We start from the raw sequence: 72,089 nt of genomic DNA on the forward strand, positions 1-72,089 counted from the left end.
GCTTAAGCTTCCTTCACATTTCTTGAGGTGAATTTCCTACTCAATCCCTATGTAAAAATGGTTTTTCCTCCTCATAGTTTAGCTTTCTATTCCTTTTTCAGGATCTTCCTTTTCTTTCATCAGAAGAGACCGGAGGGGTCCCTGCCCTTTCTCCTCCACCCTTTGCTGAGAGGCTGAGAGAATAGTTTGGGAAGGGCAGCTGCATGTATTGAATTAGAGAAATAAAAAATAAATAAATTAAAATCATTTTCCTGATTGTGGCCTTCCTGCCTGTGTCCCATCTGCCTCCCCTTCAGGCGGGAGTTCCCAACAACCGCAAGACACAAGCTGTCTTTCCCACAGAGGCTCCTGGTCCTCCTCTTCTGACCGCCCGGCTGTTTCTAACAGGATTTGGACCCTTTGCAGGCCTCCCACAATCTCTGCGGAGCCTTCAGGGCGGCTGTTCTTGAGGGAAACGACTTTAAATCCTCCAGAGAGATTTTTCTCCAGCTCCACAGAGGATTCCTGGACAGGATAGAAGAGGAAGATAGAGAAAGTACCGCCTCTGGAGACGTTGAAGCCTTCCTCTATCAGGGAGCAATGGAGAGGGGCCTTTCCTCCTACTCCCAAACCCATCATCCCTGCCCTCTCCTTTCACCTCAGACGCGCTCCTCTTTCCCGCCCTTTCTACAATCCTGGCACTTTGCCCCTAATCCACCAGGGGGAGCCCTCTGCTAAAAGAAGGTACCGTCATGCGCTTCCCCATTGGTCCAGCGGAGGGCGAACGTCACAGCTGCCTTTCCTGAGGAGGCTGGGAAGGAAATGACATCACAAACACTTGCTGCTCTAGGACTTCGCACTCGCTCTCCTTAACCCCTGGGGCTCCACAGGAGGCGGAGAGGCTGCGGGAGAGTCTGGCGGGGGAAGATCCAGACGTTCCCCGGGTGAGTTGGGGGCTCTTCCCGGGCAAAGGGAGGCGGAGGAGGGAGAGACCCGCGCCCAGCCTTCCTCCAGCTTCCACCCCGGGTCCCATGCTCCCCAGCCGCCCTCTCCATGCAGGGGGATCCTTCCCGCCCCCTGTCTGAGGAAGAGCCGAGTGGGGGGAGGGGAGGGTCGGCCTTGCGGAGGCCCCGCAGGAGGGGAGAGAAGCCGGGCGAGGAGGAGGCAGGATTCGCACCAGGCTCCCTGTGTCCGGAGGGGAGAGAAGCGGGGCGGCCTCTCCAGCTGCCTCCTTCCCGGCCCTGCTCGGGGGCACCTCAGTCCTGCGCTGGGATGAGCCTCTTGGGGCTCCGGGGAGGTTGGGGGAAGGTCGCTCAGTGGCTGAATTCCACTTTCTAATTCTTAATATTTGTTTTTCTTCCCATCTCAGATACAGAAACTGGAAGCCATTTGTGGTCTTTGCAAGGCAAACTTTCCTCTTGGGGGAAGAAGAAAAAGAGCGGAATCCCTTGCAGGGATCAGTCCTGCAGCCCCAGAAATGGTCCCGTGAAGGAAAAGGCACCTGGAGACCCACCAGAGTCCTTGGAGCCATTTGCAGTTGCTCTGCAGGACAGAGAAAGGATGGAGACACAACCTTTTGGAAAGGAGGGAAGCGGAAAAGGCCCTTCAGCTGCTCAGCCTGGGAAGGGGGGGAAGCTCTGGACCAGAACCAGCCAGAAGATCCTGGAGGAGGAAACCATCCTCCCTTCAGAAGTTCATCCCTGGACCTCCATCCAATACTGGGAGGCTGAGGGTCCCCGAAGACTTTGCAGCCGCCTCCATGGCTTTTGCAGGCGATGGCTGCGACCAGAAAAGCACACCAAAGCCCAGATACTGGACCTGGTGGTTCTGGAGCAGTTCCTGGCTCTTCTGCCCCCAGAGATGGAGAGCTGGGTGCGGGAGTATGGAGCAGAGACCAGCTCCCAGGCGGTGGCTCTGGTGGAAGGCTTCCTCCTGAGCCAGGTGGAGGAGCAGAAGGAGCAAATCGAGTTGCAGGTAAGAGTTCAATAGAGAATAGAGAATCTGTTTGAATACTTCACCCCTCCTTCGCAAACCTCTCTGACAGTGAGACATTGTTCCATTATTTTCTCACATTTCTCACATAACCACATTGATGGATATTGGGTCTTTGAGGTTGTGTTCCGAATATAGGAATCCACCTTACGTCGTCGTATGATGTACATTAATTCTGTTTCTTCCTTCCTCCTATTGGAAGTGCTGCACTGTGGAAATCAGAGATCCTGAGGGAAAGAAGAACCCATCAAATCCTCCCCAGGAGTTATTTTTCAGGAGGATTCTTTGGAAGGATCAAAGTCAGGACACCTTAGGAGGTAACTGAAGATCCTCCGATTACCCATCTGTCTTACCTTCGCTCTCTTTTCTTTTCTATACAATACCTTCTCCTATTTATACTTCTCCACACTAATTGCATCTACAGATAATTGCCCAGTGACCCTCTTCAGGTGAACCTCCTCCTGGGGAAGGAGGAGATTGAGGTCCACCTGAAGGGGCATGCTGACGTATTTTTGATTTTTCTGGAAGTCAAAATCGCTCGACTTTGTTTCCAGTTGGATGCCGGCATGGTTGCTAGTCTGGTGGAAGCTTCTGAGGCAGGTTCTTGCTCTGATATCTGGGAACGGTTTGACCCTGTTGCTCCTGAGGAAGTGGACAGGATCCTAGGGAGTATGGGTGGGTGCAAGCACCTGTGTTTTAGACCCATGCCCCGCCTGGCTTGGGAAAGCTTCCCGGGAGATGACAGGCGGTCATTAATGCTTCCCTATAGGAGGGGGCAGTGCCCCAGCATTTGAAGGAGTCTGTGGTCCACCCTCTTCTTAAGAAGCCATCCCTGGATTCCACCCTGTTGAATAATTTCCAACCTGTCTCCAATCTTCCCTTTTTGGGAAGTTGGGTGAAAAGGTGGTTATGCCGCAGCTCCAGAGGTTATTTGAGAGTATCTTGGTGACGTTTCGACGAGGTCCCACTCGTCATCTTCAGGCTGGTGCACCAAAACTTTTGTGTGTGTGTGTGTGTATGTGTATATATATAATTTCCAACCTGTCTCCAATATTCCCTTTTTGGGGAGCTGGTGCGTTTATGCACTTGCCTTAGAGACCTCTTAGGAATGGGGTCAGATCGACAGTAGACGGTCTAAAGTTAATGTTTGGGGGTTAGGGAAAGAAACCACAAAGTCCGGTAGTGCATTCCAGGCATTAGTGGCTCTGTTACTGAAGTCATATTTTCTGCAATCAAGTTTAGCGCAGTTTACCATAACTTTGTATATATTGTGTGCTTGTGTATTGTTGTGGTTGAAGCTGAAGGAGTCATTGACAGGTAGGACCCCTGCCAGTCAAGATTCAGGCCTGGATTTGGGACAGAATCGTCATTGGCCGCGCTTTTGTATGATCTCTGGCGAGAGCGGGATGTGAGTGGGGCATCCATCCTTGTTCTACTTGACCTCTCGGTGGCTTTCGATACCATCAACCATGGTATTCTCCTGGGACGGCTTCGCATGATGGGAGTGGGAGGCCTTGTGCTATCTGCCTCACTTCCTTCCTCTGCAGCCATTGAGATCATCTGTCAGTATGGCCTGAGATATCACCAATATGATGATGATACTGAGCTGTATGTCTTGGCCTGTGGTGGGTTAAGCAATGCCGTGTCCTCCCTATCGCAGTGCCTGGAGGCTGTTAGGAGCTGATGTTGTGACTCCGACCCCCGAGGCCGACTTATAGGAGGGAGAAGGCTCCGAACATGAAGTAGAGGCCAGGCCTCCCTCTCCAGGACCCTCCTCTCTGTCAATGCCTCAGGTGTCTCCCGAAGGAGAAGAGATTGGCCAGGAGCCAGGTATCTCCTCGCAGTCGGACAGTGACGGAGATAAGTCTTGGCTGGCTCCACACCAGCGTCGGAGAGACAAGTGCACGCAGCAGAAAAGGAGGCGTGCCAGAGATTAAGCTGGGTCACTGGACCTCACCCCACTGGGGATAAAAGGGGGTGAGGTGGCCATTCAGACTCTGTGACGGACAAAACTAAACTACTAGCGAATCACATTGTATCTTTGAAACAATGTTATCTGCCTTGGATTTAATACGGACTGGACTTGACAATTCTTTGACTGTGTGTATATTGTTTTGGTTTATCTGGCGGAGGAACAACCCCTCCCTCTATGAGTAAAATTCTTGGCAAGCAGCTACTGGGTTGCTGCCAATCCTCTTATCGAAGGAATTTGTTGTCTGCAACTTTTATTTAACCCCTGGCTGACTGTTTGTGTGCATGTGTGAGACGGGGACAGAACAGCTGATGGGGAGCAATGGGTTGAAACTAAAGCCTGGCAAGATGGAGTGGCTCTGGGTTTGGGGTTCGTTGGCCAGGGGAGAATTGCCACTTCTGGTCTTGGATGAGGTGACACTACCCCAAACATACCCTGTGCGTAATCTGTGGGTCCTCCTGGACTCAAAACCCCTGCTCGAAAAGCAGGTGGCGGTTGTGTGCAAGAGGGTCTTTGCATAACTATGGGTTGTGCGACAGAAACAGCCCTTCCTGGATCGACAACAGTCACTCATGCCCTAATCACTTCCCGTCTTGACTATTGCAACACGCTCTACAAGGGGCTGTCCTTGACGAGCATGTGGAAGCTTCAGTTGGTGCAAAATGCAGCGGGCCGCATTGTTTTCTGCAGACCCTGGTGTGCACAAGTAACACCTCACCTGCAGGAGCTTCATTGGCTGCCAATTTCCTTTCTGGTGCAATTCAAGGTGCTGGTTGTCACCTATAAAGCCCTCCATGGCTGGGGACCAGGTTATCTGAGGGACCGTCTCTTACTAGTTACATCTGCCCGACACACCAGAGTGCGGAGGCAGGGAATGTTGCGGCTGCCATCCCCTATGAAGACACACCTGGTGAGACCCAGAAGAAGGGTTTTCTCCGTGGCGGCTCCCTTTGTCTGGACAATCATCCCCCCAGAAATTAGAATGCCCCCCACAGTAGCACTCTTCCAGAAGGCATTGAAGACCTGGTTCTGCCAGGGGGCCTGGGAAACCCAGAGCGGGATGGAGCCCATTAAACGGCTCCTGTGAGATGTTTTTGCCGGGGCAGGGGATGGGGGTGATTTTATTATTTTAATGTATTATATAATTCTCCTTTTATTAGTTTTCTTATTTTAATATTGGTTTAATATTTTGTAAGCCACCTTGAGTCGTCATGTGCGAATAGGCGGCATATAAATTGTCTAAAAAAATCAATAAAATAAATATTTTGTTAATTATTTTGAAATTATTTATTCCTTACAGAGAAACAAAGAATGAAATTTTCTGGTTTTTATGACGGCGATCAAACAGTGGCTGAACCTCTAAATCAAGTAAGAAAAGGAAAAGTTATTAGACTTGTATTCTCGCCTTCAGGAAGTGAAGTGGGTGTACAGAGTTCTCTCTCCTTCTGTTCCTCCCCTTGTTTGGACTGGGTTATTTTTGTGTCCTTCCACAACATGGAGAGCAGAATAGCAGGTTGAAGTTGCTGTCAGCCAGCATAGCTTCCTCTGGTTGTCTTGTTCTGCTAGCTGCTCCTCCAAATTTGCCTTTACAAGAAGCACTTCTGTTAAAGTCCTTCGAGAATTAGAAATAAACGTATCACAGTGGCAGGAATTGCTAGACCACCTTTCTTTTTGTAATTTATCAACCTCCTAAGGTACAGATTAACAGAATTGGAAGGGACCTTGTAGGTCATCTAGTCCAACCTCACTACACCATTTCTGACATTTTATTTATTTATTTAATTTAATTTAATTTAATTTAATTTAATTTAATTTAATTTAATTTAATTTAATAATTTAATTTAATTTAATTTAATTTAATTTAATTTAATTTAATTATTTAATTTAATTTAATTTAATTAATTTAATTTTAATTTAATTTAATTTAATTTAATTTAATTTAATTTAATTATTTAATTTAATTTAATTTAATTTAATTAAATTATTTAATTTAATTATTTAATTTAATTTAATTATTTAATTTAATTTAATTTAATTTAATAATTTAATTTAATTTAATTTAATTTAATTTAATTTAATTTAATTTAATTTAATTTAATTTAATTTAATTATTTAATTTATATACCGCCCTTCTCCAATAGGACTCAGGGCGGTGAACAGCCATGATAAAACGTAACATACAAAATTTAAAAACAGTTTAAAAAATAATTATTTTTTAAATAATTTTGGCTATCAAATTTAAAACAACCCAGTTAAAACCAATTACAAATTACAAATTAAAACCGAAGGGATGGGATCAAGCCAGGCTGGCTAGATGAAATAGATGTGTTTTCAGGGCCCAACGAAAAGTCCGGAGGTCTGGTATCGTGCGTATCTCTGGGGGTAGGTCGTTCCAGAGGGCAGGTGCCGCCACAGAGAAGGCTCTCCCCCTGGGGGTCGCCAGCCGACAGAGGCCCTCTTTGTGCGCGCGAACTGGCCGGTGGGAGGCTATTGGCGGCAGAAGGCGGTCTCGTAGATACCCCGGATTTTGGCAGTCTAGTCTTTTCTTGAAAGCTCCCAGTGATGAAGCTCCCATGAAACTTCTGTTCCATTGGTTCATTGCTTTCACTGTAAGAAAACGTCTCCTTATTTTCAGGTTGAATTTCTCCTTGGTGAGTTTCCATCCATTATTCCTTGACTGGCCTTCAGATGCTTTGGAAAATAGCTTGACCCCCTCCTCTCTGCCCCTCATATATTGGAGCACTGCTACCCTGTCTCCCCTGGTCCTTCTCTTCACTAGATTAGCCATGCCCAGTTCCTGCACCCGTTCATCGTATGTTTTAGCCTCCAGTCCCCTCATCGTCTCAGTTGGTCTTCCTTGCACTCTTTCTAGAGTCCCAAGATCTTTGTTACATCATGACAACTAATACTGGATGCAAAGTTCCTAAGTGTGATCTTGATTCTATCCCTCTCTTAATGCAACCTATGATTCTGTTGGGTGTTTTTGGGCAACTGTAGCACACTGCTGGCTCATGTTTAAGTGATTGTCCACTAGGACTCCAAGATCCCTGTTCCACTTACTACTTTTGAGCCAGGCATCACCTATCCTATGGCAGTGCATTTGGTTTTTCTTTCCTAAATGTAGCACATTACATTTCTCACCATTGAAGTTCATTTTGTTAGAAATGCCAATCTGTCAATCCTTCTATATCTTGAGCCTATTTTGTGCAGTGTTGATATTCCTGCCAATTTGGTCTTGTCTGCAAATTTGATGAGTTCCCCTTCTATCCCCTTGTCTAAATCATTGATGAAGATGAACAGCTCTTGCTAATCCTCCTGTTCTGTTCTTTTTCCCGTGTTCAGGAGAGACTTGTGTCCTTCGAGGAGGTGGCTGTGTCTTTCTCTGAGGAGGAATGGTCTCAGCTGGATCCTGACCAGAAAACGCTGCATTCGGAAGTCATGCTTGAAAACCATAGGAACGTGGTCTCTCTCGGTAAGAGTTTTCTTGTCCCAAATCGGAGAGTTCAAGAAGACAGATTATTGTTACTTTTTATTAAAAAATCACTAATCAGATATCGTCTCCTGGCAGGGAGAAGGAAAGTATCTGGCCTTCTCGTACCCCAAGGAAGGAAAGAGTCAGTGTCTCTGAGGTCCTTTTGGAGCATTCCTTATCTGTATTTTCCATTTCTATTTGAACTTATCTGTGGAAGATAAGACGAACGGGGTGTGCTTTTATGTGTCCTCTGGAGATCATGTGAGAAGAATGTGTTTGTCATTTTTTCTCTGAAACCCCCCCAAATTGTGTGGGAACAGAACTTTCATGCTTGGGCCATAGAAGAGCATTCTCCCAATCCAATTCAGGAACAAAGGCCTCATGAAATGTGACTCAGAGCATCCTAGGATACAGGTGATCTCCGAGTTACCACAGTTCACTAAGCAACCATACAAAGTTACGATCTAGCCCTCTTCCAGTCCTGAAATAACAAATGTTACAGCACCACAGCCGTCATTCACACTTACAAATGGCAGCAGAGGCGTTGCAACAACTATCATCCTACCTGCACCTCCACCCCACCCTGCTCGGACTTACGTTACGAGGACATAGTGAGCCGTCGGTTCCTTTGCCTGTTTGGGTGCATTTGCAGAAAAAAGAGGCCTAAAGTAGTGAGAGATACACAGATCAATAGTGGGAAATCTGGCACTACTGATCTCACAGAATCTCGCACTACACTGCTTTAGGCCTCTGTTCTCTGCTCACCAAGGGCTGCACAAGATCCAGGGCAAAATGTTTTGGAAACAAAGGGGAGGCCTCTTTGTTTTCAAAGACTTTTGCCCTGGATCTCGTGCAGTCCTCAGTTTGTAGGGAACACAGGACTAAAGTACTGCAGCCTGAGATCCCGCAAGATCATTAGTGTGAGATCTTGTCCTTCTCATCTTGTGTGATCTCGCAGTAAAGTAGTTTAGGCCTCTGTTCTCTGCAATCGGAAGCCTGTACCAGATCTGGCCAAAAAACCCTTGGAAGCCGATGAGACCTTGGGGGCAGCAAAATAGCCATTCTTGAAGCCTCCCAACCTTTCCAGTCTCAGCGCGATGAGCGTTTACATGCCAATGGGAGGCTTCAATCAAGGGACTTCGCTCCAAAGTCTCATCGTTGGGATCAAGGAACGGACCGAGCGGGAGTCCTGCCTGCCAGACAGACGCGGTGGAGTACCTGCTCCAAGGTACACCGGGGAAGAAGGAGCTTTTTTTAAAATGGTTTCAGTTCTCACAGGTGTCTGCTGAAATTAACCCACCTCAATAAATCTTACGTTTTCTCCTTATTCCTCCTTGGGTGTTTCCCCTGATTATTCCATGACTCAAAACAGACTTTGATTGAGATTTGCACATATATAGATAATTGTAAAGAAAGAGATGTTTTCTAGATATTTTCAAAGCTTTCAGAACTCATGAATATAGAAATCATCCTGTCTATATCACACCACTGTAAGCATGCAAACATAAAACATAAAGGAATTTTGGAAACATTCAGAAGGAAATTCACTTGACTTTTTACGGTTTGATCCTTTTCTCTAACCTTGTTACCGTTTTCATTTCTCTTTTGCTTTGAAGGTAATAATGGGCAGGAGAATCACGATTCCTGTGAACTGTTCCAAGTGATCAATGCTAAAGATGGAATGGAGAAGTTTGGAATTCGAATGGAATTGGAAACCCATGAGAGAAAAGAGTCAAATGATTGGAATCAGGAAAGCTCATCTTCCACCGATGCTCCGATGCAAGACTTTCTTGCCCAACAGGAGAAAATAAGGAAAAAACATATTGGGGAAAGTGTGAAGCCAATCAAAGATAAATTACAAGTAAAAGAACACTATTTAAGCCAAAACAAAGCAGAAAATGCTTTAAGGAGACACAACAGACAACGTTACAATGGGACATTCATTCCTTCTCTTGGAAATAAGTTCCTTACATCTCAAAAAGTGATAGACACAAAACAGAAGCCTTACAAATGTTTGGAATGTGGAACATGTTTTAGAACAAGCAGGCAACTTACTTCCCATGAAGGGATTCACACTGGGGAGAAGGTATACAAATACAGAGAGTCTGGTAACCGGTTCAGAAGACGTAGTAATCTTATTTCCCATAAAAGGATCCACTCAGGAGATAAACCGTATAAATGCATGGAGTGTGGAAAGACCTTTGCTCAGAGCAGTGTCCTAAGAGTACACGAAAGGCTCCACACAGGGGAGAAGCCGTATAAATGCATGGAATGTGGAAAGACCTTTGCTCAAAGAGTTCATCTTATTCACCATAGGAGGATCCACACAGGGGAAAAGCCATTTAAATGCATGGAGTGTGGAAAGACTTTTGCTCAGAGCTATGTCCTAAGAGTACATGAAAGGCTCCACACAGGGGAGAAACCATATAAATGCATGGAGTGTGGAAAGACCTTTGCTCAAAGAGTTCATCTTATTCACCATAAGATGATCCACACAGGGGAAAAGCCATTTAAATGCATGGAGTGTGGAAAGACCTTTGCTCAGAGCTCTGTCCTAAGAGCACACGAAAGGCTCCACACAGGGGAGAAACTGTATAAATGCATGGAATGTGGAAAGAGCTTTGCTCGAAGAGGTAATCTAGTTTCCCATGAGAGGATCCACACAGGGGAGAAGCCGTATAAATGCATGGAATGTGGAAAAACCTTTACTCATAGAAATGGACTTACTCTCCACAAAATGATCCACACAGGGGAAAAGCCATTTAAATGCATGGAGTGTGGAAAGACCTTTGCTCAGAGCTCTGTCCTAAGAGCACACGAAAGGCTCCACACAGGGGAGAAACCATATAAATGCATGGAATGTGGAAAGAGCTTTGCTCGAAGAGGTAATCTAGTTTCCCATAAGAGGATCCACACAGGGGAAAAGCCATTTAAATGCATGGAGTGTGGAAAAACCTTTGCTCGAAGAGGTCATCTTGTTTCCCATAAGAGTATCCACACAGGGGAAAAGCCATTTAAATGCATGGAGTGCGGAAAAACCTTTGCTCAGAGCAGTGTCCAACGAGCACACGAAATGCTGCACACAGGAGAGAAGCCGTATAAATGCATGGAATGTGGAAAGACCTTTGCTTATAGAAATGGACTTAGTCTCCACAAAATGTTCCACACAGGGGAAATGCCATTTAAATGCATGGAATGTGGAAAGACCTTTGGTCAAAGAGCTCATCTTATTTCCCATAAGAGGATCCACACAGGGGAGAAACCGTATAAATGCATGGAATGTGGAAAGATCTTTGCTCAAAGAGGTCATCTTATTCGCCATAAGACGATCCACACAGGGGAGAAACCATTTAAATGCATGGAGTGTGGAAAAACCTTTGGTCAAAGAGGTCATCTTATTCGCCATAAAACAATCCACACAGGGGAGAAACCATTTAAATGCATGGAATGTGGAAAGGCCTTTGCTCGAAGAGGTCATGTTATTCGCCATAAGACAATCCACACAAGGGAGAAACCATATAAATGAATGGAGTGTGGAAAGGCCTTTGCTCAGAAAGGTAGTCTTACTTCTTATAAAAGGATCCACGCTCCTTCGCTCCAAAGTCTCATCAATGGGATCAAGGAACGGGCCGAGCGGGAGTCTTGCCTGTCAGACAGACGCGGTGGAGTACCTGCTCCAAGCAGTTGCTCCCTGTTCGCACCGGTTCCCGCGATCTGGTAGCGGTGACAATATGACATCACCGAACCGGTTCTCCCCCCCCCGCCCCTCCACACCCCCCGCGTTATTCTTACCCTTTATTTGGCCACACTCCCAATCTATTGCTGTCTCCTGAATCCCAGCTGATGGCTAGAGGGAAAAAAACTTTAAACTCTTGCCGCCAGCTTCAAAGGGCCACCCTACAGCTGATCAGTGTTAAAAGAAAACAAATGAGGAGCTATGCTAGGGAAAAAACGAAACTGAAAGTAAAGCAGGCTCTGCTGCAACGTGACAAAATGGGGCAGGGAGAGATTTCTTTTTCTTTTTGCTCACCAAAAAAGGTAGGTGCAAACAATGGGAAATTTAGGGCAAAAGAGGAGAGTTCAAGATTTTAAAACACAAAAGAAAAAAAGCTCTATTTAACTAGGGAATTGTAATAATTGAGATACTATTAATTGTATATTGTGTTGAAAGCAGAAATGGTTAAGTTGTGGTTTGGAGGAATATATGGGGGAAATTATTTGGTTTATTATTGGTAAATATAATTAATTGATTTGTAAGAAATTGGATTGCATGGAAATAATTGGAATATTCATGTTCATATTGATTAATATACAAAAAAGATAGTTATATAACTGATTTATATTAAAATGTTGAATTTCTATTAAACAACTGTAATATTACATAATTACATAATTAACCAATGTGAGGATGGATATAAAAATAGATGACAATGGGAAGGGGTATAATATAGAATAAAAGGGAAAAATTGAATTTGATTAAGATTAGAGATGAGGTAATATTGTTTTTTTAAAAAAATAGATGAATAAATATGGCAAAAAGGAAATATAGGAATTGTAAATTTAATTGAAATGACTAAACACTGTTTAAATTTGTGAACCGGCAAATACTCTGTTCAAAGAAAATACATTGTATGTTTGTATGTGTGTTTCTAATTATTGCTATTTATTGCTATTTGTTCTCTTTTATTCTTTAAAGTTTTAACAATTCATTCTTTATCTTAATATCTTTATATTTGTTTGGGGTTGGCTTTCTTCCCTTTCATCTTTTTTATTGTACAGCAATCTTTCTCCTCAAACCTACCACCTCTCTCTTTTCTTTCCTTCTTATTTTCTCTTTCCCCCCCTCTTCTTCTCCTCCCTACTTCTTCCTTTCTCCTTCTCCTCTCTTCCTCCCTCTCTTACCCTCACTCCTACTCTAATTTCCCTTCCCTTCCTTCCTCCCTTCTCTTCCTTCCCTCTCTTCTCCTTCCTTCATCCCTCTCTATTCCTGTATCCTTTTGTGCATATGGATCACTCAGAGGGCTGAAAAAGTTATTTTTGACTGGTCCTTGCACTTTTGACCAGTCCTTGAACTTACGACTGTCCTCACATTTTACGTTTTTCGCCCTATCTTGTCATCATGGTGAAGAGAAGCAGTTGTGAAATGAGTGACATGGTTGTTAAGAATGCTGCACGGGCATAAATGTGAGGATGGTCATAAGTGTGAGGACCAGTCAAAACTGCGAGGACCTGTCAGAAATGACTTTTTTCAGCCCTCTGAGTAGTCCCTATACACATAGCCATGGCCACCCGGTCACATGACCAGCTAGCCACACCCACCCAGTCACATGACCTCCAAGCCACGCCCACAAAATAAGCCACGCCCACAGAACCGGTAATAAAAAAATTTAGAACCCACCCCTGGCTCCTAGGTACACCGGGAAAGAAGGAGCTTTTTTCAAAAGGGTTTCAGTTCTCACAGGTGTCTGCTGAAATTAACCGACCTCAATAAATCTTAAGTTTTGTCCTTATTCCTCCTTGGGTGTTTCCCCTAATTATTCCATGGCTCAAAACAGACTTTGATTGAGATTTGCACATATATAGATAATTGTAAAGAAAGAGATGTTTTCTAGATATTTTCAAAGCTTTTAGGACTCATGAATATAGAAATCCTGTCTATATCACACCACTGTAAGCATGCAAACATAAAGGAATTTTGGAAAAATTCAGAAGGAAATTCACTTGACTTTGTACGGTTTGATCTTTTTCTCTAACCTTGTTACCATTTTCATTTCTCCTTTGCTTTGAAGGTAATAATCGGCAGGAGAATCAAAATTCCTGTGAACTGTTCCAAGTGATCAATGCTATTTTTTTTATTCTTTTTTTTTAAATTAAAAAGTTTTATCAAAGATACAAACATTTTCTTCCCGCCTCCCTCCCACCCCCCCCTCCCCCTCACCCATCTTCCCGGACTTCCCAGAGCAAATACAGGGTATAGCATTTAACAATCATAAACTAAAATATGCTAACATTTTATAGACTCCAAGTTCTCTCTTGGTCTTTAACTCCACATAGTTAAAAAAAAACCTATAAACATATACTAGAGATTAGATTAAATATTTCATTCATAGGCTATTTGAAGCTTTTTAGTCTGATACTTGTTTTGAATATAGTCGATCCATCTTCTCCACTCCAGTACATATCTTTCATTTGAATGATCTTTCAAGTACGCTGAAATTTTTGCCATCTCTGCCAGGTTCACTACTTTTAACGTCCATTCCTCAATAGTAGTTAAATCTTCCTTCTTCCAGTACTGCGCCACCAGAAGTCTAGCTGCTGTTATTAAATTTAAAATCAGCTTAGTCTCTATAACCGTACAGTCTGTAAATATACCCAACAAAAAGAACTGTGGGGTAAATTTTATCTTTTTCTTTTATCCCCCATATTTTTATCCAAAAAGCCTTAATTTTTCTACATGTCCACCATATATGATAATACGTAGCATCTTCACATTCACATCTCCAACACTTAGGTTGTAAACTTGGATACATACAGGCTAGCTTTTTAGGATCTAAATGCCATCTATAAAACATTTTATAAAAATTCTCTCTTAAATTTTGGGCTTGCGTAAATCTTATATTTCTAACCCATATTTTTTCCCACCTTTCCATCATTATTGGTTCTCCAATATTTTGTGCCCATTTTATCATAGAGTCCTTAACTAGCACTGTTTCTGAATCTATTTCAACCAATGCATTATACAACCTTTTTATATGCGTTTGGCCTTTATCTCTAATTTGTTTTACCAAGTTCTCATCCTCTTGCAAAATACCAATTTTTTGATCTTCTCTCCATCTAGCTTGCAGCTGACCATACTGAAACCATGTTTTAATTATTCTTTCTTCTCTTACTTGATTCATAGATTTTAATTGTAGTATACCTCTTTCTTTATAAAGAAGCTCCTTATATATAATCTCATCTTGTTTTTGCTCTAGATTTATATTCTCTATCGCGTGTCTGGGTGCTGTCCACATTGGTAACTTATCATTTAATTTATATTTGTTAGGGAATGGGGTTGAGGGGTGTCCCCGAACCGTGAACCAGCTCATGAGCAAACACACTAGGACTGAAATAAAACTGACAGAGGAGTCTTGTATAAAAATATAATTTACTTCAAAATGTTTAAAAAGCACTATATCTTTAAAAAGGCACATTAATAACAAAGTCTTATCTCGGTTATGTGAAGCCAGGCTATCTCCCTAGATTCCTCTCCACAATACCGAAACAGTCCATAAGAGAAAAAAGCTAACATGACATTAAGCAGCTTCGGTGTCGATACATCATCGAGGTAGTAGAAGGGCAGCAGCATAAACTTCACAGCTAAAAGTCACCTGAAGAAAAAACAATTCAATCAGCAAACGTAGCTTGAAGCTCCTGGGAGGGAGAATGTCCAGCAGCAACAGTTCAGAACTTGGCTTGCGTGCTTCAAATCAGCAAAAGGCAAGCCTCCATATGAGTATCTCTGCTATAGCGTCTGGACTCCTTATCTGTGTTCTCCTCCCTTCTGCAGCGTTGCACTGAGCTCTGCAGCCAGCTTCCAGCAGGAGCTCTGCATCTAGGCCTAAACAACATCTAGGCCCAAGTAGCAAGCGGAAAGGTCCTTGCTTATATGGGGAGTTAACCTGCAATTAACTAGGGCGGGGAAGGCTTGCAGATAATTGCAAACAGGAGATGGCTTGATTGAATCCATACTGTTTGTGACTGATCAAGTAGCCACAGCAATCCTGAAAACACTCGTGACAATATTGGTACTTTTTCCAGACATGCAATAAAGCATTCCTTAATATGTGACTTTTAAAAGTCTTATCCACTCTCTTGCCATATAATAGATAAGCATGCCAACCGTAAACCAAATCATATCCTTCAATGTTTAGTATTCTTTCCTCTGTTAACTTCATCCAATTTTTTCTCTAACCTTGTTATTATTTTCATTTCTCTTTTGCTTTGAAGGTAATAATGGGCAGGAGAATCAAAATTCCTGTGAACTGTTCCAAGTGATCAATGCTAAAGATGGAACGGAGAAGTTTGGAATTCGAATGGAACCAGAAACCCATGCTAGAAACCAGTCAAATGATTGGAATCAGGAAAGCTCATATTCCACCGATGCTGCGATGCAAGACTTTCTTGCCCAACAGGAGAAAATAAGGAAAAAATATATTGGGGAAAGTGTGAAGCCAATCAAAGCTAAATTACAAGTAAAAGAACACTATTTAAGCCAAAACAAAGGAGAAGATGCTATAAGAAGACACAATGGACAAAGTTACAATGGGACATTCATTCCTTCTCTTGGAAATGAGTTCCTTACATCTCAAAAAGTGATTGATACAAAAGAGAAGCCTTACAAATGTTTGGAATGTGGAACATGTTTTGGAACAAGCAGGCAACTTACTTCCCATGAAGGGATTCACACTGGGGAGAAGGTATACAAATGCAGAGAATCTGGTAAAAGGTTCAGAAGACATAGTAATCTTATTTCCCCAAAAAGGATCCAGGCAGGGGAAAAGCCCTTTAAATGCATGGAGTGTGGAAAAACCTTTGCTGAAAGACGTAATCTTATTTACCATAGGAGGATCCACACAGGGGAGAAGCCGTATAAATGCATGGAGTGTGGAAAGACGTTTGGTCAAAGAGGTCATCTTATTTCCCATAAGAGGATGCACACAGGGGAGAAGCCGTATAAATGCTTAGAGTGTGGAAAGGACTTTACTCGGAAAGGTAGTCTTAATTCTCATAAAAGGATCCACGCTCAGAAGAAACTGTATAGCAATAGTAATTCCACTTAGACTTATATTCCACTCCACAATGCTTTACAGCTCTCTTTGAGCAGTTTACAAAGTCAGCATATGGTCTCCAGCAATCTGGGTCCTCATTTTACCCACCTTAGAAGGATCAAAGCTGAATCAACCATGACCCTGTCAGAGTCAAACTTCTGGCTGTGGGCAATTAGCCTATAGTACTGCATTCTAATCACTGATCCACCACGTTTCTATAGATTTTGATATTTATGCATATTGTGCCTTTCAGATCCAAACGAGACAAGGTAGAATCCAACAAAATGAAATTTAATGTGGAGAAAATAAGCTTTTACATCTGGGCAGGAAAAACAGATTACCTGAAACCTGGCTGGATAATAGTAACTGTGAAGGGTCCTTGGAGTCGGAATGGATGATCAATTAAGCATGAATCACCTGTGTGCGGCAGCAGCCAAAAAAAGCAAATACAATCCTTGGTTTTATAAACAGAGGCATAGAATCAAAATCACCTGAAGTATTATTACCGCTCTATAAAGCCTTAGTAAGACCACACCCGGAATACCGCATCCCCTTTGTATCATCATATTACAAAAAAGATGTTGAAACTTTGGAAAAAGAGCAAAGAAGAGCAGCTAAGCTGATTAAAGGCCGGAAGACTAAAACAAGAACTGTTATAGGAACTGGGCATGGCTAGTCTAGTGAAGAAAAGGACCAGGGGGGACAGGATAGCAGTGTTCCAATATTTGAGGGGCTGCCACAGAGAGGGTGGGGTCCAAGGCACCTGAAGGCCAGACAAGGAATAATGGATGGAAACTTATCAAGGAGCGATTCTGACAGAACAGTCAACCAATGGAAGAGCTTGCCTTCGAAAGTTGTGGACGCTTCATCGCTGGTGGCTTTGAAGAAGAGATTGGACTGCCATTTGTCAGAAATGGTGTAGGGTCTCCTGCTTGGGCGGGGAGTTGGACTAGGAGAACAACAAGATTCTGATTTTGATTGAATCCTCAATCCATCCTGGTGCTTTTTTGCTAAGTATGAGGTTTTAAAAGAAAGATGAGTATCAATGAAGTCTTGAGCGCGCGACGGAAGGTGCGCAGATCTGGGATCCTCCGTATCTCTGGGGGGAGCTCATTCCAGATCGTAGGTGCCCCCACAGAGAAGGCTCTCCCCCTAGGGGCCGACAGTCGACATTGTTTGGCCGACGGCACCCGGAGGAGCCCCTCTCTATGGGAGCGTACTGGTCAGTGGGAGTATATCCACTAGAGCAGAGTTGCAGGCAGAAATGCAATTAGTCCTGAATCCCTTACTATTGTTTCAGCTTTTCTTCCTTTGCTTACTATTATCACAGTCTGCCTTTCCACCGTTTTACTTTATGCAAGTAATAACAGAGAAAGAAAACCATAAGGAAAAGGGGGTTATAGTGATGCTGAATTAGAAAATGCAACTCATAGGCTCTTCCTCTTACGTAGGAAATACGTAAGATCTCCGACCTCCGGGTGTTTCGCTGCGCACTGAAGACCCTGTTGTTCCACCAGGCAGGGCTATCAACATAATAATTTTAAATTGGGATATTTTAAATTTTTGGGGTTTTAAATCGGCCAAATCTATTTAATTATTTTAATTTTTAATCATTGTTGTGTCCTGTGTTTTTAAATTGGCTGTACACCGCCCTGAGTCCTTCGGGAGAAGGGCGGTATAGAAATAAAATTATTATTATTATTATTATTATTATTATTATTATTATTATTATTATTATTATTATTATTATTATTGAAGGGCGGTATAGAAATAAAATTATTATTATTATTATTATTATTATTATTATTATTATTATTATTATTATTATTATTATTATTTTTTTGTGGTGAATTTCCTTGCCTTCCCTCGTGTTGCCCATCTCTGGACTCACACAATTTTATCACTACCTTTTTTAAAGTGAAGTCTCCAGAACTGGACACAGTATTCCAAATGGAGTCTCAGTAAAGCCCTATGTAGAGGGATAGGAGCTCCTTTTTGCTGATGGTGATACATCTGGTGATGCATCTCAGAATTTTGTTTGCCTTCCCAGCTGCCTGGCCACACTGCTTACTTATGTTGCAGTTATCATTGTTTCAGTGCCATGGCAACTACTTTCACATAGTTGTGTAAAAGAAGGGAAGAGAAAGCATTGGTAGGGATATGTGGATGCATATTAAGTTCCCATAACATAAGTTCCCATAATTACATTAAGTAATTTAAAATTAATTACCAGTCATGTAGTTACTTGCTAAAGATGCATAGAATTCTCAATGGAGCCTTCAGCTTTCCTTGTTTTTCATTTTCATTTTCTCTTTTCATTTATGGTCTAATGATATATCCCTGCATTCAATTCTCCAAGGGGCTTAAGCTTCCTAGTCACATTTCTTGAGGTGAATTTCCTACTCAATCCCTATGTAAAAATGGTTTTCCTCCTCATAGTTTAGCTTTCTATTCCTTTTTCAGGATCTTCCTTTTCTTTCATCAGAAGAGACCGGAGGGGTCCCTGCCCTTTCTCCTCCCCCCTTTGCTATGAGGCTGAGGGAAAAGTTTGGGAAGGGCAGCTGCATGTATTGAATTAAAGAAATAAAAATAAATAAATTAAAATCAATTTCCTGATTGTGGCCTTCCTGCCTGTGTCCCATCTGCCTCCCCTTCAGGAGGGAGTTCTCAATAACCGCAAGACACCAGCTGTCTTTCCCACAGAGGCTCCTGGTCCTCCTCTTCTGACCGCCCGGCTGTTTCTGACAGGATTTGGACCAGGGGTGAAATGCTCCTGGGTTGGACCGGATCGCCCAATCCAGTAGTTAGGGCAGTGGGTGGTTTGGGAAACTGGTAGCAAAAATCCTGCCTCCCTCCATGCTCAGCTGAGCCACCTGATCACCAGAGGCTTTTTTTTTAAAGCATTTTTTCTACAACCTGTTCTGTCAAAGAAATGCTTTTAAAAGTTTTTTTTAAAAAAAACCCTCTGATGATCATGTGGCTCAGCTGGCATCATCAGAGGCTTTTAAAAGCATTTTTTTTTACAGCCTCTTTAGCGGAAGAGGTTGTAGAAAAAATGCTTTTAAAAGTTTTGGAAAAAAAAGTTGGCCGCGCCCATTCAGTCACATTACCCCCTCCCCCCACCAAGCCACGCCCACAGAACTGGCAGTAACAAATTTTACATTTCACCCCTGATTTGGACCCTTTGGAGGCCTCCCACAATCTCCGCGGAGCCTTCAGGGCGGCTGTTCTTGAGGGAAGCGATTTTAAATCCTCCAGAGAGATTTTTCTCCATCTCCACAGATGATTCCTGGACAGGAAAGGAGAGGAAGATGGAGAAAATGCTGCCTCTGAAAAGCACAAAGCTTTTCTTGGGCTGGCAGGCATTGAGAGGGGCCTTTCCTCCTACTCTCAAGCCCATCATCCTTGCCGTCTCCCTTCCCCTCAGACGCGCTCCTCTTTCCCGCCCTTTCTGCAATCCTGGCACTTTGCGCCAAATCCCCCAGGGGGCGCCCTCCACCAATAGAAGGGGATTCCCGGTGCTTCCCCATTGGTCCACTGGAGGGCGAGTGTCACAGCCGTCTTTGTAGAGGAGGCCGGGAAGGAAGTGACATCATGAAAGCTTGCCGCTCTAGGATGGTGCTCTCGCTCTCGTTAACATCCGCAGGAGGCGGAGAGGCTGCGGGAGAGGCTGGTGGGGGGAGATCCAGATGTGCCCCGGGTGAGTTGGGGGCGCTTCATGGGCAAAGGGAGGCGGAGGAGGGAGAGACCCTCGCCTGGCCCTTCTCTGGCTCCAACCCCAGATCCCATGCTCCCCAGCCGCCTTCTCCATGCGAAGAGTCCGAGTGGGGGGAGGGGATGGTCAGCCTTGCGGAGGCTCAGAAGGTTGTTCAGTGCCTCAATTCCGCTTTCTAATTCTTGATATATTTTTTTCTTCCATCTCAGATACAGAAACTCGAAACCATTTGAAATCTTTGCAAGCCAAAATTTTCTCTTGGGGGAAGAAGAAAAAAAGCGGAATCCCTTGCAGGGATCAGTCCTGCAGCCCCAGAAATGGTCCCGTGAAGGAAAAGGCATCTGGAGACCCACCAGAGTCCTTGGAGCCATTTGCAGTTGCTCTGCAGGACAGAGAAAGGATGGAGGCACAACCTTTTGGAAAGGAGGGAAGCGGAAAAGGCCCTTCAGCTGCTCAGCCTGGGAAGGGGGGGAAGCTCTGGACAAGAACCAGGCAGGAGATCCTGGAGGAGGAAACCATCCTCCCTTCACAAGTTCCGCCCTGGCAGTTTATCCAATGGCAGGAGCTTGAGGGTCCCCGAGGATTTTGCAGCCAACTCCATGACTTTTGTAGGCGATGGCTGAGATCAGAAAAGCACACCAAAGCAAAGATGCTGGACCTGGTTGTTCTGGAGCAGTTCCTGGCTCTTCTGCCCCCAGAGATGGAGAGCTGGGTGCGGGAATATGGAGCCGAGACCAGTTCCCAGGCGGTGGCTCTGGTGGAAGGCTTCCTCCTGAGCCAGGTGGAGGAGCAGAAGGAGCAGGTTGAGTTACAGGTAAGAATTCAAAAGAGAATAGAGAATCTGTTTAAATACTTCACCCCTCCTTCCCAAATTTCTGACATTCATAATATGTGGCGATATCCCACCTATTCTTGTAGGACATTGTTCCATTGTTTTCTCACTCAACCACACGGATGGGTATTGGGAGCTTTGAGGTGGCGTTCCGAATATAGGAATGCACTTTATGTCATGTGATGTACATTAATTCTGCTTCTTTCCTTCCTCCTACTGGAAGTGCTGCACTGTGGAGATCAGAGATCCTGAGGGAAAGAAGAACCCATCAAATCCCCCTCATGAGCTACTTTTCAGGAGGATCCCTTGGGAGGATCAAAGTCAGGACACTTCAGGAGGTAATTGAAGATCCCCTGATTACCCATCTGTCTTACCTTCGCTCTGTCTTTTATACGATTCCTCCTCCTCTTTATACTTCTCCACACTAATTGCATCTGCAGATAATTGCCCAACGACCCTCTTTAGGTGAGCCTCCTCCTCTTGGGGAAGGTCGTGAGGTTGTGTTTGTGGAGAATTTTGCTGATTTTATCTGTGGTGCCTTTGATGTAAGGGAGGAGGGCGATGCCGTTGTCCTCTTCCGTGTCTCGGTTCTTGGGGGGTGTCTCTCTTTGGATTAGGTTGATAATTGTGTTTCTTTGGAATCCATTAGAGATTAATACGTTTGTGAGAGTGTGTAATTCAATTTTCAGGTGGTCTTTGTCGACTAGGTGTTTGGTTCTGGAGATGAGAGTCTTGGCTACGGAGTTGATCAGTGCCGGGTGGTAATGTGATTGAGCGTTTAAGTAGTGCTTTGTGTGTGTTTTTTTCTGGTATATGGTGTGTCCTAGGGAGCCATTGGGTTTTCTGTAGACTAGGACGTCCAGAAAGGGGAATTGGTTCTTAGCTTCTATTTCCATAGTAAATTGTATTTTGGGGTGTAGGTTGTTGAGATGTGTGAGGAAGTTGTCCAGTTTTTTCTTTCCGTGTGGCCAAATTATGGAAGTGTCATCTACATATCTGAGCCAGAGTTTGGGTTTGAACTCTGAAAAGGTCAGTTTACATTCCAATTCCAAATAAGGGCAATGACAAAGAATGTTCAAACTACCGCACCATTGCACTCATTCACATGCTAGCAAAGTTATGCTCAAAATCCTACAAGCTAGGCTCCAGCAGTATGTGGACCAAGAACTACCAGAAGTACAGGCAGGATTTCGAAGAGGCAGAGGAACTAGAGATCAAAGTGTTCCATGTATAGGTTTGCAATAGCGGGTGAGAGGAGTGATCCCATAGGTGCTCCTTCTATCTGTTTGTATCTTTGTCCATTGTAGATGAAGTATGTGTTGGTTAGGCAGTGGTTGGTCAGATCTAGGATGTGTTTAGGGGGTTTATATTTGTTTTGGATAGCTGTCAAGGCTTCTTTAATAGGCACTTGGGTGAAGAGGGATATGACATCAAAACTCATGAGTAGGTCACTGGGTTGTAGGTTTTGTTTCTTTATTGTTTCTATGAAGTGGAATGATTTTTGTACATGAGAGGTGATGGATTCTGCGTAGGGCTGAAGTTGTTTGGCAAGAAATTTGGCAAGATTCTGTAGAGGTGAGCCTACGGAGCTGACTATGGGTCTGAGTGGGGTTCTTTCTTTGTGTATCTTGGAGAGGCCATAGAGCTTGGGGCATCTGGATGATTTCTCTCTGGGGATGATTCTTTGCTGGATCTCTTCACTGATGGGAGAGGCTTTTATTTTGGATTTGGTGGTTTACAACAAATGAGCCCCAGCCACAAACATTGACACCGGACCCAGGATAACACATGACGCCACCACCAATCATCCCCACCAGTCTCCCGATGGGCAGCAGGGTGCTTGCTTGCTGCCTGAAGAAACAAAAAGCCTAGAAACTAGTGGATTGTGATTTCACTGAAATAGGGCTGCATAAAAATCTTGGTTTACGTAGGAAGAACCTGGCTAAAGAGACATACATACATACATACATACATACATACATACATACATACATACATATTCAAGCATGTAATAGTTAGCAGATATAAGTATAAACATAATTATGAATACATGAAATGGATAGATATAAAAGGGAACATTGGGACAGGGATGGTAGGCACGCTGGTGCGCTTATGCACTCGCCTTTGAGACCTCTTAGGAATGGGGTGAGGTCGACAGTAGACAGTCTAAGGTTAAAGTTTTGGGGTTTAGGGGAAGAAACCACAGAGTACGGTAGTGCATTCCAGGCATTAGTGACTCTGTTACTAAAGTCATATTTTCTGCAATCAAGTGTAGCGCAGTTTACCATAACTTTGTATCTATTGTGTGCTCGTGTATTGTTGTGGTTGAAGCTGAAGGAGTCATAACCTGTGGTGGGTTAAGCGATGCCGTGTCCTCCCTATCGCGATGCCTGGAGGCTGTTAGGGGCTGGATGGGGAGCAACGGGTTGAAACTAAACCCTTTTATGTCATTAGCAGAGAAAAAGAAAAGGGGAGTGGTTGTATATGTGAGAAAAGGAATTGAGGCAGAATTAAAATACAAAGACACCAAGGGGAGAATTCTAATAGTAGAAATTAAGAGAGGTAACTCAAAAATGATGTTGGTGGGGGTATACGCCCCGAACAAAAAACAGGGACAATTTTACAAAAAATTACACGAACAATTAGGAAATTGGGCTCATGTTGAACTTTGTATGTTAGGTGACTTTAATGGCGTTGTCAATCCAGAGAAAGATTATAAGAGTGGGGAAAGGTAAAAAAAAAAAAAGGTTACCTCTGCCAAAAAGCTTTTTTGATCTGGTGGATGAAATGAATTTAATTGATGTGTGGCGTACTTTACACCCGTATGATTCCCAATACACTTTCTACTCAGCTTCACAGAACTCCTGGTCCAGAATTGACATGGTATGGACTACTAGAAAATTAGGTCTAGAAATTAAGAAAGTGGATATATGTACAAATACTTGGGCAGATCACAAACTTCATGAAATAAACTGGCACTATACAAATAAGAGAAAGCAACAGAGATGGAGTCTAAGGACTAACCTTTTGAACGAAAAAGAGTTTGTAATAAAATTGAATGAAGAAGTCAAGCGCTTCTTTATCAAAAATGGCAAACAAGGCACGGCGAAGGAAATTTTATGGGATACCATGAAAGCGTATGTGAGAGGGGTAGCGATTTCGTATTTGGCGTTCAAAAATAAGGAAAAAAGGAATGCTAGGGAGATTTATAATAGGAAACTAGAAGAGGCCGATAATAAATTACAACAAGACCCGGGAGATGAGATGGCTAAACAAAAATGGATGATGGCAAGGCATAATCTCAATATTTTGGATCAGGAGGAGTTGGCGCAAAAGATCAAGAGAATAAAACAGTATCATTTTGAGAACGCAAATAAGTCTGGAAGGTGGCTGACCTATAGATTAAAAAAAACAACAGGAAAAAAATCAAATTCTTATATTAGAAGATTCCAGAGGCGATATTTTGACAAAAGAAGAGGACAAACTAGAAAGAGCGAGAGAATTTTATGAAGCCTTATATAAAAATGAAAGGATCGACCCAGAAAAAAACGAACAATACTTGATAGAAGCTTACCTCCCACAGATATCAGAAGAAGAGAAGGAAATGCTAAACAAAAAAATTACAATAGAAGAACTTAAATCGGCTCTCACTAAAATTAAAAAAAATAAAACACCTGGCCCAGATGGTCTCCCGGGGGAAATATATACAAAATTTGAGGAAGAAATACAATTAGAATTGTTAGAAATATTCAATGAGGTCTTAGTGGGCACAAGAATCCCAGACTCTTGGAAGGAAACTTATATTACACTCATATTGAAAGAAGGTGCTGACCCGAAACAAATTGCAAATTATAGGCCTATTTCGTTACTAAATTCCGACTACAAATTATTTACAAGTATAATTGCGGAAAGACTAAAAAAAAATCTAAATGGCTGGATTCATAACGATCAGAAGGGATTTCTCCCAGGGAGGCAAATGAGAGACAATTTGAGGACCGTAATAAATGTCATAGAATACTATGAGCAGCACCCAGAAAAACAGCTGGCGTTAGTGTTTTTGGACGCCCAAAAGGCGTTTGATAACCTCAACTGGAAATTTATGATTAATCAAATAGACTTAATGGGATTTGGAACAAATTTTAGGAAGATGATCGAAAACATATATCGTAAACAGAAGGCGAGCATTCTAATAAACGGGGACAAGACGAGGACATTTTGGATACAAAAGGGAGTTAGGCAGGGATGCCCCTTGTCCCCCCTACTCTTTATAATGGCACTGGAAATTTTACTTAGAAAGATTAGAGATAACAAAGAAATTAAAGGACTTCGAATTAAGAAAGAAACATTTAAAACACAAGCTTTTGCGAATGACGTGGCCCTAATAATAGAAGATCCCTTGAAATCGGGTCCCAAATTACTCCAGGAAGCACAACAGTACGGAGAAGTTGCCGGCTTTAAACTCAACAAAACAAAAACTAAAATGTTAGTAAGAAACATGACAGAGACAAATAAGAAAGAGTTAGAAAAATCCTTAGATCTCCAGATTGTAAAGAAAATAAAGTATTTGGGAATATGGATCACTACAAGATATTCCTCTTTGAAAGAGGATAATTACAGCCCATTACTACAAAAAATAAAGCAGGACATAGACAGATGGAAGAAGTTAAAATTATCCCTCACAGGTAAGATTGCAGCAATTAAAATGAATATTCTCCCTAAAATTATATTTTTATTTCAAACTATACCAGTGAATCTTGACAAAAAATACTTTCTGGATTTGGAAAAAAAGATACGAGACTTCCTATGGGAAGGGAAAAAGGCGAGGATTGCATATAAGACACTACAAGGGAGAAGAAACATGGGTGGATTTGGATTACCTGATTGGGAAGTATACCAAAAGGCGGCCAAACTAGTATGGGTGAAAGAGTGGGTCACATTACAAAACAAGAGATTATTGACGTTAGAAGGCCATGACCTACACGCAGGCTGGCACGCTTATTTATGGGACTCAAAGAACAAAAAAGAATCGTATTTTTATAAACACAAATTAAGGGAAACTCTCATTCAAACATGGGAGGAAATTAGGAAACGATTTTATGGGAAAGTACCATATTGGCTCTCAATCATGGAGGCCCTGACCGCCTCAAATAAAAGGGATATTCTAAAATTTGGCACGTATAAAGACATATTAGACGACAATGGAATTCTTAAGTCTCGGGAAATATTAGGAAACTTAGGCTTTAGTTTAGATTGGTGGAGCTATCTACAGATAAGCTCAAGATATCAAAAAGATAGGGATCAATTTGGTATAGAGAGGAAATATAACAATTTGGACAAAATTATACTGGGGGCTGAAAAAAAAATGTTAGCGAAATTTTACAATCTGTTACTAGGCGAGGACAGGGCAGAAGGAATAGCCAGAAATCAATTAAATATTTGGGAAAAGAACATTGGTTATAAATTAAACTTCAATGATTGGGAGGAGGCCTGGAATAGAAACTACAATTTGACTAAATCAGCAACCTATAGGGAGAATCACTATAAAATTTTCCATAAATGGTATCTAGAGCCAGCTAGATTAACAAAAATATTTCCCAATGCCTCAGCAACATGTTGGAAGTGTGGAAAGGAGGTTGGCACCTTCTTTCATAAGTCCAGAGTGTGTCCTCCCGTGTGAGTAGGGCCATGAATTAGTTGTGTCAGGTCCAAGGCCGTCATGGAAGCCATGAACTCCCGGGCCACCTCAGACGCCTCACCGGCTGACGGCAGGTTGAAATCCCCCATGACCACCAGTCTGGGGGTATCAACCGCCACTCCGGCAATAACGTTGAGAAGCTCGGGCAGGGCTGCTGTCACGTGGCAGGGAGCCAGGTACGTGATCAGCAGGCCCATCTGCATCCCATGGCCCCACTTCACCAGGAGAGACTCACATCCGGCTATCTGTGGTACACTGGTCTCCCTCGGATCAAGACTTTCCTTAATGACAACCGCCACCCCCCCCACCCCTGCCTTGGGCCCTCGGCTGATGAAATTATATGTATCTTATATGTAACTTAATATGTATATAATATATTATATAATATAATATATATAATATATAACATATGTATATTATATGTATCTTAATTCCGGCTGTCCACCGCCCTGAGTCCTTTGGGAGAAGGGCGGTATATAAATTTAATTAATAATAATAATAATAATAATAATAATAATAATAATAATAATAATAATAATATTGCCCCCAACAATCTGGGTCCTCATTTTACCCACCTCGGAAGGATGGAAAGCTGAGTCAACCTTGAGCCGGTGAGATTCGATCTGCTGATATGCTAAACTAGCAGTCAGCTAAAGTAGGTATAGTACTGCACTCTAACTACTGTGCCACCTCAGCTCAATATGGATTTTAATATGGGTTTAATACTTTGTAAACCGCCTTGAGTCGCCATGTGCGAATAGGCGGCATATAAATTGTCTAAAATAAATGAATTAAATATTTTGTTATTTATTTTGAAATTATTTATTCCTTACAGAGAAACAAAGAATGAAATTTTCTGGTTTTTATGGCGGCGATCAAACAATGGCTGAACCTCTAAATCAAGTAAGAAAAGGAAAAGTTATTAGACTTGTATTCTCGCCTTCAGGAAGTGAAGTGGGTGTACAGAGTTCTCTCTCCTACTATCCCCCCCCCCTTTGTTTGGACTGGGTTATTTTTGTGTCCTTCCGCAACATAGAGAGCAGAATAGCAGGTTGAAGTTGCTGTCAGCCAGCATAGCTTCCTCTGGTTGTCTTGTTCTGCTAGGTGCTCCTCCAACTTTGCCTTTATAAGAAGCACTTCTGTTAAAGTCCTTCGAGAATTAGAAATAAACGTATCACAGTGGCAGGAATTGCTAGACCACCTTTCTTTTTGTAATTTATCAACCTCCTAAGGTACAGATTAACAGAGTTGGAAGGCACCTTGTAGGTCATCTAGTCCAACCTCCCTACACCATTTCTTACGTTTTGGCAGTCTAGTCTCTTCTTGAAAGCTCCCAGTGATGAAGCTCCCATGAAACTTCTGTTCCATTGATTGATTGCTTTTTTTTTTTAAAGTTTTTTATTTTTATTTCTTATACACACAATGTAAATGTACATTCTCTTATACATAATTGGTCATACATATACATATTTTTCTTAAAGAAAGCATAAAAATAAGGCATTTTAATTACATTCGGGGTTGCTCTTCTACTTTGTTTTCCCTAATTTCACAACATACCTTCTCCTCCTTTCTTTCCCTTCCCTCCCTCCTTTCCTCTTCTACTTTCTCCCTCCTCCTCTTCTTCCTCTTTCCTCTTTTCCCTTGTTTTCCCCCACTCCTCCCCTCTTTTCCCCCTTTCTCACCTTCTCTCCTACTCCTGTCCCCGGTCCAATCTGTCATTTTTATCCTCATAATTGTACATTTATACTATAATCTTCTTTCTTTTCCCCCCTCCCATCCCCCTTTTCCATTTACTCTGGTGTCATCTGGGTTTCTATTTCTTTTTGTCCTCTCCCTCATTTAACTTTCTATTTAAATCACTTATCTATCATCTTTCAGTCATATTTCTTTTCTAACCATACATAAAACCCTCCCCACGTCTTTAAATAGACCGATTCCCCTTTGTCTTTTATTCTTAGAATTAATCTATTCATTTCCGTACCGTCTAAAAACTTTTTTATTACTTCATCTTCGGATGGGATTTTTTCTGTTTTCCAATTTTGCACAAATACAATTCTTGCTACTTTTATTATGTGTATAATTAAATACACATCTTCTTTGCTGTATCTCTCTGGCAGAATACCCAATTAGCCTTGGTAGCACAGTGGTTTAAGGCACCCTGTTATTAAGCTGGTTATTAAGACCAGCTGCCTGCAATTACTGCAGGGTTCGAATCTCGCCAAGGCTCAAGGTTGACTCAGCCTTCCATCCTTTCTAAGGTAGGTAAATTGAGGACCCAGTTGTGGGGGCAATAAGCTGACTTTGTATAAATATACAAAAGGATGAAGGCTATTGCTGAGCACATTGTAAGCCGCCCTGAGTCTCCGGAGAAGGGCAGCATATAAATCAAATAAAAAAAAAAAAATTAAAAAAAACCCTCTGGTTTTAATTCTATAGATTTATGTAACATTTCCTCCAACCCTCTGGACCAATAATTTTTTGCTTCTGTATATAACCACCACATATGATAATAATATGATCCCGGCAAATGCCAACATTTCCAACACTTGGCTGATTTATCCTTAAACATTTTTGCTCATCTTTCTGGTGGCATATGCCATCTATCAAAAATTTTATATAAATGTTCTTTATATGCAGTTGCCATTGTCAATTTATAATTCCTTTCCCATATTTGTTACTATTTCTCTAATTCTATTGCATAACCAAAGTTTTTCGCCCGTGTTATCATTGTCTTTTTTATTTCTTCATCTTCTAGCCTAATTTGCAACAAGTAATTATACAATCTTTTAATCATTTTTCATCCTTTCCAGTCATTATCTGATCCAACTCTGATTCCCCCAAATTGAAACCCTTGTCAGCCGGAAGCTTCAATGCTGCCACCTCCTCATGTGTGGGAAAGTAGGAGGGTGGACTTAGGAGAGGGAAATCAGTAGACATAACAGCGTTCTTCCCATTGGTCAAGGTCAGGGCAGTCCAGCATCTGGAGGAGGAGTGGTCAGGGCTGGGCCGAGGTGAAACTGACGGTGATTGGAGCATGTGACCTATTGGGGAGAAGGGGTTGGTTTTGGGAGCTTTGTATTATCGAAGGAAAGCCCGGGCTTTTCAGTTTCGGGATTTCCCAGATGTGCCAGTTTACCTATTGCTAGTAAAGAGAAGTTTGGAAAATGCCTGCTTCTACGACTTTACTGGGAGTTGGGGGTTTTCTGGAATGCTGACATTATCCTGAAACGCCCTAAAACTTAACAGCACCCCATAAGGGGGTTGTCAGGGGTACTGAGCCCTAACATCGACCTAAAACCCCGGGTGATGCAAAGACTCAGTGAAGATGGAGGAGAAAGGAGAAGGAGGGAGGCCTGCCAGGGCCCCAGATGCTCGAGGAATTGCCGGTCCCTTGCATGCTCTTTCTGAAGAAATGGGACAAGCCATGGAGGCTGCAGAGGAAGCCCTTCGACTTGGGACTTGGCCCGTGGCATCAGATTCCTCGGAGAGTCTTCAGCGGATGGAAGAGGGGAGCTTCGCTCCCCCTTCCCAACCCCTGGAGGTGAGCTGCAGGCTAGCGAAATCAACATTCGCCCTCCCTGATCTGGGACATGGAGGGGGGATTCATAGGACGCAGTCTCCCCCCCTTTCCATCCGGAGGCCAAACAACAGGATTAGCGCAACATTCCAATCCTGCAGCAGTGGGGCATCAGACTCAGCCGGCATACGAAAGGCAAAACCCTCCCTTTTGGGCCTCTCGCCAGCCTGCGTTAGCATTACCTCCTGCAGAGAGCATACCACCCGGGTGGGTTTTCTTTCCCGGCCAGGAATGGATCCAATGCCAGGGATATCCCGCCCCGCCTGTTCTAAGCTTCCAGGGATCCCCCTGGCCCCCCTCCTATGGCCAAACGATCCTGCCACCGCAGGGGGGGACTAATCCGACAACCGGCTAGACTGCTCTCCCCCTCCAGCCCAGCAAACTTTACACCAGCCTGTTGGAATGCAACAACCAGGAGCAGCCCCGCAGCAAGTTCTCCCCCAACCAGCCGCAGCCACTGCCCCTCCCCCATCTGCGAGGCCAGGACCACCCCGCTTCAGAGCAACCTTTGACAGGACACCAGCCAAGCTAGCTTATTTCCTCAGCAAGGTCTGGGCTCACATGGATCAATATCGTGAGCAATACAAATCAGAACAAGACTTCTCTCAGATGGAATGAATGAGGGGGAGGCTTCTGAATGGACAGCCCAGCTGCATAATGAGGGTGCTGCTGAACTAAATGATGCCGATGGGTTTATCACACTGCTCTTGTCCCGATTTGAGGACCCTGACCGCGTAAATGAAAACGAAGCCACGCTAAAGCTCATGAAGCAAGGTAATCGGCCTATAAAAGACTTTGTATGGGACTTTAGATGAGTCGCAAGGAATCTAGGCCATTGGCCTGACCGCATACTCCTGCATTACTTTAAAGAAGCTATTGACCCAGAAGTCAGAAAAGCCTGTGGGATCCGGGGAGTTCCTGAACGTCTCCATGACTGGTATATCATGTCCATTGCTCTAGACAGAGAAGTCCACCCCCGCAGCCAAACCCCAGCACAGCAGCCGCCTCGAAACACGTTATCTACAAACCCCACTTCAAAAGCTACAAATCTCACCCACCCCCCTCAAATGGGGGGGCAATTAATTTTAATTTAATTTAATATTTAAATTTATATACCACCCTTCTCCCGAAGGACTCCGGGCGGTGAACAGCCAGAAGTAAAAAACATCAAATACAAAATTTAAAAACAATTTAAAAATAAATTAAACAATTTGGCCCGACAGTTAAAATCCTCCATTAAAAATTGAAATTAAAATACACAATTGGAGAGATTAGGCCAGCCTGACTTGATGAAATAAAAAGATTTTGAGGGCCTGACGGAAAGTATGTGAGTCCAGAATTGTCCGTATCTCTGGGGGGAGCTCGTTCCAGAGGGCAGGTGCTCCCACAGAGAAAGCTCTCCCCTTGGGGGCCGCCAGTCAGCATTGTTTGGCCGACGGCACCTGGAGGAGCCCCTCTCTGTGGCAGCGTACTGGCCGGTGGGAGGCTCTCGGTGGCAGAAGGCGGTCCCATAAATATCCAGGCCCTAAGCCATGGAGCACTCTAAAGGTGGTCACCACCACCTTGAATCGCACCCGGAAGACCACCAGGAGCCAGTGCAGCTCACGCAGGAGAGGTGTTACATGGGAGCGCCATGACGCTCCCATAATCAACCGCGCGGCCGCATTGGAGCCTCCGGGTGCTCTTCAAGGGGAGCCCCATGTAGAGAGCATTGCAGTAGTCCAGGCGGGAAGTGACGAGGGCATGAGTGACCGTGCGTAAGGAGTCCCAATCCAGAAAGGGACGCAACTGGCGAATCAGGCGAACCTGTTAAAAAGCCCCCCTGGCCACGGCCATCACATGCTCTTTTAAAGACAGCCGTGCATCCAGGAGGACACCCAAGTTGCGAGCCCTCTCTGTGGTGGCCAACGATTCGCTCCCAATAATCAGAGATGGCACCAACTGATTATATCAGGATGCTGAAAGCCACAGCCACTCAGTCTTGGATGGGTTGAGCTTGAGCCTGTTTCTCCCCATCCATACGACCTCCAGACACTGGGACATCACGTCAAGGGCATCATTGGGGTGGTCCGGGGTGGAGATGTACAGCTGGGTGTCATCAGCGTACTGATGGTACTTCACCCCGAAACCATGGATGATCTCACCCAGTGGCTTCACATAAATGTTGAACAGAAGGGGCGAGAGGACCGACCCCTGCAACACCCCACATACAAGGTGCCTCGTGCTCGACCTCTGCCCCCCCCCGTCAACACAAACTGCGACTGGTCAGAGAGGAAGGAGGAGAACCACCGCAACACGGAGCCCCCCACCCCTAACCCCTCCAACCGGCGCAGAATGATAACATGGTCGATGGTATCAAAAGCTGCTGAGAGATCTAACAGGACTAGGACAGAGGAACAACCCCTGTCCCGAGCCCTCCAGAGATCATCAACCAATGCGACCAATGCCGTGTCCGTGCTGTGCCTAGGCCTGAAGCCCGACTGGAATGGATCCAGATAGACTGCTTCATCCAGGTACTGGGAAAACTGTCATGCCACCACACTCTCAACAACCTTCGCCAGAAAGCAAAGGTTGGAGATTGGATAATAAGTTGCTAAAACAGCTGGATCCAGGGAGGTTTTCTTGAAACCGATGCTGATTGGAGCATGTGACCTATTGGGGAGAAAGGGGTTGGTTTTGGGAGCTTTGTATTATTGAAGGAAAGCCCGGGCTTTTCAGTTTCGGGATTTCCCAGATGTGCCAGTTTACCTATTGTTAGTAAAGAGAACTTTGGAAAATGCCTGCTTCTGCATCTTTACTGGGAGTTGGGGGTTTTCTAGAATGCTGACAACCCTATTGTTTCAAATCTTTATTATATCTTGATTGTATCTGCAGCCATGTATACCAATCAGTCTCAGTCCCTTGTTTTTCTAAATCTTGTTTCTGTTTTAGTTCTCCCTTCTCTGTTAAAATGTCCTTGTATCTTACAATATTGTCCATATTAATTAAATTTGGATGTATCAATACTTCAGCTGCCCCCAGAGATACGAAGAATCCAAGACCTCGGTGCCTTCAGCCGTGCCCTTAAGACCAGCTAGACTTTTGGTGGCGCAATATTGGAAGAAGGAAGATTTGCCTACTATTGAAGAATGGACATTAAAAGTAGCGAACCTGGAAGAAATGGCGAAGATTTCAGCATATTTGAAAGATCATTCGCAAGAAAGATATATATCGGAATGGAGAAGATGGATTGATTATATTCAAAACAAATATCGGACTAAAAAGTATCAAATAGCTTATGAATGAATAGAAAAATTAAGAGTATTTATATTTAATTAGTGTAGAGCTATAAAAGGAGAGTTAAAGTGTGAAGGGGGGGAATCCTTAGTTAATTAGCTTAGTTTAGCATATGATTGTTAATTGTTATACCCTGCATTTTGTTCTGGGAAATTCAGGAGGGTGTGGGGGGGTAAGGAGGGAGGGGGGGATGGGGAAATACTTGTAAATTTTTTTTTTCTTTTTGTAAAACTCTTTAATAAAAAAAAAAGACCTTTCTTTTTCAGCAAGCCGGGGTGGCTTAACACATTTTTAAATGTTTTTAATAGGTTTGTTATTGTTTTTTTTAAACTATGGGGCCAAACACATATATATCTTTTTAACTGTATTTTAATGTTTGTATTTATCTTTTTAATTTGGCTGTGCACCGCCCTGAGTCCTTTGGGAGAAGGGCGGTATATAAATCTGATAATAAATAAATAAATAAATAAATAAATAAATAAATAAATAAATAAATAAATATTGTTGAAAGGCACATTGGTATTTCCATATAATGTTTTTCTTTTACTCTCTCCCATACTGCTAACAAGCCATTCCTTAAACAATGTCTCTGGAAGTATCCATGTAAATTTAGTCCATTTATATTCAAAGATATTATTTTAATTTCTTCTTCCATTTCTTATTTATTTACTTGTTTTGTCGATCTAGTCATTCTTATCTCCCTTTGTTCTTTAACTCTTTGGCTCTTGCTCCTTATCACTCTCTCTTCTTGTTCTCTCGTTATCTCTCTTGGCTGTTCTTTCTTCTTCTGTCGTCCATCCCCTTTTTCATCTCTCAATCTTTCTTCCTCTTGAAAATCTATGTACTGATTATAAAATAACTCTGCTTTCTCTGTTGAGTCTAATCTGTATCTTTGCTCTTGCCAATTCACCAATATTCCTTCTGGAATCAACAATCTAAAATTTATTCCTCTCTTTATCAAACATTTTGTGAGAAATTGATATTCTTTTTCTCAGGTCTGTCACTCTTCTTGAAATTTGTTTCAGTGCCACTACTTCTCTCCCTTTGTGCTTTATCGTCGTGTTTCTCATCAATTGCAATATCTCTGTTCTCAGTCTTTTCCTGATAAATCTGACGTGAATTTCTCTAGGCAGATTATTTCTCATTATGTATCTTGTGTGCACTCTATATCTCGTTGATCCCATTTAATATCCTTTCCTTGTTTTCTTCCATTGCTTCTGCTAATATCTCCGCAATTTTCTCTGCTAAATTTCCTCCCTTTTCTTCTTCAATATTTTGGAATCTTAAATAATAATCAGCTTTATCCATTTTGAGAATTATAATTGCATTTTTCCTGATTTTTATGAGTAATTGTAAGTCTATAATCTATTTCTTCCTCTTTTTTCTTCGTTCCTTCTGTTTTTCCTTCCACTTGCTGTAATCGTTGTTCATTTTTCCCTATCATCTCTTTAACTTCTTTCAGTTTTCCTTCTATTTTTTCCATTCTCCCATCTACTTTGTCTAAATCTTGTCTTCAGGTATTCATAGCATATTTTTTAATTCTGTGTTGATTTTCTCTTGCTGGGGTGTAGGTTCTTTTGTCTTTTGCCCTGTGGTAGCAGGCACTGTTGATATTAATGGTGATGATAGATGTTGTGTTATTTTCTTCATCTTGTTTTTTCAAGTCTTACTGCCCAATTTATAATCCAAGTAATCGACTTCTTCAAATTCAAATTTCCCAATCAGACTCTTCAGGTTCTTGATACCCTAATCCAGGGGTGGGCAAATGTGGCCCATCTTGGCTGTCTCAGGAATTCTGGGAGTTGAAGTCCACCGGTTGTAAAAAGGCCACATTTGCCCACCCCTGCCCTAATCCACATAGGTTTAATCCAAATCCATAAAAAAGAAAAAGGTAGAAAGGCTGTGTCAAAAAAAACCCCAAAACAACCAACACCCCAAAAAAACAAAAATCGAAAAAAAGAGAAAAGAACAAACAAGATCAGAACAAAAATAAAAGTTCACTGATAAAAAATTTAAAGCCAAAGTGTTTACTCAAAATATCCAACCAAGCAGTAAAAAGATTTTAAAAAGTATATACTATAATCTCCCAGAAAGAATTAAAAAATAGAAAAAAACATGCCAATCCTAAAAATTTTAAATCCAGGAAGAAGAAACTTCTACAAAAAAGGAGAAAAAAAGAACAAAAAGAAAACACAGAAAAAAAAATAATATTCCAAAATACCACTATTCCAAAATCTTCCAAAATTTATAGATCCATCAAGCGAAAGGAAAAAACTGACAGCTTTTGTTCTTTCTTTTTTTCCTTTTCCTCTATATCTTTCCCCTTCTGTTACAAAATCACAAGACCGCTTCTTATGGGAATCTTCTTGCCAGTTTCCAAAACATTGTCCAAGGTCATTCCACTCTCATCTTCTCCTTTATAAAATATATATCTTTAATTTTCTCTGTCAGCACTAGATGGCACTGTAATTCACTCAAAATAGTCTTTAAAAATATCAATATACTTTTCTTCTTTCAGCTTTGAGCTCCCAGCTACAAAACTCAAATTTTCAAAATACAATTCATTAACCAGAGAAGCCTCTTCTCCCAATCTACTTTCAATTCATTTAGTTACTTTTTCAGCTTTCATTAATTAGTCTTCATTAATGGCTTCCACTTCTTCACCGCGATTCCGGAACTGGGAAGGTAGCCTTATTCCGCTCACTCCCTCTTTGCCAGTTTTCTTAAGATAGATGGATTTTAAAAGTTCAGGAGAAAAATATGTAAAAGGAATCTTGTTTCCATGACCTCACTCTCTCACCCAGATGATCACCTCGTTCTTCTTCCTTTTCTTGCTTATGGCCACCCTGGCTTTTGACAGTCCTATGGCTGCCTTCCCTCACTGCTAGGTCAGTGGCTGCTTGCCGGCACTTCAGGGAACTTGCGATTTCCCTGTCCATGCCAGCCTGTGTCTCCGTTCTTCGCTGTCTCTACAGGACAGCTATGATTCCTGGGGATCCCCAAAAGTGGCTGGGATATCAGCGTTTTCTCGGAGCCCCAGAATACACACTGTACCACTGCGATGCTGGCCACACACACCCTGGTTGATTGCTTTCACTGTCAGAAAATGTCTCCTTATTTCCAGCTTGAATATCTCCTTGTTCAGTTTCCATCCATTATTCCATGTCTGGCCTTCAGGTGATTTGGAAAACAGCTTGACTCGCTCCTCTCTGTGGCAGCCCCTCAAATATTGGGACACTGCTATTGTGTCTCCCCTAGTCCATCGCTTCACTAGACTAGCCATGCCCAGTTCCTGCAACTGTTCAGTCCCCTAATCATCTTGGTTGCTCTTCTTTGCACTCTTTCTAGAGTCTCAAGATCTTTTTTACATCATGGCAACTTCATGTGATCTTGATTCTATCCCTCTCTTAATGCAGCCTATGATTCTGTTGATAGTTTTTTGGCTCACGTTAAGTGATTGTCCACTAGGACTCCAAGATCCCTGTTCCACTAAAGGATCTTAGTAACAAATGCGAAATGTGATAAGAGAATTTATAAAAGGAAGGTTGACGAATAATCTTTAAAACGGGAGTTAAAGAGTGTGAGGGAGTTTTGAATCTTGTAGTAACTTAGTTTATTTTAGCTTATGTTTGTTAAATGTGCTCTGGGAAGTCGGGGGGGGAGTGGGGAGTGGGGATTGAAGGATGGTTGAGGATAAAATTGTTGTTGAAAAACTTTTTTACTAAAATAAAAAGATAGATAAATGTATTAATAGAAAAGTAAGAAATTTGGGGGGAATGTTACAATAAATGAAATGATAAAATTAAGATATGATAAATACTGGCGGAATAACAAGAAGATACAAAAGATGTACTCAGATGATATACAAACAAATAATATACAATTCTTAATCAATCATACAGTGTATCATCTGAGTACGATACACTGTATGATTGATTAAGAATTGTATATTATTTGTTTGTTTATAAAAAATAAAAACTTTTTTAATAAAAAAAAATCCCTGTTCCACTTACTACTTTTGAGCCAGGCATCACCTATTCTATGGCAGTGCATTTGGTTTTTCTTTCCTAAATGTAGCACATTACATTTCTCACCATTGAAGTTCATTTTGTTAGAAGTGCCAATCTGTCAATCCTTCTATATCTTGAACCTATTTTGTGCAGTGTTGGTATTCCTGCCAATTTGGTCTTGTCTGCAAATTTGATGAGTTTCCCTTCAACCGCCTTGTCTAAATCATTGATGATGATGAACAGATCTTGCAAATCGTCCTGTTCTGTTCTTTTTTCCGTGTTCAGGAGAGTCTTGTGTCCTTCGAGGAGGTGGCTGTGTATTTCTCTGAGGAGGAATGGTCTCAGCTGGATCCTGACCAACAAGCGCTGCATTCGGAAGTCATGCTTGAAAACTATAGGAACGTGGTCTCTCTCGGTAAGAGTTTTCTTGTTCCTAATCAGAGAGATCAAGAAGACAGATTATAGTTAGTTTTTTATTAAAAAATCACTAATCAGATATTGTTTCCTGGGAGGGAAAAGGAAAGTATCTTGCTTTCTCGTACCCCAAGGAAGGAAAGAGTCAGTGTCTCTTTGCTCAGAAATGTTTTTGGAGCATTCCTTATCTATATTTTTCCATTTCTATTTGAACTTATCTGTGGAGGCTGAGAAGAATGGGGTGTGCTTTTATGTGTCCTCTGGAGATCATGTGACAATGTGTTGTCATTTGTCCTCGGAAACCTCCCCAAATTGTGTGAAAACAGAATGTTCACGCTCAGGCCATGGAAGAGCATTCTCCCAATCCAATTCAAGAACAAAGGCCTCATGAAATATGACTCAGAGCATCCTAGGATACAGTTGATCCCTGAGTTACGACAGTACACTAAGAAACTGTTTCAAGTTACGACCTAGCCGTCTCCCAAGTACTTAAGACTCAGTCCTGAAATTACAAATGTTACAGCATCACAGCCGTCATTCACACTTACAAATGACAGCAGAGGCATTGCAACAACAGTCATCCTATCTATACCCCCACCCCACCCTGCTCGGACTTACATTACGAGGATGTTACATTACTTTAGGCCTCTGTTCTCTGCTAACCAACGCCTGCACAAGATCCAGGAAAAAATGCTTTGGAAACACAGGGAAGGCTTCTTTGTTTTCAAAGATTTTTGCCCTGGATCTCGTGCAATCCTCAGTTTGTAGGAACACACTTCTGGTTTTTTGTGATCTTGCAATAAAGTAGTTTAGGCCTCTGTTCTCTGCAATCGGAAGACTGTACCAGATCCAACCAAAAAGCCCTTGCAAGCTGATGAGACTTTGGGGCAGCAAAATAGCCATTCTTGAAGCCTCCCAACCTTTCCAGTCTCAGGACGATGAGCGTTTACAAGCCAATGGGAGGCTTCAGGGAAGGGACTTAGTTCCAAAGTCTCATTGCTGGGATCAAGGAACGGGCCGAGCGGGAGTCCTGTCTACCAGACAGATGCCGTGCAGTAGCTGCTCCAAGGTACACCGGGGAAGAAGGAGCTTTTTTCAAAATGGTTTCAGTTCTCACAGGTCTCTGCTGATATTAACCCAGCCCAATAAATCTTAAGTTTTCTCCTCTTTCCTCCTTGGGTGTTTCCCCTGATTATTCCTTGACTCAAAACAGACTTTGATTGAGATTTGCACATATATAGATAATTGTAAAAAAAGAGATGTTTTCTAGATATTTTCAAAGCTTTCAGGACTCATGAATATAGAAATCATCCTGTGTATATCACACCACTGTAAGAATGCAAACATAAAACATAAAAGAATTTTGGAAAAATTCAGAAGGAAATTCACTTGACTTTGTACGGTTTGATCTTTTTCTCTAACCTTGTTATTATTTTCATTTCTCTTTTGTTTTGAAGGTAATAATGGTCAGGAGAATCAAGATTTTTGTGAATTGTTCCAAGTGATCAATGCTAAAGATGGAACGGAGAACTTTGGAATTCGAATGGAACAAAAAACCCATGATAGAAACCAGTCAAATGATTGGAATCAGGAAAGCTCATCTTCCACCGATGCTCCGATACAAGACTTTCTTGCCCAACACGAGAAAATAAGGAAAAAATATATTGGGGAAAGAGTGAAGCCAATCAAAGCTAAATTACTTACAAGGATTCACATTAAGGACAAGCTATACAAATGCAGAGAGTCTGCTAACAGGTTCGGAAGACGTAGTAATCTTATTTCCCCTAAAAGGATCAACGCAGGGGAAAAGCCATATAAATGCATGGAGTGTGAAAAGACCTTTGCTCACAGATGTGTCCTAAGAGCACATGAAAGGCTCCACACTGGGGAGAAACTGTATCAATGCATGGAATGTGGAAAGACCTTTACTTCTAGTAATGGACTTACTATTCACAAAATGATCCACACAGGGAAGAAACCATACAAATGCATGGAATGTGGAAAGGCCTTTGCTCAAAGAGGTCATCTTATTTCCCATAAGAGGATCCACACAGGGGAGAAACCGTATAAATGCATGGAAAGTGGAAAGACATTTGCTCAAAGAGATCCTCTTATTTCCCATAAGAGGATCCACACAGGAGAAAAGCCATTTGAATGCATGGAGTGTGGAAAGACCTTTGCTCAGAACAGTGTCCTAAGAGTACACGAAAGGCTGCACACTGGGGAGAAACTGTATCAATGCATGGAATGTGGAAAGACCTTTGCTTCTAGTAATGGACTTACTATTCACAAAATGATCCACACAGGGGAGAAACCATATAAATGCATGGAATGTGGAAAGGCCTTTGCTCAAAGAGGTCATCTTATTCGCCATAAGAGGATCCACACAGGGGAGAAGCCGTATAAATGCATGGAGTGTGAAAAGACCTTTACAAATAGTAATGGACTTAATCTTCACAAAATGATCCACACAGGGGAGAAACCGTATAAATGCTTGGAGTGTGGAAAAACCTTTGCTCAAAGGGGTAGTCTTATTTCCCATAAGAGGATCCACACAGGGGAGAAGCCGTATAAATGCATGGAATGTGGAAAGACCTTTGCTCAAAGAGGTCATCTTATTCGCCATAAGATGATCCACACAGGGGAGAAGCCGTATAAATGCATGGAGTGTGGAAAGACCTTTACTCGTAGCAGTGAACTTACTATGCACAAAAAGTTCCACACAGGGGAGAAGCCGTATAAATGCATGGAGTGTGGAAAGACCTTTGTTCAGAGCAGTGTCCTAAGAGTACACAAAAGGCTCCACACAGGAGAGAGACCGTATAAATGCATGGAGTGTGGAAAGACCTTTGCTCAAAGAAATAATCTTATTTACCATATGAAGATCCATACAGGGGAAAAGCCATATAAATGCATGGAGTGTGGAAAGACCTTTGCTCAGAGCAGTGTTCTAAGAGTACATGAAAGGCTCCACACAGGGGAGAAACCATATGAATGCATGGAATGTGGAAAGACCTTTGCTTATAGTAATGGACTTACTATTCACAAAATGACCCATACAGGGAAAAAGCCATTTAAATGCATGGAGTGTGGAAAGACTTTTGCTCAGTGCAGTTACTTAAGAATACACAAAAGGATCCACACAGGGGAGAAACCATATAAATGTATGGAATGTGGCAAGGCCTTTGCTCAAAGAGGTCATCTTGTTCGCCATAAGAGAATCCACACAGGGGAGAAGCCGTTTAAATGCATGGAGTGTGGAAAGACCTTTGCTTATAGTAATGGACTTACTATTCACAAAATGATCCACACAGGGGAGAAACCATATAAATGCTTGGAGTGTGGAAAGATGTTTGCTCAAAGAGTTAATCTTATTTCCCATAAGAGGACCCACACAGGGGAGAAGCCGTATAAATGCATGGAGTGTGGAAAGATGTTTGCTCAAAGAAGTAATCTTATTTCCCATAAGAGGATCCACACGGGAGAAGCTGTATAAATGCATGGAGTGTGGGAAAACCTTTGTTTATAGTAATGGACTTACTATCCACAAAATGATCCACACAGGGGAAAAGCCATTTAAATGCATGGAATGTGGAAAGGCCTTTGCTCGAAGAGGTAGTCTTATTCACCATAAGACAATCCACACAGGGGAGAACCATATAAATGAATGGAGTGTGGAAAGGGCTTTGCTCAGAAAGTTAGTCTTACTTCTCATAAAAGAATCCACGCTCAGGAGAAACTGCATAGCAATAGTAATTCCACTTAGACTTATATACCACTCCACATTGCTTTACAGCACTCTTTGAGCAGTTTACAAAGTCAGCATATGGTCTCCAGCAATCTGGGTCCTCATTTTACCCACCTCAGAAGGATGAAAGCTGAATCAACCGTGACCCTGTCAGAATCAAACTTCTGGCTGTGGGCAATTAGCCTATAGTACTGTATTCTATCCACTGATCCACCACGTCTCTATAGATTTATATCTGTATGCATATTGTGCTTTCCTGATCCAAAGGAGACAAGGTAGAATCCAGCAAAATGAAATTGAATGTGGAGAAAAGTAAGCTTTTACACCTGGGCAGGAAAAACAGATTACCTGAAACCTGGCTTGAAAATAGTAACTGTGAAGGGTCCTTGGAGTTGGAATGGATGATCAGTTAAGTATGAATCCTCTGTGTGCGGCAGCAGCCAAAAAAGCGAATACAATCCTTGGTTGTATAAACAGAGGCATAGAATCAAAATCACATGAAGTATTACTATCGCTCCATAAAGCCTTAGTAAGGCCACACCCGGAATACTGCATCCCGTTTGGGTCATCATGTTACAAAAAAGATGTTGAAACTTTGGAAAAAGTGCAAAGAAGAGCAGCTAAGTTGATTAAAGGCCAGAAGACTAAAAGAAGAATGGTTATAGGAACTGGGCATGGTTAGTCTAGTGAAGAGAAGGACCAGGGGGGACAGGATAGCAGTGTTCCAATATTTGAGGGGCTGCCACAGAGAGGAGGGGGTCAAACTATTTTTCAAGGCACCTGAAGGCCAGAAAAGGAATAATGGATGGAAACCTATCAAGGAGCGATTCTACCTAGAAATAAAGACAAATTTTCTGACAGAAAAATCAACCAATGGAAGAGCTTGCCTTCAGAGGTTGTGGGCGGTTCATTGCTGGTGGCTTTGAAGAAGAGATTGTACTGTCATTTGTCAGAAACGGTGTAGGGTCTCCTGCTTGGGTGGGCAATTGCACGAGATGAACGACAAGGTCCGTTCCAAGTCTGTTAACGTAATATCTAATTTTTTCCCCAAACCACCAGAGGGCAAGATAAGGAACAAATGGATGGAAACTAATCAAGGAGAGAAGCAACTTGGAACTTTCTTACAGTGAGGATAATTCACCAGTGGAACAGCTTGCCTTCAGATAGCGTGGGTGCTTCTTCACTGGACATTTTTAAGAAGAGACTGGACAGTCACTTTCTGAAATGATATAGGATCTCCTGCTTGGGCGGGGGGTTGGACTAGAAGAGCCCCAAGTTCCCTTCCTTCTCTATTCTGATTTTGATTTGGAATCCTCAATCCATTCTGGTGCTTTTTTGCTAAGTAGGAGGTTTTAAAAGAAAGATGAGTATCAGTGGAGATTAAGGTTATTGTTTGCCCTCAAAGTGATGTGTGGATGCCAATATTTAAGTGGTACATTTCAAGTAACTCCCTCTGATGAGTATTGCCACTAGAGCAGAGTTGCAGGAAGAAATGCAATTAGTCCTGAATCCCGTACTATTGTTTCAGCTTTTCTTCCTTTGCTTACTATTATCACAGTCTGCCTTTCCACCGTTTCACTTTATGCAAGTAATAACAGAGAAAGAAAACCATAAGGAAAAGGGGGTTATAGTGATGCTGAATTAGAAAATGCAACTCATAGGCTCTTTCTCCTTATTTTGTGGTGGTCTTTCCTTGCCTTCCCTGGTGTTGCCCATCTCTGGATTCATACAATCTTATCAATACCTTTTTTAAAGTGAGGTCTCCAGAACTGGACTCAGTATTCCAAATGGAGTCTCACTAAAGCCCTATGTAGAGGGATAGGAGCTCCTTTTTGCTGATGGTGATACATCTGGTGATGCATCTCAAAATTTTGTTTGCCTTCGCAGCTGCCTGGCCACACTGCTTACTTATGTTGCAGTTATCGTTGTTTCAGTGCCATGGCAACTACTTTCACAGAGTTGTGTAAAAGAAGGGAAGAGAAAGCAGTGGGGCTATGTGGATGCATATTAAGTTCCCATAGGGAGGCAGCCTGCTGGCCAACCCAGGCAGTCCCTGATTTACAATAATTTATCAAGTATCCATTTGAAGTTCCAATGGCAATAAATGATGGCTCTGACCTCCTCCCTCCCTCCCAAATTAGGCCTACTCCAGGATATCAGAATGAAAACCATTCTGGTGTGCTAACATTGCAAAGGATCAATCAAGAAGGAAGATCTTTGGAAAGCAATGAGGTCCAAAATATCATGAAAATAAGAACTACAAAAAATTACTTCAGTCCTTCCTGATGAAACACACAGAAATGCAAATGGGAACTTTCTCTGGGATGTCCAGATACCAAAAATAATCCAGCCTGCCAAGAAAGGAGAAAATGTGTAGCTCACGGTTGAAATGAGGGGTCCTTGGTGGTCTCTGAGCTTGATTGTGTTGTTGCAGACCTTTCATTAGCCAAACGAGGGAAGATCCTCAGTGCACCAACCAATCAGAGGGCACCAAGGACCCCTCAATCCAACTTGCATCCACTATGTCAAATTAATATCTCTGTCAACCAGGATGAATGCAGAAGCAAGGAACCTTTTTTGGTCAAAGATCTCTTAGGATGTGATGGAATAATGACAATTGTCTTTCAAACAAGGGGCCGGAATGAACAAATGCACAGGCAAAAGATGTTTTTCAACCATTAGGATTTCGCTTTTCCTCATCATAGTTTAGCTTTCTATTCCTTTTTCAGGATCTTCCTTTTCTTTCATCAGAAGAGATCGGAGGGATCCCTGCCCTTTCTTCTCCCCCATTTGCTAAGAGGCTGAGTGAATAGTTTGGGAAGGGCAGCTGCATGTATTGAATTAAAGAAATAAATTAAAATCATTTCCCGGATGGTGGCCTTCCTGCCTGTGTCCCATTTGCCTCCCCTTCAGGCGGGAGTTCCCAACAACCGCAAGACACAAGCTGTCTTTCCCACAGAGACTCCTGGTCCTCCTCTTCTGACCGCCCGGCTGTTTCTGACAGGATTTGGACCCTTTGGAGGCCTCCCACAATCTCTGCGGAGCCTTCAGGGCGGCTGTTCTTGAGGGAAGCGACTTTAAATCCTCCAGAGAGATTTTTCTCCATCTCCACAGACGGTTCCTGGACAGCAAAGAGAGGAAAATGGAGAAAGAAATTGAGAGGGTCTTTTCCTCCTACTCCCAAGCCCATCATCCCTGCCCTCTCCCTTTCCCTCAGACGCGCTCCTCTTTCCCGCCCTTTCTACAATCCTGGCACTTTGCCCCTCATCCACCAGGGGGCTGCCCTCTGCTAAAAGAAGGTAACGTCATGCGCTTCCCCATTGGTCCGCCGGATGGCAAACGTCACAGCTGCCTTTCCTGAGGAGGCCGGGGAGGTAATGACATCACAAACACTTGCCGCTCTAGGCCTCCGCACTCGCTCTCCTTAACCCCCGGGGCTCCACAGGAGGCGGAGAGGCTGCGGGAGCGTCTGGCGGGGGGAGATCCAGACGTTCCCCGGGTGAGTTGGGGGCTCTTCCCGGGCAAAGGGAGGCGGAGGAGGGAGAGACCGACGCCCAGCCTTCCTCCAGCTTCCACCCCGGGTCCCATGCTCCCCAGCCGCCCGAGTGGGAGGAGGGGAGGGTCGGCCTTGCGGAGGCCCAGCAGGAGCGGAGAGAAGCCGGGCGAGGAGGAGGCAGGATTCGCACCAGGCTCCCTGTCTCCGGAGGGGGAGAGAAGCGGGGCGGCCTCTCCAGCTGCCTCCTTCCCGGCCCTGCTCGGGGGCACCTCAGTCCTGCGCTGGGGAGGTTGGGGGAAGGTCGCTCAGTGGCTGAATTCCACTTTCTAATTCTTAATATTTATTTTTTCTTCCCATCTCAGATACAGAAACTGGAAGCCATTTGAAATCCTTGGAAACCAACATTTTCCATTCCTGTTTTATTTAGAGTTTGGTGCAATTAAAGAAGCCAGTTGTGGTTTCCTTAACAAAGAGTGATTGAAGGGATATGAATCATTACTGGACTTTTTGTGAGAAACTGAAATCAAAAGTTGATGATTAGATATGGGATTATGAAAATAATGTAGACAAATGTTAATTTCAGAGTAAGAGTTTGATATATTTTTACTTATATCTGCACCAAAGAAAGTTGGAAGTCCTTTTTTTCCCGGTTTTCCTTTTTTTCCTTTCTTTCTTACACTTTCACTCTTTCTTTCCTGAGCCTTTTTTTTTTCAAATCTTTTTTGTTTATTCCTTAGCTTTGTATTTTTTTGATGTATGAAGGATCAAATACTCAGCCATTGTAATTCTACATTCTTTATTTACAGAAATCATACCAAAGTTTAGAATGAAATCCACTGGGAACCCTCTAACTAAAAAGTGTTTATCGAGAGAAGATAATATTTGTAGCTCAGGGTTGAACTGTGGGGTCCTTGGTGCTCTCTGAGCTTGATGGTTTTTTTAAAAAGTTGTTTATTATTTTTTTAAAATCATGAACATAAAACACATTTTTTCAAAACAAAGCTTTTGATCCAGTCACAAATTAATACAAATCACTAACAAATCTTAATTTTCAATTAACACAACTTAATATTTTACTCAGTTATTTCCCTCAAAGCTGTCTATTTAACTATGCCATTATCTGCAAAAACCCGTTACTTAAATCTTAAATCCTAACCAATTATCATTCTTTTTCATTTGCTTTGATGGATATATTTTAAAAGTATAAATCATACAATTATTATAAACATTCATAAAATATTTAATTCCAACATAATCATTTTATTTTTACTATTGAGCTCAACATTTATAATCTTTATTTCTGTTATTAAACCTAACATTCATTTCATTTTAACTATTAATCTCAACATACGCCTCCTTATTTTGGCTATCCCACCTCATTTTATCTTAGCTATAAAACCCAGGATCTTTATCTTTGTTAAACCAATCATTTTTATTTCTTGACTGTTAAACAGTTCTTGTATCTAGTTGTTCTGGTGTGCAGTGCTCTATAGCGTCATTTTGAGGGTAGGAGTTGAAGTTTTTGTCCAGGATGTGAGGGGTCTAAATATTTTCACAACCCTCTTTTGACTCAGTATACAGGTCCTCAATGGAAGGCAGGTTGGTAGCCATTGTTTTTTCTGCAGTTTTCTCTGAAGTCTGTGTCTGTCTTGGGGGCAGATCAAGGGGGGGGGAGGTCATGGCTGCCCCGGAGGAGAGTATGGACTTCTTTTTGCCCCCTTTGGATCCTACCTAGAGTGGGAGTGTCACTCCCCCAATCACATGGGGTCACTGTCGTGCCCACCCCTCCCGAAAGCTTCTGCCTTTTGAGCCCTTCCTGGCAAAGAGGCAGCCGACGTTTTCTGACCCACCATAAATAGCAGAAATACCTGTGCGGCTTCCCCCACCCCGCATTTTGGGGGCAGAGAGGAGTCCTGTTTGCCTTTTGTAATGCAAGCCTTCCCTCTCCTCCCATTCTGGAAATGAGGGGGGAGATGGAGGGCTCCCCCACATCCCCTCCTTCCTGGGGATGATGCTGTGTTTCTTCTAGGGAGGGGGAAGCAACATGGGTGGTCTGAAACTCATTATTCCCCCCCCAGTAGATGGATGCAAAGGGACGGCAGGGGAACATGGGGCCACGGCCTTCCCCCGCCCCTTGCTAGGATTCCAAAGACTGGATGAGGCCTTTGCAAGACTTCCTTGAAAGTTCCAGCATGAGGTCCCCCCCCCAGAAGAACCCCACCCACTCACTAGGCAGTGCTCGTGCCTTGCATAAGATCTGAGTCAACCAGGATGAATGCAGAAGCGGGAAACCTTTTTCAATCAAAGACCTCTTATGATGTGATGGAATAATGACAGATGTCAATGTAGAGTGTGTGCGATAAGCTTCAGGGTGAACATCTTGTAAGATGAAACAAATGCATAGGGAAAAAATATTTTTCAAGTATTAGCACCATCTTCTTGTCTTTTTATGGTGTGTCATAATGTTAAAGTAACCTAAAATTAAGTAACTAAATTAAGTACATGGTAAACATGCATAAAATTTTCTTTGTTGCATTAAAACTTACTAACCCACTAAAGTGTATGGATGACCTTGGGGGGGCATATTTCAGCTGCTGGTTGGTTGGTTGAAGCTGTTTTTTCAAATATCCTTATTAAATATTTTATGTCAAACTGGAGAAAAAAAGAAATAGATACAGAAAGGAAAATCAGACGTTACTTCCATTTTTTGAAATGGATTTTTGACCACTTTTCCATACTTTTAGATTTTGTTTTGCTCACTGTAGCTAACCTCTGTATGTCATTGTTGACTCCAAATCTGGTTGAATGTTTTCTTAGAAATGGCGCCTTCACCTTTTCTTGGTTTGCTTTTCCTTTTTCCTTTTCTTTCTCTCTTTTCATTCATGGTCTAATAATATATCCCTGCCTTAAATTCTCCAAGGGGCTTAAGCTTCCTTTGTTGTGAAATGGAAGGACTAAAAAACATTCCCAGGTCAGTCAGAGACAGCTTTATTGCGCAAGGTTCAGAGCCAGATTTGTATCTGAAGCTTTGAACAAAGAAAGAACTCTGATACAATGGTTTTTATACAGTTCTAAGACAAAGGATTCAGTGAGATCATACATTTTCCATATATGGTTAATCATGAGATCATACATCCGATTTTCCTTCTATGGTTACATACACTGGATAATAAGTTAATCTAATTACTTAAAGCATTAATCTTAGTTTAAAAAATTATCTTAGCCGCACAACTTTTCTTAAGTGCTCGGAGTTGCTAATGGGAGAGTTACTACTGTCCTTGGGTAAATTTATTGGATTAAGTAACTCTTTCTAACACCTTAAGAACAGCCGCCCTGAAGGGTCCGCGGAGATTGTGGGAGGCCTCAAAAGGGTCCAAATCCTGTCAGAAACAGCTGGGCGGTCAGAAGAGGAGGACCAGGAGGCTCTCTGGGAAAGACAGCTTGTGTCTTGTGGTTGTTGGGAACTCCCGCCTGAAGGGGAGGCAGATGGGACACAGGCAGGAAGGCCACAATCAAGAAAATGATTTTATTTCTTTTTTTATTTCTCTAATTCAATACATGCAGCTGCCCTTCCCAAACTATTCGCTCAGCCTCTCAGCAAAGGGGGGAGGAGAAAGGAAAGGGACCCCTCCGGTCTCTTCTGATGAAAGAAAAGGAAGATCCTGAAAAAGGAATAGAAAGCTAAACTATGATGAAGAAATTTTTACATAGGGATTGAGTAGGGAATTCACCTCAAGAAATGTGACTAGGAAGGTTAAGACCTTTGGAGAATCATTCCAAACAATTACAGACAGTGAGTCGAACGGTAAATATTCTCTTGTGCATAAATCCATTTCTAAAATACCAATTTATAACAGAAATTTTTATCTTTTATAGAAAAAAAAAAGCTTCAGATATTTTGTCTTTACATCAACCCCCTATTTCATACTTCAATTCCATGATTTATTATCTATCCATTGATAAAACAAATCCCTTATCAAATAATATCGTTTATCTTCCTGTTTTCTAATTTCAAATGTCAATTTACTCATTTCAGCACATTGCATAATTTTCTTAATAACCTCATCAGTAGGTAATTTCTCTCTTAATTTTTAGCAAATACAATTCTAGTCGTTGTTAAAACATTCACAATTAAATATTGCAATTCTCTGCTGTATGTTTCTGGTAAAATCCCCAATAAAAAATCTCTGTTTAAAGTCAATATGTTTCTTTGTCATTTTTTCCAACCACGTGTGTATCTTAGTCCAATATCTTTTAGCTTCTACACATGTCCACCACATATGGTAATATGATCCTGGAGTCTGATGACACTTCCAACATTTCTCCGATTTATTCTTGAACATTCTGGCTATCCTCGTCGGGTAGGTGTCGCCTGTAAAACATCTTATACAAATTCTCCTTATAAGCTGTAGACATTGTCATTTTATAATTCTGAGACCACAATTTTTGCCATTTCTCTAAATCAATACCATGACCAAAATTTCCCCCCATGCTATCATTGACTCTTTAACTTGTTCTTCTTCCAATTTTACCTCTAACAAGTATCCATATATTTTTTTAATCACATAGTCATCAGAACCCATTAAAATCTTATCTAAATTAGTCATAAACCTTCTTGTTTAAGATCTTCATATCTAGAACGTATTTGCAAGTAAGAAAACCAATCCATTTTGAAACCTTGTTTTTCTAATTCTTGCCTCGGTTTAAGTTCACCCTTTTCATCCATTAATTCACTATATCTAACAATTTCTTCCCTTCTGAATACTACTGAATATGAAAATGCTTCAATTGTAGGTACCCGGACTGGAATTTTCAGATAATGTTGTTTTTTAATCTTCTCCCAATTCAATAACAGAGCCTCACGTATGTGCTGTCTTCTAAAACACCCCTGTATTTTTGTTCCTTTATACCATAAAAAAGCATGCCACCCCATCAACAAATCATGCCCTTCTAGATTCAATAATCCAATATTTCTTCAAGTTATCCATTCTTTAATCGACATCAGGCTTGATGCTTGATAATAAAGTTCCCAATTAGGTAAACCAAAGCCTCCCCGTATTCTAGCATCTTGTAACAACTTCAATTTTATCCTCGCCTCCTTTCCCTGCCAAATATATTTTAACACCATTTTATTCAAATCTTTGAAAAAATCGTTCCCCAATCTAACTGGAATTGTCTGGAACAGATATAAAATTCTAGGCAAAATATTCATCTTAATAGTTGATATCCTATCAATCAAGGAAAGCTGCAAATTTTCCCCTTTCGGCAGGTCTGTCGCCATCTGTTGCTTAAGTTTATTATAGTTACTCCAAGCCCCTTGGAGAATTGAATGCAGGGATATATCATTGGACCATAAATGAAAAGAGAAAAAGAAAAGCAAATGCAAAACAAGAAAAGTTGAAGACTCCATTGAGAATTTGATGCATCTTTAGCAAGTAATTACATGACTAGTTACTTATTTTTAAGTTACTTAATGTTACGACATACCATAAAAAAACAAAAATATGGCCCTAATGCTTGAAAAATACCTTTTGCTCACGCATGTTTCAGCTTCTCTTCATTCTGGCCTCTTGCTTGAAAGGCACATTGTTCACCCTAAAGCTTTCTGCATGCAGTCATTATTCCATCACATACTTAGAGATTTTGACCTAAAAGGGTTCCTTGCTTCTGCATTCATCCTGGTTGACACAGTGATTAATTTGACACAGTGGATGGAAGTTGGATTGAGGGGTCCTTGGTGCCCTCTGAGGTTGGTTGGTGCACTGAGGATCTTCCCTCGTTTGGCTAATGAAAGGTCTGCAACAACACAATCAAGCTCAGAGACCACCAAGGACCCCTCATTTCAATCGAGAGTGAAACATTTTCTCCTTTGATGGCAGGCTGGATTATTTTTGGTCATCCCAGAGAAAGTTCCCATTCGCATTTCTGTGTGTTTCATCAGGAAGGACTGAAGTAATTTTTTTAAGTAGTTCTTAATTTCACCTTATTTTGGTCCCCATTGATTTCCAAAGATCTTCCTTCTTGATTGATCCTTTGCAATGTTAGCACACCAGAGTGGTTTTCATTCTCATATCCTGGAGTAGGCCTAATTTGGGAGGGAGGGAGGAGGTCAGAGCCATTTATTGCCATTGGAACTTCAAATGGTTACTTAATAAATTATTGTAAATCAGGGACTGCCTGGGTTGGCCAGCAGGCTGCCTACCTATGGGAACTTAATATGCGTCCACATATCCCTACCACTGCTTTCTCTTCCCTTCTTTTACACAACTCTGTGAAAGTAGTTGCCATGGCACTGAAACAAGGATAACTGCAACGTAAGTAAGCAGTGTGGCCAGGCAGCTGGGAAGGCAAACAAAATTCTGAGATGCATCACCAGATGTATCACCCTCAGCAAAAAGGAGCTCCTATCCCTCTACGTAGGGCTTTAGTGAGACTCCATTTGGAATACTGAGTCCAGTTCTGGAGACTTCACTTTAAAAAAGGTATTGATAAGATTTTCTGAGTCCAGAGATGGGCAACATGAGGGAAGGCAAGGAAAGATCACCACAAAATTAGTACAAAGAGCCTATGAGTTGCATTTTCTAATTCAGCATCACTATAACCCCCTTTTCCTTATGGTTTTCTTTCTCTGTTATTACTTGCATAACGTGAAATGGTGGAAAGGCACGACTGTGATAATAGTAAGCAAAGGAAGAAAAGCTGAAACAATAGTAAGGGATTCAGGACTAATTGCATTTCTGCCTGCAACTCTGCTCTAGTGGATATACTCCACCGACCAGTACGCTCTCATAGAGAGGGGCTCCTCCGGGTGCCGTTGGCCAAATAATGTCGACTGTCAGCCCCTAGCGGGAGAGCCTTCTCTGTGGGGGCACCTACGATCTAGAACAAGCTCCCCCCAGAGATACGGAGGATCCCGGATCTGCGCACCGTCCGTCGCGTGCTCAAGACTTTCTTATTTAAGCAAGCCAGCCTGGCCTAAATCTTCTCCCCTTTTTAAATGTAAATTTTAATTTGTTTTTAAAATATTGGGTATTTTAAATTTGTGTCAGCCAAATTATTTAATTCATTTTATTCTATTTTAAATTTTTGTACTTATGTGTTTTAGTTTGTGGCTGTTCACCGCCCTGAGTCCTTCGGGAGAAGGGCAGTATAGAAATTTAATAAAATAAAATAAAATACTCATCAGAGGGAGTTACTTGAAATGTACCACTTAAATATTGGCATCCACACATCACTTTGAGGGCAAACGATAACCTTAATCTCCATTGATACTCATCTTTCTTTTAAAACCTCCTACTTAGCAAAAAAGCTAAGTAGCTTTTGGATGGATTGAGGATTCAAAATCAAAATAGAGCTGGAAGGGAACTTGGAGCTCTTCTAGTCCAACCTCCCGCCCAAGCAGGAGACTCTACACCATTTCTGACAAATGGCAGTCCAATCCCTTCTTCAAAGGCATCAGCCATGAAGCACCCACAACTTCCGAAGGCAAGCTCTTCCATTGGTTGATTGTTCTGTCAGAAAGTTTCTCCTTATTTCGAGATAGAAATCTTCCGGCCTTTAATCATCTTAGCTGCTCTTCTTTGCTCTTTTTCCAAAGTTTCAACATCTTTTTTGTAATGTGATGACCCAAAGGGGACGTGGTATTCCGGGTGTGGTCTTACTAAGGCATTATGAAGTGGTACTAATACCTCATGTGATTTTGATTCTATGCCTCTGTTTATAAAACCAAGGATTGTATTTGCTTTTTTTGGCTGCTGCCGCACAGAGGCGATTCATGCTTAATTGATCATCCATTCTGACTCCAAGGACCCTTCACAGTTACTATTATCCAGCCAGGTTTCAGGTAATCTGTTTTTCTTGCCCAAGTGTAAAAGCTTACTTTTCTCCACATTAAATTTCATTTTGTTGGATTCCACCTTGTCTCCGTTGGATCAGAAAGGCACAATATGCATAAATATCAAAATCTACAGAGACGTGGTGGATTAGTGGTTAGAATGCAGTACTATAGGCTAATTGACCCCAGCCAGAAGTTTGACTCTGACAGGGTCATGGATGATTCAGCTTTCAACCTTCTGAGGTGGGTAAAATGAGGACCCAGATTGCTGGAGACCATATGCTGACTTTGTAAACTGCTCAAAGAGTGCTGTAAAGCATTGTGGAGTGGTATATAAGTCTAAGTAGAATTACTATTGCTATACAGTTTCTTCTGAGCGTGGATCCTTTTATGAGAATTAAGACTACCTTTCCGAGCAAAGCCCTCTCCACATTCCATGCATTTATACGGCTTCTCCCGTGTGTGGATCCTCTTATGGCGAATAAGACTACCTCTTTGAGCAAAGGCCTTTCCACACTCCAAGCATTTATACGGCTTCTCCCCTGTGTGGATCCTTTTGTGTATTCTTAGATAACTGCACTGAGCAAAACTCTTTCCACACTCCATGCATTTATACGGCTTCTCCCCTGTGTGGATCCTCTCATGGGAAATAAGATGAGCTCTTTCAGAAAACATATTTCCACATTCCATGCATTTATACGGCTTCTCCCCTGTGTGGATCATCTTATGGCGAATAAGATTACCTCTTCTAGAAAAGATTTTTCCACACTCCATGCATTTATATGGCTTCTCCCGTGTGGATCCTCTTATGGCGAATAAGATTACCTCTTCTAGCAAAGATTTTTCCACACTCCAAGCATTTATAAGGCTTCTCCCCTGTGTGGATCCTCTTATGGCGAATAAGATTACCTCTTCTAGCAAAGATTTTTCCACACTCCAAGCATTTATATGGCTTCTCCCCTGTGTGGATCATCTTATGGCGAATAAGACGACCGCTTTGAGAAAACATCTTTCCACATTCCATGCATTTATGTGGCTTCTTATTTTGGTCCCCATTGATTTCCAAAGATCTTCCTTCTTGATTGATCCTTTGCAATGTTAGCACACCAGAGTGGTTTTCATTCTCATATCCTGGAGTAGGCCTAATTTGGGAGGGAGGGAGGAGGTCAGAGCCATCATTTATTGCCATTGGAACTTCAAATGGTTACTTAATAAATTATTGTAAATCAGGGACTGCCTAGGTTGGCCAGCAGGCTGCCTACCTATGGGAACTTAATATGTGTCCACATATCCCTACCACTGGTTTCTCTTCCCTTCTTTTACACAACTCTGTGAAAGTAGTTGCCATGGCACTGAAACAAGGATAACTGCAACGGAAGTAAACAGTGTGGCCAGGCACATGTGAAGACAAACAAAATTCTGAGATGCATCACCAGATGTACCACCCTCAGCAAAAAGGAGCTCCTATCCCTCTACATAGGGCTTTAGTGAGACTCCATTTGGAATACTGTGTCCAGTTCTGGAGACTTCACTTTAAAAAAGGTATTGATAAGATTGTGTGAGTCCAGAGATGGGCAACACGACAGAAGGAAGGAAAGATCACCACAAAATTAGTACAAAGAGCCTATGAGTTGCATTTTCTAATTCAGCATCACTATAACCCCCTTTTCCTTATGGTTTTCTTTCTCTGTTATTACTTGCATAAAGTGAAACGGTGGAAAGGCAGACTGTGACAATAGTAAGCAAAGGAAGAAAAGCTGAAACAATAGTAAGGGATTCAGGACTAATTGCATTTCTGCCTGCAACTCTGCCCTAGTGGATATACTCCCACCGACCAGTACGCTCCCATAGAGAGGGGCACCTCCGGGTGCCGTCGGCCAAACAATGTTGACTGTCGGCCACTAGGGGGAGAGCCTTCTCTGTGGGGGCACCTACGATCTGGAACGAGCTCCCCCCAGAGATACGGAGGATCCCGGATCTGCGCACCTTCCGTCGCGCACTCAAGACTTTCTTATTTCAGCAAGCCAGCCTGGCCTAAATCTTCTCCCCTTTTTAAATGTAAATTTTAATTTGTTTTTAAAATATTGGGTATTTTAAATTTGTGTCAGCCAAATTATTTAATTCATTTTATTCTATTTTAAATTTTTGTACTTATGTGTTTTATTTTGTGGCTGTTCACCGCCCTGAGTCCTTCGGGAGAAGGGCGGTATAGAAATTTAATAAAATAAAATAAAATAAAATACTCATCAGAGGGAGTTACTGGAAATGTACCACTTAAATATTGGCATCCACACATCACTTTGAGGGCAAACGATAACCTTAATCTCCATTGATACTCATCTTTCTTTTAAAACCTCATACTTAGCAAAAAAGCACCAGGATGGATTGAGGATTCAATCAAAATCAGAATCTTGTTGTTCTCCTAGTCCAACTCCCCGCCCAAGCAGGAGACCCTACACCATTTCTGACAAATGGCAGTCCAATCTCTTCTTCAAAGCCACCAGCGATGAAGCGCCCACAACTTTCGAAGGCAAGCGCTTCCATTGGTTGATTGTTCTGTCAGAAAATTTCTCCTTATTTCTGGGTAGAATCGCTCCTTGATAAGTTTCCATCCATTATTCCTTGTCTGGCCTTCAGGTGCCTTGGACCCCACCCTCTCTGTGGCAGCCCCTCAAATATTGGAACACTGCTATCCTGTCCCCCCTGGTCCTTTTCTTCACTAGACTAGCCATGCCCAGTTCCTATAACAGTTCTTGTTTTAGTCTTCCGGCCTTCAATCAGCTTAGCTGCTCTTCTTTGCTCTTTTTCCAAAGTTTCAACATCTTTTTTGTAATATGAGGACCCAAAGGGGACGCGGTATTCCGGGTGTGGTCTTACTAAGGCTTTATAGAGCGGTAATAATACTTCATGTGATTTTGATTCTATGCCTCTGTTTATACAACCAAGGATTGTATTCGCTTTTTTTGGCTGCTGCCGCACACAGGTGATTCATGCTTAATTGATCATCCATTCTGACTCCAAGGACCCTTCACAGTTACTATTATCCAGCCAGGTTTCAGGTAATCTGTTTTTCCTGCCCAGCTGTAAAAGCTTACTTTTCTCCACATTAAATTTCATTTTGTTGGATTCTACCTTGTCTCGTTTGGATCTGAAAGGCACAATATGCATAAATATCAAAATCTATAGAAACGTGGTGGATCAGTGGTTATTTTTTTTTTAAATTTTTTATTATATTTTTATTGTTAAAGAATAACAAAAAGGAAAAAAAATCAATACAAAAATCAATAGTAAGGAAAGAAAAAATTTTTTTCCCCCCAACGTGCTATACAAACGGAAAGGAAGTTTTAGGAAATTAAAGTCTTCAATTCTTCCAGAAATCTCTTTGATAAGGTACTGGTGCCGATTCATCCAATTTCCCAAGTGCAAAGTCCACAAATGATTGCCAAGTGTTCCAAAAAACATTTTCTTTATATATACCACTTCTAATTTTAATATCACAAGTCAATTTATCATTTAATGCAAATTTCCATGTTTCATTGTACCATTCTTCTAATTTTAAGTCAACATTTAATTTCCAATATCTAGCAATTATAATTCTCCCCATTATAACCAAAATCCTCACCAATTCTCTTTCTCCAGTTGTTAATGTTGTTTCATTCAATATTAATAATAATATGGTTTCCAATTTCAATTTGACCCTCTTCTTAATCATTTCAAATATTTCATTTTCTATCCTAGACCAAAAAAGTTCAACCCCATTACATTTACACCACATATGAGCATATGTCCCGAGTTCCACTTTACATCTCCAACACATTTTATCCACTTTATTATCCATTTGAAAAAGTCTTATTGGGGTCAAATACCACTTCCAAATAACTTTATAGTTATGTTCTTTAATCCTTATTGATAATGTCCTCATTATTCTACTAACCCAGTTCATATTCCAATTTTGATCAGAAATTTCAATACCCAGTTCTTTCACCCAATTCTCTTTCATTACCCTTTGTGAATTATTATCAAAGTTAATAATTTTATAAATTTTACTAACTAATCCCTTTGGCCCAATTTCATCTTTTATTATTTGAGATGTCAAGTTTTCAAATTCCGTTTCCTTTCTACTCTCATCATTCTTTTCTTTGCATTTCCTATTCTATTTATTCATTTGAATTCTTTCAAACCAATTAATATTTAATTTTCCATAAATTTCCTCTTTCCTCATTTCATTTTCTATAAATTTCAACCATTCACTAATTGTTTCCACTTTCTCTTCTATTATAATCCTCTCTCTGTTACTATTTAATTTCATTGGGCAATTCTCTTTCAGTTTACCTAAATACAATGCGTCTGGTATTAATTTTTTTGCTACTCTGTCCCAATTTTTAGTCAAACTATTTAACCAATAATTACAAATTTTAACCTTACCTTTAAGATTTTCCAAAAACCATTTATAACCAAACTTCTTTATTTCCTTCATTTCCAAGTTACCCCAAAGTTTAACATCTCCTTTTAAAATTTTTACTACTGTTTTTATATTAAATGCTCTATAATAGTTTAATAATTTTGGAATTCCTAAACCACCTTGTTTTTGGTTCTGATACCATATTTTCTTAATCAATCTTGGTTTTTTATCCCCATTACAAAATTTATCTAATTTTTTTTTATATACTTCAATGGATCAGTGGATCAGTGGTTAGAATGCAGTACTATAGGCTAATTGCCCACAGCCAGAAGTTTGACTCTGACAGGGTCATGGATGATTCAGCTTTCATCCTTCTAAGGTGGGTAAAATGAGGACCCAGATTGCTGGAGACCATATGCTGACTTTGTAAACTGCTCAAAGAGTGCTGTAAAGCATTGTGGAGTGATATATAAGTCTAAGTGGAATTACTATTGCTATACAGTTTCTTCTGAGCGTGGATACTTTTATGAGAATTAAGACTAACTTTCCGAGTAAAGTCCTTTCCACATTCCATGCATTTATACGGCTTCTCCCCTGTGTGGATCCTTTTATGGCGAATAATACTACCTCTTTGAGCAAACATTTTTCCACACTCCAAGCATTTATATGGCTTCTCCCCTGTGTGGATCCTCTCATGGGAAATAAGATTACGTCTTTCAGAAAACATTTTTCCACACTCCAAGCATTTATACGGCTTCTCCCCTGTGTGGATCCTGTTATGGCGAATAAGACTACCTCTTTGAGAAAAGATTTTTCCACACTCCATGCATTTATACGGCTTCTCCCTTGTGTGCATCCTCTTATGGGAAATAAGATGACCTCTTTGACCAAACGTCTTTCCACACTCCATGCATTTATACGGCTTCTCCCCTGTGTGGATCCTCTTATGGTAAATAAGATTACGTTTTTCAGGAAAGGTTTTTCCACACTCCATGCATTTATACGGCTTCTCCCCTGTGTGGATCCTCTTATGGCGAATAAGATTACCTCTTTGAGAAAAGGTTTTTCCACACTCCATGCATTTATACGGCTTCTCCCCTGTGTGCATCCTCTTATGGGAGATAAGATGACCTCTTTGACCAAACATCTTTCCACACTCCATGCATTTATACGGCTTCTCCCCTGTGTGGATCCTCTTATGGGAAATAAGAGTACTTCTTCGAGCAAAGGTTTTTTTGCACTCCATGCATTTAAATGGCTTTTCCCCTGCCTGGATCCTTTTTGGGGAAATAAGATTACTATGTCTTCTGAACCTTTTACCAGATTCTCTGCATTTGTATACCTTCTCCCCAGTGTGAATCCCTTCATGGGAAGTAAGTTGCCTGCTTGTTCCAAAACATGTTCCACATTCCAAACATTTGTAAGGCTTCTCTTTTGTATCTATCACTTTTTGAGATGTAAGGAACTTATTTCCAAGAGAAGGAATGAATGTCCCATTGGAACTTTGTCCATTGTGTCTTCTTATAGCATCTTCTCCTTTGTTTTGGCTTAAATAGTGTTCTTTTACTTGTAATTTAGCTTTGATTGGCTTCACACTTTCCCCAATATATTTTTTCCTGATTTTCTCCTGTTGGGCAAGAAAGTCTTGCATCGGACCATTGGTGGAATATGAGCTTTCCTGATTCCAATCATTTGACTGGTTTCTAGCATGGGTTTCTGGTTCCATTCGAATTCCAAACTTCTCCGTTCCATCTTTAGCATTGATCACTTGGAACAATTCACAGGAATTTTGATTCTCCTGCCCATTATTACCTTCAAAGCAAAAGAGAAATGAAAATAATAACAAGGTTAGAGAAAAAATTGGATGAATTTAACAGAGGAAAGAGTACTAAACATTGAAGGATATGATTTGGTTTACGGTTGGCATGCTTATCTATTATATGACAAGAGAGTGGATAAGACTTTTAAAAGTCACATATTAAGGAATGCTTTATTGCATGTCTGGAAAAAGTACCAATATTGTCACGAGTGTTTTCAGGATTGCTGTGGCTACTTGATCAGTCACAAACAGTATGGATTCAATCAAGCCATCTCCTGTTTGCAATTATCTGCAAGCCTTCCCCGCCCTAGTTAATTGCAGGTTAACTCCCCATATAAGCAAGGACCTTTCCGCTTGCTACTTGGGCCTAGACGCTGTTTAGGCCTAGATGCAGAGCTCCTGCTGGAAGCTGGATGCAGAGCTCAGTGCAACGCTGCAGAAGGGAGGAGAACACAGATAAGGAGTCCAGACGCTGTAGCAGAGATACTCATATGGAGGCTTGCCTTTTGCTGATTTGAAGCACGCAAGCCAACTTCTGAACTGTTGCTGCTGGACATTCTCCCTCCCAGGAGCTTCAAGCTACGTTTGCTGATTGAATTGTTTTTTCTTCAGGTGACTTTTAGCTGTGAAGTTTATGCTGCTGCCCTTCTACTACCTCGATGATGTATCGACACCGAAGCTGCTTAATGTCATGTTAGCTTTTTTCTCTTATGGACTGTTTCGGTATTGTGGAGAGGAATCTAGGGAGATAGCCTGGCTTCATATAACCAAGATAAGACTTTGTTATTAATGTGCCTTTTTAAAGATATAGTGCTTTTTAAACATTTTGAAGTAAATTATATTTTTATACAAGACTCCTCTGTCAGTTTTATTTCAGTCCTAGTGTGTTTGCTCATGAGCTGGTTCACGGTTCGGGGACACCCCTCAACCCCATTCCCTAACAAATAGAAATTAAATGATAAGTTACCAATGTGGACAGCACCCAGACACGCGATAGAGAATATAAGTCTAGAGCAAAAACAAGATGAGATTATATATAAGGAGCTTCTTTATAAAGAAAGAGGTATACTACAATTAAAATCTATGAATCAAGTAAGAGAAGAAAGAATAATTAAAACATGGTTTCAGTATGGTCAGCTGCAAGCCAGATGGAGAGAAGATCAAAAAATTGGTATTTTGCAAGAGGATGAGAACTTGGTAAAACAAATTAGAGATAAAGGCCAAACGCATATAAAAAGGTTGTATAATGCATTGGTTGAAATAGATTCAGAAACAGAGCTAGTTAAGGACTGTATGATAAAATGGGCACAAAATATTGGAGAACCAATAATGATGGAAACGTGGGAAAAAAATATGGGTTAGAAATATAAGATTTACACAAGCCCAAAACTTAAGAGAGAATTTTTATAAAATGTTTTATAGATGGCATTTAGATCCTAAAAAGCTAGCCTGTATGTATCCAAGTTTACAACCTAAGTGTTGGAGATGTGAATGTGAAGATGCTATGTATTATCATATATGGTGGGCATGTAAAAAAATTAAGGCTTTTTGGATAAAAATATGATGGATAAAAGAAAAAGATAAAATTTACCCCACAGTTCTTTTTGTTGGGTATATCTACAGATTGTACAGTTATAGAGACTAAGCTGATTTTAAATTTAATAACAGCAGCTAGACTTCTGGTGGCGCAGTACTGGAAGAAGGAAGATTTACCTACTATTGAGGAATGGACGTTAAAAGTAGTGAACTTGGCAGAGATGGCAAAAATTTCAGCGTACTTGAAAGATCATTCAAATGAAAGATATGTACTGGAGTGGAGAAGATGGATCGACTATATTCAAAACAAGTATCAGACTAAAAAGCTTCAAATAGCCTATGAATGAAATATTTAATCTAATCTCTAGTATATTTTTATAGTTTTTTTTTTAACTATGTGGAGTTAAAGACCAAGAGAGAACTTGGAGTCTATAAAATGTTAGCATATTTTAGTTTATGATTGTTAAATGCTATACCCTGTATTTGCTCTAGGAATTCCGGGAAGGGGGGTGGGGGGGAAGGGGGAGGAGGGGGGGTGAGAGGGAGGCAGGAAGAAAATGTTTGTATCTTTGATAAAACTTTTTAATTAAAAAAAAAAGAATAAAAAAATAGCATTGATCACTTGGAACAGTTCACAGGAATTTTGATTCTCCTGCCGATTATTACCTTCAAAGCAAAGGAGAAATGAAAATGGTAACAAGGTTAGAGAAAAAGATCAAACCGTACAAAGTCAAGTGAATTTCCTTCTGAATTTTTGCAAAATTCTTTATGTTTGCATGCTTACAGTGGTGTGATATAGACAGGATTTCTATATTCATGAGTCCTAAAAGCTTTGAAAATATCTAGAAAACATCTCTTTCTTTACAATTATCTATATATGTGCAAATCTCAATCAAAGTCTGTTTTGAGCCATAGAATAATCAGGGGAAACACCCAACGAGGAATAAGGAGAAAACTTAAGATTTATTGAGGTGGGTTAATTTCGGCAGACACCTGTGAAAACTGAAACCATTTTGAAAAAAGCTCCTTCTTTCCCGGTGTACCTTGGAGCCAGGGGTGGGTTCTAAATTTTTTTACTACCGGTTCTGTGGGTGTGGCTTATTTTGTGGGCGTGGCTTGGAGGTCGTATGGGTGGGCGTGGCTAGCTGGTCATGTGACCGGGTGGCCATGGCTATGTGTATAGGGACTACTCAGAGGGCTGAAAAAAGTCATTTCTGACAGGTCCTCGCGCTTTTGACTAGTCCTCACACTTATGACCATCCTCATATTTATGCCCGTGCAGCATTCTTAACAACCATGTCACTCATTTCACAACTGCTTCTCTTCACCATGGTGACAAGATAGGGCAAAAAACGTAAAATGTGAGGACAGTCGTAAGTTCAAGGACTGGTCAAAAGTGCAAGGACCAGTCAAAAATAACTTTTTCAGCCCTCTGAGTAATCCATATGCCCAAAAGGATACAGCAATAGAGAGGGATGAAGGAAGGAGAAGAGAGGGAAGGAAGAGAAGGGAGGAAGGAAGGGAAGGGAAATTAGAGTAGGAGTGAGGGTAAGAGAGGGAGGAAGAGAGGAGAAGGAGAAAGGAAGAAGTAGGGAAGAGAAGAAGAGGGGGGGAAGAGAAAGTAAGAAGGAAAGAAAAGAGAGAGGTGGTAGGTTTGAGGAGAAAGATTGCTGTACAATAAAAAAGATGAAAGGGAAGAAAGCCAATCCCAAACAAATATAAAGATATTAAGATAAAGAATGAATTGTTAAACTTTAAAGAATAAAAGAGAACAAATATGAATAAATAGCAATAATTAGAAACACACATACAAACATACAATGTATTTGGCCGGTTCACAAATTTAAACAGTGTTTAGTCATTTCAATTAAATTTACAATTTCTATACTTCCTTTTTGCCATATTTATTCATCTATTTTTTTAAAAAACTAATATTACCCTTCATCCTCATCTCTAATCTTAATCAAATTCAATTTTTCCCTTTTATTCTATATTATACCCCTTCCCATTGTCATCTATTTTTATATCCATCCTCACATTGGTTAATTATGTAATTATGTAATATTACAGTTGTTTAATACAAATTCAACATTTTAATATAAATCAGTTAGTTATATAACTATCTTTTTTGTATATTAATCAATATGAACATGAATATTCCAATTATTTCCATGCAATCCAATTTCTTACAAATCAATTAATTATATTTACCAATAATAAACCAAATAATTTCCCCCATATATTCCTCCAAACCACAATTTAACCATTTCTGCTTTCAACACAATATACAATTAATAGTATCTCAATTATTACAATTCCCTAGTTAAATAGAGCTTTTTTTCTTTTGTGTTTTAAAATCTTGAACTCTCCTCTTTCGCCCTAAATTTCCCATTGTTTGCACCTACCTTTTTTGGTGAGCAAAAAGAAAAAGAAATCTCTCCCTGCCCCATTTTCTCACGTTGCAGCAGAGCCTGCTTTACTTTCAGTTTCGCTTTTTCCCTAGCATAGCTACTCATTTGTTTTCTTTTAACACTGATCAGCTGTAGGATGGCCCTTTGAAGCCAGCGGCAAGAGTTTAAACAGTTTTTTTCCCTCTAGCCATCAGCTGGGACTCAGGAGACAGCAATAGATTGGGAGTGGGGCCAAATAAAGGGTAAGAATAACGCGGGGGGGGGAGGGGTGGGGGGGGAGAACCGGTTCGGTGACGTCATATCGTCACCGCTACCGGACCGCGGAAACCGGTGCGAACTGGGAGCAACCCACCACTGCTTGGAGCAGGTACTCCACCGCGTCTGTCTGGCAGGCAGGACTCCTGCTCGGCCCGTTCCTTGATCCCATTGATGAGACTTTGGAGCGAAGTCCCTTCCCTGAAGCCTCCCATTGGCTTGTTAATGCTCTTTGCACTGAGATTGGAAAGGTTGGGAGGCTTCAAGAATGGCTATTTTGCTGCCCCAAAGTCCCATTGGCTGTCAAGGGCTTTTTGGACAGATCTGGTACAGGCTTCCGATTGCAGAGAACAGAGGCCTAAACAACTTTAGTGCGAGATCACACAATATAGGAAGTACAAGATCTCACACTAATGATCTTGCAGGATCTCACACTGCAGTACTTTGTTCCCTATAAACTGAGGACTGCGCGAGATCCAGGGCAAAAGTCTTTGAAAACAAAGAGGCCTACTCTTTGTTTCCAAAGCATTTTGCCCTGGATCTCGTGCAGCCGAGAAGAGAGGCCTAAAGCAGTGTAGTGCGAGTTCATGTGAGATCAGTAGTGCCAGATCTCCCACTATTGATCTTGTGTATCTCTCACTACTTTAGGCCTCTTTTTTCTGCAAATGCACCCAAGCAGCCAAAGGAACCGATGGCTCGCTACATCCTCGTAACGTAAGTCCGAGCAGGGTGGGGTGGGGGTACAGGTAGGATGATTGTTGTTGCAACGCCTCTGCTGTCATTTGTAAGTGTGAATGACGGCCGTGGTGCTGTAACATTTGTTATTTCAGGACTAGGAGAGGGCTAGATCGTAACTTCGTATGGTTGCTTAGTGAACTGTGGTAACTCGGAGATCACCTGTATCCTAGGATGCTCTGAGTCACACTGCATGAGGCCTTTGTTCTTGAATTGAATTGGGAGAATGCTCTTCCATGGCCTGAGTGTGAACGTTCTGTTTTCACACAATTTGGGGAGGTGGACAAATGACAACATATTCTTGTCACATGATCTCCAGGGGACACACAAAAGCACACCCCATTCTTCTCAGCCTCCACAGATAAGTTCAAATAGAAATGGAAAAATACAGATAAGGAATGCCCCAAAAGCATCTCAGCAAAGAGACACTGACTCTTTCCTTCCTTGGGGTATGAGAAGGCCAGATACTTTCCTTTTCCCTCCTGGGAGACAATATCTGATTTAGGGGTGAAATGCTCCCGGTTCGGACCGGCTCGGGCGAGTAGGTAGCGATGGCAGCGGGTAGTTCGGAGAACCGGTAGCAAAAATCCCCGCCCCCGCCCCCCATGCCCAGCTGAGCCCCACGATCATCAGAGCCTTTTTTTCCTTTTACATGGCTCTGACCAGCCAAGCTCTGACATCCCAGCTGAGTTGCCTGCTAATCAGGCAACTCAGCTTGGATCGCCAGAGCCATGTAAAAGAAAAAAAGTTTCTTTTTTTCTCCCGCCCCTCACCCCCAGCCTCCAGCTTGCTTACCTTAGCTGCTGATCGCATGACGATCACAATCCATGCATCAGCAAGCAACTGAATATCCCTGCCTGCAATCAAGCTCATCGGTGAGCAGCTCTATCTGCAACTTTAAGACTTGTGGACTTCAACTCCCAGCAAAGCTGGCTGAGGAATTCTGGGAGTTGAAGTCCATAAGTCTTAAAGTTGCCAAGGTTGGAGACCCCTGTTCTATTGGGTAAGTTTTTTTCCCCTTTGGGAGCTTTAAAAAAAATAGTCAATTGGGTTTTTTTTTAGTTGTTCTTTTTTTAGACCTAGCCATTTAAAGTTTAGGAAGTTTTAAATTTAGCTGCTTTTATATAAAAATAAAAATAAAATAAAATAAAATAAAATAAAATAATATTTGTGCAGCTTTCTGAGATTTAGTGTGTTTCTGTAGTGTTTCACTCTAACTACACAAACACACAAAATCTCACAAAGCTGTATGTGGAATTTTGTGTGTGTAAAGTGTGAAAGTTGGTTTTTTGGGCTTTTTGTGGCTGTGTGAGGTTCTTGCTTGTTGCGGGGGCCATTTTGGGTCTAGCACAGTTGCTTTTACATTGTGGGTGAGCCTGTTGTGTTGTGTTGTGTGTGTGTAAAATGTGAAAGTTGGTTTTTTGGGCTTTTTGTGGCTGTGCGAGGTTCCTGCTTGTTGCGGGGCCATTTTGAGTCTAGCACAGCTTTTACATTGTGGGTGAGCCACTTGTGTTGTGTTGTTTTTTGTAGGTTAAAAAAGGGCAAAGAAGTGACATTGACTTGGCCATGCCTACCCAGTCACCTTACCACCAAGCCACGCCCACTAATTATTATTATTTTTTTTGAATACTTTATTGATTTTTAAAAAGATTTTTTAAAAAGAAAACATCAAATCTCAGGTAACATCTGAGGTATCGTGCGATTACATATATACATTATGTACACATCAAGTATCTTCAAATCTATCATTATTGGAAATAGACATATCCTTATAGTCTTGTTCTGTTATTCCACCATTTGTACCACCTTTCCCATACTGCCTTAAATTTTAAATTCTCATCATCTTTAAGAACACTAGTTAATTTTGCCATTTCTGCGCATTCTAGAATTTTATTTATTATTGTCATCTCTGGAGGAATTTGTTTATCTTTCCAGTATTTTGCAAAGGTTAATCTGGCCGCTGTTATAACACGCCCACTAATTAAGCCACACCCACAGAACCAGTAGCAAAAAAATTTAGATTTCACCCCTGATCTGATTAGTGATTTTTTAAATTAAAAACTATGTGTCATCTGTCTTCTTGAACTCTGTGATTTGGGACAAGAAAACTCTTACCGAGAGAGACCACGTTCCTATAGTTTTCAAGCATGACTTCCGAATGCAACGCTTTCTGGTCAGGATCCAGCTGAGACCATTCCTCCCCAGAGAAAGACACAGCCACCTCCTCGAAGGACACAAGACTTTCCTGAACACGGAAAAAGGAACAGAACAGGCGGATTCGCAAGATCTGTTCATCTTCATCAATGATTTAGACAAGGGGATAGAAGGGGAACTCATCAAATTTGCAGACGAGACCAAATTGACAGGAATACCAACACTCCACAAGATAGGCTCGAGATATAGAAGGATTGACAGATTGGCACCTTCTAACCCCACCCCACCACCCACCACCTGGTTTTTGAGATATTAGATTTTTTAATTGTTTAATGGGTTTTAGTCGTAACGTTCTTAATTTTCGGCCAAAGGGTATAATTCTTTTAAATTTTTAAATTTTATATTGGATGTTTTTTACTTGGCTGTGCACCGCCCTGAGTCCACCAGGAGAAGGGCGGTATACAAATCTAAATAAAATTAAATTAATAAATAAATAACCAAATGAACTTCAATGGTGAGAAATTTAATGTGCTACATTTAGGAAAGAAAAACCAAATGCACTGCCATAGGATAGGTGATGCTTGGCTCAAAAGTAGTAAGTGGAACAGGGATCTTGGAGTCCTGGTGGACAATCACTTAAACGTGAGCCAGCAGTGTGCTACAGTTTCCCAAAAACACCCAACAGAATCATAGGCTCCATTAAGAGAGGGATAGAATCAAGATCACATGAAGTGTTAGTTCCACTTTAGAATGCCTTGGTAAGACCACACTTAGGAACTTTGCATCCGGTATTGGTTGCCATGATGTAAAAAAGATCTTGAGACTCTTTCTAGAGAGACTTATTTCTAGAGTGCAAGGAAGAGCAACTGAGACGATGAGGGGACTGGAGGCTAAAACATACGATCAACGGGTGCAGGAACTGGGCATGGTTAGTCTAGTGAAGAGAAGGACCAGGGGAGACAAGACAGCAGTGCTCCAATATTTGAGGGGCTGCCACGGGGGGGGGGGGGGTCAAGCTGTTTTCCAAAGCCCCTGAAGGCCAGAGATGGAATAATGGATGGAAATTCAACAAGGAGAAATTCAACCTGGAAACTAGACTAGACTGCCACTTGTCAGAAATGGTGTAGTGAGGTTGGAGTAGATGACCTACAAGGTGCCTCCCAACTCTGTTAATCTGTACCTTAGGAGGTTGATAAATTACAAAAAGAAAGGTGGTGCAGCAGTTCCTGCCACTGTGATACGTTTATTCCTAATTCTTGAAGGACTTTAAAAGAAGTGCTTCTTGTAAAGGCAAATTTGGAGGAGCACCTAGCAGAACAAGACAACCAGAGGAAGCTATGCTGGCTGACAGCAACTTCAACCTGCTATTCTGCTCTCTATGTTGTGGAAGAACACAAAAATAACCCAGTCGAAACAAGGGGGAGAATAGAAGGAGAGAGAACTCTGTACACCCACTTCACTTCCTGAAGACGAGAATACAGATCTAATAATTTTTCCTTTTCTTACTTGATTTAGAGGTTCAGCCTCTGTTTGATCACCGTCATAGAAACCAGAAAATTTCATACTTTGTTTCTCTGTAAGGAATAAATAATTTCAAAATAAATAATTAACAAAATATTTATTTTATTGATTTATTTTAGACAATTTATATGCCGCCTATTCACACGTGGCGACTCAAAGCGGCAAATAATAATAATAATAAACCCATATTAAAATAATAAAACTAATAAAAGAAGAATTATATAATACATTAAAATAATAAAATCACCCACACCTCTTGCCCCGGCAAAAGCACCTCACAGGAGCCGTTTAATGGGCTCCATCCCGCTCTGGGTTTCCCAGGTCCCCTGGCAGAACCAGGTCGTCAATGCCTTCCAGAAGAGTGCTACTGTCGGGGGCCATTCTAATCTCTGGAGGAGGAGGATGTTCCAGAGAAAGGGAGCCGCCACAGAGAACACCCTTCTTCTGGGTCTCACCAGGTGTGTCTTCCTAGGGGATGGCACCCACAACATTCCCTGCCTCCGCACTCTGGTGGGTCGGGCAGATGTAACCGGTAAGAGATGGTTCCTCAGATAACCTGGTCCCAAGCCATGAAGGGCTTTATAGGTGACAACCAGCATCTTGAATTGCACCTGGAAACAAATTGGCAGCCAATGCAGCTCCTGCAGGAGAGGTGATACTTGTGCACACCGGGGTCTCCAGAAAACCATGTGGGCTGCTGCGTTTTGCACCAACTGGAGCTTCCACATGCTCTTCAAGGAGCGCCCCATGTAGAGCGCGTTGCAATAGTCAAGACCGGAAGTGATTAGGGCATGAGTGACTGTGAATAGGGATTGTCGGTCCAGGAAGGGCTGTTTCTGGCGCACAACCCATAGTTGCGCAAAGGCCCTCCTGCACACGACTGCCACCTGCTCTTTGAGCAGGAGTTGTGAGTCCAGGAGAAGCAACAGATTAGGCACAGAGTCTGTATGGGGTAGTGATACCCCATCCCAGACCAGAAGTGGCAATTCTCCCTTTGGCAACGAACTCCAAACCCAGAGCCACTCAATCTTGTCAAGCTTTAGTTTCAACCCATTGCTCCCCATCAGCTCCTAACAGCCTGCTGGCACCGTGATAGGGAGGACACAGCATCGCTTAACCCACCACGGGCTGAGTCATACAGCTGAGTATCATCATCATATTGGTGATACTTCAGTCCATGCTAGCAGATGATCTCACAAAGCGGTTTCATATAAATGTTACAGGAGCGGATAGTACCGAGCCCTGCGGAACCCCGCAAAGCAGTGGTGGAGGGCTAGATCTCTCCCCTCCTAACAACATTGACTGAGAACGGCTGCAGAGGAAGGAAGTGAGGCAGGATAGCACAGGGCCTCCCACTCCCATCCCCTGAAGTCGCCCCAGGAGAATACCATGGTCGATGGTATCGAAAGCTGCCGAGAGGTCAAGTAGAGAAAGGATGGATGTGCTGCCCCATTCCGCTCTAGCCAGAGATCACACAAAAGTGCGACGAATGCTGATTCAGTTCCAAATCCAAGCCTGAATCCTGACTGTTAGGGGTCCAGATAATCAGCTTTATCCGGAAACCTCTGGAGCTGCTGCACAACCACCTTCTCAACAACCTTCCCCAAAAAGGTAAGATTGGAGACAGGTAGGAAATTATTCAACAGGGTGGGATCCAGCGATGGCTTCTTAGGAAGAGGGTGGACCACAGCCTCCTTAAAATGCTGGGGCACTACCCCCTCCTGTAGGGAAGCATTATTCACCGCCAGAGTCCATCCACCTGTAATCTTCTGGGACGCTTTCTGAAGCCAGGCAGGGCATGAGTCTAAAACACAGGTGCTTGCACCCATCCATACTCCCTAGGATCCTGTCCACTTCCTCAGGAGCAACAGGGTCAAACCGTTCCCAGATAAGATAGCAAGAAGCTTCCTCAAGAGCTTCTAGCAGACCAGCAACCACGCTGGCATCCAACTGGGAACCAAGTCGAGCGATTTTGTCTTCCAGAAAAACGAAAAATACCTCAGCACACCCCTTCAGGTGGACCTCAATCTCCTCCTTCCCCAGGAGGAGGAGGCTCACCTGAAGAGGGTCGCTGGGCAATTATCTGTAGATGCAATTAGTGTGGAGAAGTATAAATAGGAGGAGGTATTGTATAGAAAAGAAGAGAGAGAGAAGGTAAGACTGATGGGTAATCAGACGATCTTCAGTTACCTCCTGAGGTGTAGTGACTTTGATCCTTCCAAGGGATCCTCCTGAAAAATAGCTCCTGAGGGGGATTTGATGGGTTCTTCTTTCCCTCAGGACCTCTGATCTCCACAGTGCAGCACTTCCAATAGGAGGAAGGAAGAAGCAGAATTAATGGACACCACACGACATAAAGTGGATTCCTATATTCGGAACGCCACCTCAAAGCCCCCAATATCCATCCATGTGGTTGAGTGAGAAAACAATGGAACAATGTCTTACTAGAATAGGTGGGACATCGCCACATATTATGAATGTAACAGAAGTTTGGGAAGGAGGGGTGAAGTATTCAAACATATTCTCTATTCTCTATTGAACTCTTACCTGCAAGTCGACCTGCTCCTTCTGCTCCTCCATCTGGCTCAGGAGGAAGCCTTCCACCAGGGCCACCGCCTGGGAGCTGGTCTCCGCTCCATAATCCCGCACCCAGCTCTCCATCTTTGGGGGCAGAAGAGCCAGGAACTGCTCCAGAACCACCAGGTCCAGCATCTGGGCTTTGGTGTGCTTTTCTGATCTCAGCCATCGCCTACTAAAATCATGGAGATGGCTGCAAAATCCTCGGAGACCCTCAGCCTCCTGGCATTGGGTGAAGTTCCAGGGCTGAACTTCTGAAGGGAGGATGGTTTCCTCCTCCAGGATCTTCTCCCTGGTTCTTGTCCAGAGCTTGCCCCCCTTCCAAGACTGAGCAGCTGAAGGGCCTTTTCCGCTTCCCTTCTTTCCAAAAGGTTGTGTCTCCATCCTTTCTCTGTCCTGCAGAGGAACTGCAAATGGCTCCAAGGACTCTGGTGGGTCTCCAGATGTGTTTTTCTTCACAGGACCATTTCTGGGGCTGCAGGACTGATCCCTCCAAGGGATTCCGCTCTTTTTCTTCTTCCCTCAAGAGAAAAAATTTGGTTTGCAAAGATTTCAAATGGTTTCGACTTTGTGTATCTGAGATGGAAAGAAAAATAAATGCCAAGAATTAGAAAGTGGAATTGAGCCAATGAACAACCTTCTGGGCCTCCGCAAGGCTGACCCTCCCCTCCCCCCACTTGGGCTCTTTGCATGGAGAGGATGGCTGGGGAGTATGGGATCTGCGGTTGAAGCTGTAGGAGGGCCGGGCGCGGGTCTCTCCCTCCTCTGCCTCACTTTGCCCGGGAAGAGCCCCCAACTCACCCGAGCCACGTCTGGATCTCCCCCCACCAGACTCTCCCGCAGCATCTCCGCCTTCTGTGGAGCCCCGGGGGTTAAGGAGAGCGAGTGCGGAGTCCTAGAGCGGCAAGCGTTTGTGATGTCATTTCCTTCCCACCCTCCTATGGAAAGGCAGCTGTGGCGTTCGCCCTCCACTGGACCAATGGGGAAGCGCATGACGGTACCTTCTCTTAGCAGAGGGCTCCCCCTGGTGGATTAGGGGCAAAGTGCCAGGATTGTAGAAAGGGCGGGAAAGAGGAGCGCGTCTGAGGTGAAAGGAGAGGGCAGGGATGATGGGTTTGGGAGTAGGAGGAAAGGCCCCTCTCCATTGCTCCCTGATAGAGAAAGGCTTCAACGTCTCCAGAGGCGGTACTTTCTCTATCTTCCTCTTCTATTCTGTCCAGGAATCGTCTGTGGAGATGAAGAAAAATCTCTCTGGAGGATTTGAACTCACTTCCCTCAAGGACAGCCGCCCTGAAGGCTCCAGACATTGTGGGAGGCCTCCAAAGGGTCGAAATCCTGTCAGAAACAGCCGGGCAGTCAGAAGAGGAGGACCAGGAGCCTCTGTGGGAAAGACAGCTGGTGTCTTGTGGTTGTTGGGAACTCCCGCCTGAAGGGGAGGCAGATGGGACACAGGCAGGAAGGCCACAATCAGGAAAATGATTTTAATTTATTTATTTTTTATTTCTCTAATTCAATACATGCAGCTGCCCTTCCCAAACTATTTGCTCAGCCTCTCAGCTAAGGCGGGAGGAGACAGAAAAGGGACCCCTCCGGTCTCTTCTGATGAAAGAAAAGGAAGATCCTGAAAAAGGAATAGAAAGCTAAACTATGATGAGGAAAAACCATTTTTACATAGGGATTGAGTAGGAAATTCACCTCAAGAAATGTGAAGGAAGCTTAAGCCCCTTGAAGAATTTAAGGCAAGGATATATTATTAGACCATAAATGAAAAGAGAGAAAGAAAAGGAAAAAGGAAAAGCAAACCTTGGTACTACAGTGGTTTAAAGCACCCTGTTATTAACACAGTTGCCTGCAATT

At 42.0% G+C, this 72,089-nt stretch overlaps 1 protein-coding gene, 1 long non-coding RNA gene and 3 pseudogenes across 2 annotated transcripts; 4 read left to right on the plus strand and 1 right to left on the minus strand.

Moving 5' to 3' along the window:
* The first annotated feature begins 1,470 nt into the window (after positions 1–1,470).
* LOC139309257 (zinc finger protein 208-like) lies at positions 1,471–42,872 on the plus strand (annotated as a pseudogene).
* On the plus strand, positions 15,411–17,964 carry LOC139311646 (zinc finger protein 22-like). Its single transcript, XM_070936130.1, has one exon. The coding sequence runs from the start codon at positions 15,491–15,493 to the stop codon at positions 16,235–16,237; it is 747 nt and encodes a 248-aa protein (XP_070792231.1). The 5' UTR covers positions 15,411–15,490; the 3' UTR covers positions 16,238–17,964.
* Positions 42,873–44,914: 2,042 nt separating the features above from the next.
* Positions 44,915–49,189, plus strand: LOC139311682 (uncharacterized). The gene is made up of 3 exons (XR_011599951.1): positions 44,915–44,991; positions 45,351–45,497; positions 47,067–49,189. It is a non-coding gene; the product is annotated as an uncharacterized lncRNA (long non-coding RNA).
* A 3,885-nt stretch (positions 49,190–53,074) lies between these two features.
* On the minus strand, positions 53,075–71,092 carry LOC139311605 (zinc finger protein 665-like; annotated as a pseudogene).
* LOC139309258 (SCAN domain-containing protein 3-like) overlaps positions 70,945–72,089 on the plus strand; it is a 6,803-nt pseudogene continuing 5,658 nt past the window's right edge.

Source organism: Pituophis catenifer, unplaced genomic scaffold, assembly GCF_029215685.1.
Source record: "Pituophis catenifer annectens isolate HBS135680 unplaced genomic scaffold, rPitCat1.0.hap2 SCAF_2, whole genome shotgun sequence".
In the NCBI taxonomy this organism is placed as follows: Eukaryota; Metazoa; Chordata; class Lepidosauria; order Squamata; family Colubridae; genus Pituophis; species Pituophis catenifer.

Excerpts from the sequence above, each read along its gene's own strand:
- LOC139311646 (XM_070936130.1), top strand. The coding sequence starts at position 15,491 with ATGGAACCAGAAACCCATGCTAGAAACCAGTCAAATGATTGGAATCAG.